Source organism: Homo sapiens, chromosome 5, assembly GCF_000001405.40.
Source record: "Homo sapiens chromosome 5, GRCh38.p14 Primary Assembly".
NCBI lineage: Eukaryota > Metazoa > Chordata > Mammalia > Primates > Hominidae > Homo > Homo sapiens.
Window position 1 is genome coordinate 115636662 of NC_000005.10, and position 72089 is coordinate 115708750.

Here is a 72089-nt window from a genome sequence, read left to right on the forward strand (position 1 = left end):
AGAATCACATTCTTTAGGGCACTGTTCTGGGGGATCCTCTTTATTCCCCTGAGTTCAGGGAGCCCATTTTTATTCAGCTTTTCCCTCAAGCCCTTCCAGCTAAGGACAGACAATAAACCATGTGTTAATGATTCAAGTGCGCTCCTCACCAATCTGATTATCATGGCAAGAGTGAAAGGAGAGCCTTCTGGGCTGCAGGATGGTGAAGGTGGATGGGAGGGATGCTTATCATATTCCATTCAACATGGATGTCCTCTGAAGTCTTCAAATTTCTTCCTCAACCTCATGCAAAGGAATTTGCTGCCTTGTAATATCACTTAATGAGCCATTCATTGCAGGCTTGTATTTGCTGGTTCAGCCAGCACACTTTTACAATCACAGTTGATTGCCTGAGTCAGCTCAATGAATGGCAACACCTGCATCAAAACATAAGCTATCTGAAAAATTCCCTCCTAAACAAAGAAACTTCAAAATCTATTTTCATTAATATTATCCAGATTTTTTTATGGCATGACACGAATTAGTAAATGCCTGCAATTCCTTGTGAATGGAACTCTTTATTTTTTTTTTTTTTCTACTCTGGTTCTGTACTTTATTTGTTTTGAATTCTGGTTACTAGCCAAGCTACATATAAGACTTAGGGCGTGATTCTTAGCTTTCTTCTGCAAGGGAGGTGAGCTACCATGGCAAAGGCAAGCAGTGGCGAGAATTTCAGAAGATTTTCAGGGCTCTGAGGGTGCCCCAGTGTTGCTCTTCTAATTGTCAGGATCCGAATTTTTCTTGATGATTGTCCTAATGTACCCATGAGATACAGTGAAGTTTTAAATTCAACCAACATTGTAATAAGGCAGCCCAATAAGTAATCTCTGCGTTTGGTTTTCAGGAACCTCAGGCTCTAGCAATCATTGGAAAGGTTCTGAGTATTGTGCTGTGCTTTTGGGGAAGAATTTTAAGATTTGAACATGCCTTTCTTTCATTTTATTAGCTACCGCCTTCAAGACCAATTCTCCTGCCCCCATACACCAGAGATTTGCAAGGGAATACAAACCCTCAGAGATGAGCCGTCTCATCACTACCTGCCATGGGTTGTCACCTTCACATCCTGGAATCTGCACATAAGTTTTACTGCCTTTTGTCTCATTGCAGCTTCTTCCACAAGCTTTTCCAGTTATTAAGGACAGCCAGTGGAGCACATTTTAGTGATTCCAGTGCTGCTCTCACATGAATCTAATTATCATGGCACGAGAAAAAGGAGAGGCTTCTGAACTCTGTTGTGATAGTAGTGAGAGGGTGAGTGGCAGGGATGCTTATTGTAGATCCAATCCAACATGACTGTCCTCTGAAAATCTGGGAATTTCTTTCTTAACCTGATGAAAATGAATAATTGAAGTTTAAAAAATATCATTTAATACAGTCAGTCCTTTTGAAACCACCATGTTTCCCAGAGGCACTATTGCCTCCCACTAACTCTTTGATACTAGTATTTGAATTAGTCAGAGTTCCTTGGCTGCAAGCAATAGAAAGCAGCTTTGGCTCACCTAAGCTGAACAGGGTATTTGCTGAAAGAATACTGAGTCAAAACACTACTCAACCTCAGGAAGGACCAGAATTGGGGAAGCCCCACTTGACTCTGCAGATGTCTAAGTGTTCCCATTGGATGACTCAGGTCCAACAGTCTTCAATTCCTATGTCCCCACCCAAGATTCAAATTCTCCAGAGGATATGATAAGCCTAGCTTGGAGCATCCACTATTGTGGCAGGGTAAAGGAGGGGAATGTCTCATGATTGGTACATTTCAGAATCAGAAGCCAAAGATGTCCTCTGAGTTAGGTCCCTGCAGTGACCAGGTGGCACATACATGTGAACATATACACACATCCACATGCATGCAAACAAAATAGTGGCCTTTTAACTTTCCACTTTAAATGCAAAGATTAGAATACTCATCATGTACTTTCTGTTACATGGTCGATCAGAAGTAATTTTGGGAAAATATTTTACAAAGACAAAGGATTGAAATGTATTTTTACCTTATACTTCAGGTTGTTGGTAATCTAATTTACTATTACCTCCTACCACCCCTTGGGCAATGGTACAAAGAGGGCAGCCAATCTCTGACTTGCCCAGCTGCTAGAAGTTTAGCCCATAACCACTATATCTCCACCCACCTTGCCTGCTGGAATGTTACGTGCTGAGACTGACCAATGAGCTTAGCACAGTGGCATATTGAGAATCATCCTTCCAGTTCTGCAAAAGGTAGCCCTGACTTAAACAAAGGAACTGACGGCAAGACAAGCCTGGCTAAGGGATTCTGTGAGGCTATGATCTGCTCAGCCCAGATACAGGGGTTCCTGAATTTCCTTGCTTTGTTCAGCTCCTGTGTTTGTAAGGCTAGACCTGCAATGATTGTTCAGTAGATTTAGAAAAAGAAGGGGCTGCTGATTCTACCACATCCCCTATCTAGCCCTTGAGACTACCCTGACAGTCTGAAAAGGCCTCTAAAACTGGGCCCCACCTGTATTTGATGCAGCTGGTAGTCCTGTAGTTACAAGGGGCTTCTTAGTGGACATAAATCTGTAATAATTTAACTAGTGGAAGATCAGGATTGTTAGTTTTGCTTTTAGCAAATCTTTAATTTTACTTTTTATTTTTCAGATCTTGTTGCAAATCTTTAGAGAGAAAAAGTGAATTCCCAGTATCTGAATGGGTGAGAGCAAATCATGCTAAGATTGGGACCTAATTTTAACCAGCGGGAGTTAGGCAAGAAAACTTCTGAGTAGAGACTGCTCTAGATAACATAAATGAATGAATGGAGTCCCCCTGTTTCACTCTGCTAATCCTGATACTTTCCCTCAGGGGCCTTGAGCACAATCACAACTCATTAATTATTTATCAGCTTATTGGTCTTATGCCAGTCTAATATGTTCTAGCTGGCAAGCCCATGGGAGTTGGGACTTTTCTACATTTACTCACCATTGGATCACCAGCACCCACCTACTGCCTGGCACACAGAGGGCACTCAGTGAATATTTCTTGATTGATTATGTAGCAGGGTTATACATTGAACTCACACTGGATTTAAAGGTGCAGAATTGCTGCATTTTCTCAAACTGTTCTGCTCTGGCCTTCCTCATGAACCCCCCCATCCTCTTGGGTAATACCTTATCTAGGGTACGAAGATACCTTAGATGTGACAATTGAAAGATGTTGCTGGGCACGGTGGCTCAAGCCTGCAATTTCAGCACTTTAGGAGGCTGAGGAGGGTGGATCGCTTGAGGCCGGGAGTTCAAGACCAGCCTGGCCAACACTGTTAAACCCTATCTCTACTAAAAATACAAAAATTAGCCAGGTGTGCCTGTAGTCTCAGCTACTCAGGAGGCTGAGGCACGAGAATCACCTGAACCTGAGAGGTGGAGGCTGCAGTGAGCCAAGATCACGCCACTACTACACTACAGCCAGGGTGACAGAGTGAGAGTTGGCCTAAAAAAAAAAAGAAAGATGTTTCAGTTTCTTTTAGTTTAAATAGTATAAGTAGACAGAGCTGGTTTACATAGTGTGTGTGTGTCTGTGTGTGTGTGTGTGTGTGTGTGTGTGCGCATGTATGCCATCCTCTTTAGGAAAATGCTTAGTCTTCCTGAGCACTTTGTCCCTTTCCTGTGACCTTGTCTAAAATTATATCTGGGGGTAGGACCAGGTGCTTTGGCAGAAGGATGAAACCATTGAATCCAGGAAGTGTCCTCCGGAGTGTCCTCTGGTGTCCTCAGTGGTGTCTCTTGAGTTCTGGCCACATCCTGCCCTGCAGGCATGAGTGGCTGATGCCTGGGGCTGGTGGAGCTCAGTTTGTGATCCACTGGCCCAGTTCTTCTAGTTGGGTCAGGGCCTGGCAGTGCCTCTGCTGCAGCCTCACCTGGGCTCTTGCCAGTGCTATGGACCCTCTGAGTCTCTGCCACATGCCTCATCCAAACCTCGATCTAAGCAATCTACTGCACAGCCTCTGAAGCAGGATGGCTTCTTTCCTCACCATGCCAACACCCACTAAGGCTGCCTGCTCTCAACACAGCCTTCTTCACAGGGTCCCCTGTGTTGTATAGGAATCTCTGGGTCCTGACACCTGGGAACTAATAGAGAATTGGTAAAGTTAATCCCAGCCCTCCCTCTGTCTAATGAGGCTACTCCCTGTTGGTATGGGGCAAATGGAGAGATAATTGCCTCTTTCGTGTTCCAAACATCAGTTGGATGAGCATCTGCCCCTTAATTCATCTACCACACTTCCAGGTAAAGCCTGTAGAGGAGAACTGGGGCTCCCTGCCTTTTTCATTCTCTTCTCATAATTCCCCAGGCCTAGAGCTTTGGGCTGTCTACTCTTATGTCATATTTTCCTCCAACTTGACTGCAGCCTCATAGCTAAAATAAAATGGCAGACAGCACGCTGTAGAGAAAAAAGTGCCCAAGCTACAGATGAGGAATTTTAAATTGGGAAAGACTAGAAAATTATATATTTTGTAAGTAGATGGCTCCCTTCAGGCTTTCACTAATATTACAGTTTAAACTTTATTTTGCTATAAGATGTAAAATAGATGCTATGAGAGCATCTAATGTGGAAGTGAGTTATTGACCTAGTCAGGGCAGTCAGAGAAGGCTTCCAGGAGGAAGCGAAAAGCAAGCTAAGGACTATAGATTGTGCTAAAAGAATAGGGAAGTGTTTTCCCTGTGGAAGAAACAGCATGCCTAGGTGTCTTGTGGTCAGAAGGTGGCCCTTTACTATTCATTTTACCTTCAGTGATGGTTGATTGTCAATTTAACATATGAGAAGGATATAATCTGACCATAGGCTGAGCTAGGGCGAATGAGGACAAATGGCAATGAAGACATTTTCTAATTACAATCTCCCATATAGTTCCAGTCTAATGGAGAACTATTTGTTAAATTAGTAGAGCTTGGTATCATTTTGTTAAATGATTCTCTGATAATATTAACTTTTCTGCAAACTAGAAAGTAGGAAATTATTTTCTTTTTTTGAAAACAATGATTTCAAGGAGGCAATATTGCTTAAAGCAAAGAAATATTTTTAAATTCATAATAGGAATATAAAGCTGACCTTAAAAATTTTTTTATAGTGCTAAAATTTTATTTTCCTCTTTAGAGACATTGACTCAGTTTGATCTTTACAGAATATGTATGAAACACAATATAATAATCATTTAGATTAAAGAGGCTTATGATTAAAAACAGATGGATAAAATGTTTTATTATTGGGCATTTTGATATTTATGCTGACTAAATATTACTCTTGAACTTGTCTCCAAAGGTCCTGACAAAATGATGACAGCCCATCCCTTGTGAAAATTCAGCCCATCAGACAGTGTGAGAACATGAGCTCAGAATTTCATCTGATAATTTCCCATCTTTAATTCATTTTAGAATATGATACGCATAAGTGGAAAAAAAACAAAACCCAATGACTAGTGATTCATCCTTTTGTTGCCTTTAGCTTTATTCTCACAATAGCTTTTTGGAATTCTGTGACTTGTGTGGTATAGAATCTGACCCCATCAAGAAAGGCACAGAAAGATTATATAACATGTTACTCACCATCAGAATATCAATATGATTAGATAACTGCACACTGATGTTTCTGAAGAGATAAAAGAAAATTTGGTATGTTGGCAATCCTCAGATGACAATCATTTGTTATCTGCCCAATATATAAATTTCTCAACATACAGCTGATTAAGTAAGAGAAAGAAAAATATCCACCAGTAATTCGACATATGTTATATTCAATATTGAGTGTGGATACTTTGCATTTTATGTATTTGCATAATTCCAGTGGAGAATAAGGTAAACTTTTATTTTTGAGGTTATAATATTTGTGATGAAAATGAACCTGTCCCTTATTCCTCACTCACCGCTTACATGTGATGAAGTAGTTAATCTTCAAAGTGGGTGAATTGAGCCTTTTTCTTTTTCTTTTTTTTTTTTTTTTGAGACAGTCTCGCTCTGTCACCCAGGCTGGAGTGCAGTGTCAGGATCTCGGCTCACTACAAGCTCTGCCTCCCGGGTTCACGCCATTCTCCTTCCTCAGCCTCCCAAGTAGTTGGGACTACAGGCGCCTGCCACCAAGCCCAGCTAATTTTTTGTATTTTCAGTAGAGATGGGGTTTCACCGTGTTAGCCAGGATGGTCTCGATCTCCTAACCTCGTGACTCACCCGCCTCAGCCTCCCAAAGTGCTGGGATTACAGGCATGAGCCACCGTGCCCAGCCGAATTGAGCTTTTTTCAGGCTAAACCATAAGTTTATGGCAAAGACAGTTTCTCAATTATGATCTACTATACATGTATATGTATGTATATGTATAGGTACATATATGTATATGTATAGGTACATATAAATGTATATATATATATTTGGTTTGAAAATTCACTTCAGAAATTTGACGTGGGGAAAAAAGGAAACAAGACAAGATAATGTGTTAAAGGTGAAAATGATAAAATGCTAGGGTGCAGAGAATAATCTCACATGAGCTTTCTTAATACTTGGGAATAAAACATAACAACATGTTGTTCTTATATAACTCTGGTCTAGCTAATGGTATGTTATCTGTATATGGCACTACATAATACTGTGTTTTCCCTAAGCCCATGCATGACACTTTACACTAATTTATAAAAAGAAAGCATGTTCCCATAGACCAATGCAAGAATACACACTGCAGTAGGTAGACAAGCTAAGGGGGCAGAAGTCCAACAATGTAGCTCTTTTTGAGGAACTTTGGTCACAAGATGAGGTCCTGCCACAGTATATGACCAGAGCTGCAAACAGTCGAGAAAACTGAGAATCTTGGGGGAAGGTGGTATGCAGAGTTAAGCTTGGGTATGGGTGGCAAACCATAGGATGTGTGTGAGGGGCAACCATGAAGTGATATGTGAGATTTAACTCATGTGCCAAAAGTAAGTGTGATCCTCTCTGCCCTCAATGTTGTAGCCTAAGAAACCAATGTGCCAGGGCACAAAAGATTCTCTTGACCTCCTCCTTTGTTATTACTCAGCATATTCTTTTGAATATACTGGGGTGGAAAATTTTTTAGATTTAGGGGGACAGATGATTTTTAAGGAATTGCCAAATGCCATTGGATGGGGAGTAATTTATCTTTTTTTATTGTATTGCTATGTTTTTTCTTTCTAGAGAAAGAAGGGGAAAGAGAAAGGAGATTATTATAAAATAATGAGGCATTTTCTTGCATATCTTTGGAAAATTTATTTTAAAATATTATGTACCTCATATATGTGTGCTCCTAAGTACAAAGCACGTCTACTCAAAAATTTATAATTACATAACATTACCAAATTGTTCTTAAAACAAGAAAGGTAGCTAATTTCTATCTGGACTACAGGTCTTGTGTGATTGGTTCATATGGAATATGTTCATAGTGCCCATGTCAAGTCTGGGGATGGATAAAAATAGGAAAACAAAATACATGGACAAAGCATAAATCTTGGTGTCAGTATGCATAATAAATGAAAGCCTTAATTGCATCAAAAAATAAATATAGATGTAAGGAGCTGGCACAAACTCAGCACTCAATATGTGCAATCTGTCAGAGGATAGAGCTGCCACAAAAGCTACCATTATGAGCATTTACTATGTACCAGATCTGCCAAATTGCTTTACACATATATCTTGCTTCTTTCTCAGGACGGTCCTATTACAGGGAAATTACTATTTTCCACTTCTAATATAGGGAGGTTTAGAGAGGTTAGATAAGTCAATTAAGGTCACACGGCTAACAGTAGCAAAGCCAGATTTTGAAACCATGTCTGTCCAACACCAGATTCTGCACTCTTAATCCCTTAACTCTCTTTTGTATGTTTTCTGCAAAAGTAAAAAAGGAATTGAAATGAATGTACTCTGCTCACATCGAAACTATTACACCAAAAGTCTGTTCCTTGGCTGAAAAACACACACACACACACACACACACACACACACACACACACACGGCATGGCCCTTACTGACTTATACACCAGCTTACTCAGCTGAATGAGTACTTCCCTATTGTCTTTTATCTTTTGTCTTCCTTTACCTCCCTTCTTGACTGTCATCCTTCCCATCTGACTTTGCCTTAACTCCACTATTCCCATCTCTTTCACCTGAATCCCACCTTTACTTTTCTCCTTTCACAAAGGCAAAGACTTTGATGCTGGGGGTAAAAAGAAGAGAACCCGCAACCCCTAGCTGCCTCATCCTCCCCACCCATAGGCCATTCAGCTGTGTCTGAGGCATCTTCTCGTTTCCCCAACAGCCTGCTTGCCAAATCCCCAAGCCCTTCTCCAGCTCACAGGCAAAGATGCCTAGAGTAATCTCAGTTTAGTTTTCCTCTACATTGTAGTTTATCCTGGTTTATGTCCTCCAAGACATAGCTCCACTATCTGTTTTCCTTTCCTAACGAGGTTAGGAGGAGGGAACATGAGAAATGAGGTGCAGGAAGAAAACTTTTCTACATTTAGATGGTTTCTAGAGTGTGTCACACTTCCAAATTGAAATGAGGCTTGTTAAAAGAGTACTCAGTAAGTGGGGCTGTTCACCTAACATTGCCTCCTCTGGGTATCAGAGTCATGACTGCATCAGTCAGGTGAGGTCCACAACTTGTCTATATTCCACAGTGCCCTAGGAGTTGGGGCAGGCGGAGGGTTCTTTAACTTCACATTTCATTAAAACACTGTATTAGTCTGTTTTCACACTGCTATAAAGATACTACCCAAGACTGGGTAATTTATAAACAAAGGAGGTTTAATTGACTCACAGTTCCACAGGCTTAACAAGAAGCATGGCTAGGAGGCCTCAGGTGAAACTTACAATCATGGCAGAAGGCGAATGGGAAGCAGGCACCTTCTTCACAAGGCGCAAGAGGGCGTGTGTGTAGGAGGAACTGTCAAACACTTATAAAACCATCAGATCTTGTGAGTACTCACTATCACAAGAACAGCATAAGGAAACCACCTCCATGATCCAGTCACCTCCCACCAGATCCCACCCTCAACACGTGGGGATTATGGGGATTACAGTTTGAGACGAGATTTGGGTGGGGACACAGAGCCACACCATATATCAAACACCAATAGCATTTTTAAGTAATGATTACATCAACACTATAAAATAAGAACTGATTTAGCTATGCTTATGTATAAACAATAAACAAATGCTATATAATGTTCCTGATGTAAATGTCCAATTCTTTCATAACTTAAGAATAGCTTTATAACATTGTTGGCTAAGAATAGCTAAGAGAGTCGTCTAATAGTCTCTGTTCTGCTCAAGTAAACATCTCTTCTATAACACATTATCCGAATTCTGCTTATCTTTGATTTTTAATGATTCCCAGGCTGTTCCTGTACCATACTGAGATGTCACCTCTCTGTGTGAGGGCCCCTATTGCTAGCCAGTAAATGATCCCTATCTGCAACTACTTAAAGTTCAGATTTTAAACAACAAAAGTCATTGTCATAGAATTGCCAATGTGTGTTTTCAATATACTCACCAAGATGCCTGGCACTAAGTACTTGTTGCTCCAAGAATAGCGTCAGGCAAGTAATAGGGGCCTAGTAAAATGAGGTTAAGGAGAAAAAAAAAGCAATTTCTTAGAAGGATGGGGATGATGTGGGTAGCTTATAGTTCCTAAAGGCAAGAAACTCAACTAGCCTCCCCAAGTTACTCTGTCCACAGTCACAGGATCTCTTGTTTCCAATTTTCTCTGGGCAAAGGCTTCATTCTCTCTCTTCCAGGCTGGCTCTCTCTGCTTATCCCAGCACACAGGAGGATATAGCCACTGCACCAGCCCTAGTTGTTCTTCCCTTCCAATTCGTACATTCAATAAAGACTTAGAGTTTGTGTGTGCCTAATCCACATTTGCAGGAAAATGAACAGATTGATCAGCAGAAATTGGGTTTCCATCGGGTCCAACACACCAAGGGAGGGGGCCAACATGGGAGCCCACGAGAGAAGGAGGTGAGGAAGGGTTCTCAAAGGAGAAGGGTAGAATGAGGAGAACAATGGGATAAATGGCTTCACTTATTTCTGATCGCTCTGTTCTGCATGCTTTTACACTCTTGGGCAGGACAAATAATTTTTTTAAACCAGAGCCCAAGAGGCAAACTGATCAACCACTGGGCTTAATAATGGATGTTAGGACATGTCCCATATATTACCATTAAACGTGCTCCTGATAATACCTTTTCAAGGATATAGCTGTTTAACGATGGTATCCTCTTGGTTCAGACACATAGAAGCTAAGAGGGGAGAACCAAACCTCTTTGTTCATGAGCCAAGAATGAAAGGAACAGCAATTAAAAGAAGTTAGTTGTATCTTATTCCCCCATTCTAGGTTGTTATCTCTTATCAGGACTTAAATTCTATCCAAGGGAAGCTCTCTTCCTGACATAGTGGAGGCCAGAAGTCAGTCAACTAATTTTTTTAGAGTCAGTTAAATGTGAAATTATAAAAAATACATATATACCTTAAACATTTAATTTAAATTTTTTTTTTTTTTGAGACACAGTCTCGCTCTGTCACCCAGGCTGGAGTGCAGTGGCATGATCTCGGCTCACTGAAAGCTCCGCCTCCCAGGTTGACGCCATTCTCCTGCCTCAGCCTCCTGAGTTGCTGGGACTACAGGCACCCCCACCATGCCCAGCTAATTTCTTTTTGTATGTTTAGTAGAGACGGGGGTTTCACCATGTTAGCCAGGATGGTCTTGATCTCCTGACCTCATGATCCACCTGCCTCAGCCTCCCAAAGTGCTGGGATTACAGGTGTGAGCCACTGCACCTGGCCTAAACATTTTATTTTAACTTAAAACATGTAAAGGCATATTCATTTGCAAATCTTTTGATGCAGCCCTGAGGCCTTTTCTTTGAATATGGAATCATTGTTTGGTATTTTGTTCCACATTGCTTCTCTAAACCACATTTATTTTTTCTGATCTCCAGATATGGTTTATTTAAAGTGGAATGAAGATTTAAAGACTCATAAAAGAGTACAAAACAGTAGATGTTCACTAATTTTTCTCTTTCAAGAACATTTTTTAGTGACTTATCTTCATTGACTTTCTAAAATATTCAATATGGTTGTCATAGAAACAATCATTCCTTTTCTTTTGCCCTCATATTTCACTGGTAAACATAATCATTAATTAAAATCTGTAAATAGAGTGACAAGTACAATTGTCATGAACAGGTGTGAGAACTAGCCCCACAGTCTCTCAGTAAGGATGCAGCTCAGCTTAGGGGAGGGGAGTTTGCAGCGTGCACAGGAGCAGTGTCTTCTCAAACTTGAGTGTGCCTCAGAATCACCTGGAAGGTTTGTGAAAACACAGGTTGCAGTGTTTTAGCAATTCCAGGAGGTCTGGGTTAAGTAAATCCAGGAGGCCTGAGAATTTGAATTTCTATTAACTTATTGGGGCTGCCAATGCTTCTGGTCTGGGGGCCATACTCTGAGAACTACTGTTCTAGTGAGTGACCCAGTAGCTATGAGCATTCAGCAGGTCATGGCAACAGTTTGAATGCTTTTCAGAGTGACTGGAGAGTGCCACGCAATCCTGCAGGCTGATTACATAAAGTTTGTTAGGAGAGTTTGCCCTGTGATTCTTCTCTGTTATTCTCTCATATTGCTTATCCAGGTGACCCGTGTTTAGCTGCTGAGGTTCAGTCACCCTGGGCTCTGGTTCCATCTGCAATGGATGACCATGTAAATGACCATGTGCTCTCGGCTAGCTATTTAATTTTAATGAACCCCAGTTTACTTATCTGTAGAAAACGGGATGATAACTTTTTTAAGGGACAAAGGACCTTGTTACTCATTGCACAGCAGGCAACATGAGCATCAACTTGTTTGTGTTGATTTCCCTTGCCACCAAGTCCCATAGGGTGACACAATATGGGCTATATGGATGCTAGGCACACAGTGGGTTTGTGTTGTAGCTAAGGAACACTGAGCTTTGGGAATCCATTGCTTTATAGCAAGCACTAAATAAGCCTACTCTTGGTGTGGAGGAAGATTGTATCTTATCTCTCAAATTTACCAGCACATAAAATAACCTTGAGAAATTGCCCCATAACAGAGCAATCAGTCTTACAGTCTTGCCACACCCAGAAGAAGAGTGCCAGGGGCCCAAGGAGGACTGGCTGTTCCCGCACTGTGCACTTATGCAAAGTGCAGAATTGCTGTATCCAAGCATATTCCCATTTTACAACTTGACATCCATTGCCAAATTGCCCTTCAAAAAACTTTTACCAAGTTACATTCCCAGCAAGGACCCATTTTCTTATGTTCTTACTACACTGAGTATTATCCTCCTTTTGATCTTTGCAATTTTATAGGTCAAAGACAAATTCTTGTTTCACTTGTGTCTCTGTGATCAATAGTGAGATTGGACACCTTTTTACACTCATTAGTCATTTGTATTTTTTCTGTTGTGAATGTAATGTGCTGATTTTCTCAGAACTGGTTGGCTTGGCTCTTCTCCTTGGACCCATGAAGAATGCAGCCTGGACCTGGTCTTATGTGCTGAGTATCTATTATGAGCAAGGCTCTGGTCTCTGTCCTTGAGCTTCTCCACAGTAGTTGGGAAAATGAACCACACTCAAGTACAGGGGAACTTACGATGCCAGCCTCTGAATCCTAAGGGACGAATGTATAACACAATCATTTATTCAGTCAGCCATCACAGAGCCCCTTCTAGTATCAGGCATTTCTCCAGGTCCCAGAGATATAAGAACCAGACATATTTCTGCTCCTGAGGCACTCACTGTCTGGTAAAGAACAGGCAAGTAGAATACAGTGTGAGGAGGAGCTATGATAATAGGAGTGTACATGGGGTGCTATGGCAGCAAATCAGGAAGTGATAATTTTTATGTTTTCTAATTTATATAACTTTGTGAGTAATGAGAATACAAAAGATAATATACAGCTCAAAAAACTATAAGATGTTATTAGGGATGGCATGATACTATGAGAGGATTGTAGTATTTGGAATCAGACATACAAGAGTTGGTATCTCATTTCAGCCACTTTCTAACTATGTGATCTTGAGGAAGTTTCTTAATAATATCTTCTTCATAGAATCACAATGAGTCACAAAAATAATACAAAGTCCTATCTATTTGTGGGGCCTGGAGATCTACATATCATATTTATAAATAGTTAAAAGTTTAAATCAAGTTAGTGATAGATCGAATGCAATTTCTATCAAAATTTCAGTTGCCTTCTTTGCATAAATTGACAAGCGGATCCTAAAATTCATATGGATATGTAAAGAACTTCAAATAGCCAAAATAATCTTGAGAAAGAAAAACAATTGGAGGATTCACACTTATCACAAAACTCACTACACAACTACAGTAATCAAGACATAAAAATCAAGACATTAAAAATAGACATACAAACCAATAGAATGGAATTGAGAGGCCAAAAATAAAACATTACGTTTACAGCCAATTGTGCTAAGACAATTCAGTGGGGGAAAGAGTAGGCTTTTCAATAAATGGTGCTGGTACAACTAGATGAAGCTGAGACCCCTTCCTCACACAAACATAAATGAACTAAAAATGAACTATAGATCTAAATGTAAGAGCTTACACTATAAAACCTTCATGAGAAAGCAAAGGTGTACATTTTCATGACTTTTGATTAAGGAATCTTTTTTTTTTTTTTTTTTTTTTTTTGGAGAAGGAGTTTCACTCTTGTTGCCCAGGACTAGAGTGCAGTGATGTGATCTTGGCTTACTGCAACCTCTGCCTTCCTGTTTCAAGTGATTCTCCTGCCTCAGCCTCTGGAGTAGCTGAGACTACAGGCGCCTGCCACCATGCCTGGCTAATTTATGTATTTTTAATAGAGATAGGATTTCACCATGTTGGCCAGGCTGGTCTCGAACTCCTGACCTCGTGATCCACCCATCTCCGCCTCCCAAAGTGCTGGGATTACAGGCATGAGCCACCACGCCCAGCCTAAAAAATGGTCTTTTAAATATGAACAAAAAGCAGAAAGCAACCAAAGAAAATATAAATAAATTAAACTTCAAAGTTAGAAGTTCTTGTGCTTCAAAGGACACTACAACAAAAATATAAGGTCAACCCACTGAATGTGAGAAAACATTTGCAAATTGTCAGGCCTCTGAGCCCAAGCAAAGCCAGCATATGCCCTGTGACCTGCACGTATACATCCAGATGACCTGAAGCAACTGAAGATCCACAAAAGAAGAGAAAATAGCCTTAACTGATGACATTCCACCATTGTGATTTGTTCCTGCCCCATCCTAACTGACATGATATAGTCTCCCCTGCCCTTAAGAAGGTGCTTTGTAATATTCTCCCCAGCCCTTAAGAATGTACTTTGTATGCCTATCCCAAACCTATAAGAACTAATGATAATCCTACTACCCTTTGCTGACTTCTTTTTTGGACTCAGCCCGCCGGCACCCAGGTGAAATAAACAGCCTTATTGCTCACACAAAGCCTGCTTGGTGCTCTCTTCACACAGACGCGTGTGACATTTGGTGCCAAAGACCCGGGACAGGTGGACTCCTTTGGGAGATCAGTCCCCTGTCCTTGCCCTCACTCCATGAGGAGACCCACCTACAACCTCGGGTCCTCAGACCAACCAGCCCAAGGAACATCTCACCATTTCAAATCAGGTAAGCGGTCTTTTCACTGTTCTCCAGTCTCTCTTGCTACCCTTCAATCTCCCTGTCCTTCCAATTCCAGCTCTTTTTCCTCTCTAGTAGAGACAAAAGAGATACATTTTATCCATGGACCCAAAACTCCAGCGTCGGTCACGGACTCGGGAAGACAGTCTTCCCTTGGTGTTTAATCACTGTGGCGATGCCTGCCTGAATATTCACCCACACTCCATTGATGTCTGATTACCGTGGGGACGCCTGCCTTGGTCATTCACCCACATTACCTCAGTGGCAGGTCAATTGCGGGGACACCTGCTTTGGCTGCTCATCCACATTGCAGCCCAGGGCTGCTCACCGCCCCCCACTGCCCCTTCTCCGTGTCTCTACCTTTCTCTTTAAACTCACCTCCTTCACTATGGGCAACCTTCCGCCCTCCATTCCCCCATCTTCTCCCTTAGCCTGTGTTCTTAAAAACCTAAAACCCCTTCGACTCACACCTGACCTAAAACCTAAACACTTTATTTTCTTCTGCAATACTGCTTGGCCCCAGTACAAACTCGACAGTAGTTCCAAGTAGCCAGAAAACGGCACTTTTGATTTCTCCATTTTACAAGACCTGGATGATTTTTGTCGAAAAATGGACAAATGGTCTGAGGTGCCTGACGTCCAGGCATTCTTTTACACATCAGTCCCTCCCTAGTCTCTGTTCCCAATGTGACTCATCCCAAATCTTTCTTCTTTCTCTCCTGTCTGTTCCTTCAGTCTCCACCCCAAGTTCTGAGTCCTTTGAATCCTTCTTTTCTATGGACTCATCTCACCTCTCCCCTTCTCGCCAGGCTGCTCCTCACCAGGCCGAGCCAGGTCCCAATTCTTCCTCAGCCTCTGCTCCCCCACTGTATAATCCTCCTATCATCTCCCCTCCTCACACCCGGTCTGGCTTACAGTTTCGTTCCACGACTAGCCCTCCCTCACCTGCCCAACAGTTTCCTCTTGAAGAGGTGGCTAGAGCTAAAGGCATAGTCAAGGTTAATGCTCCTTTTTTCTTTATCCGACCTCTCCCAAATGAGTTAGCATTTAGGCTCTTTTTCGTCAAATATAAAAACCCAGCCCAGTTCATGGCCTGTTTGGCAACAACCCTTAGACACTTTACTGTCCTAGACCCCAGAGGAAGGCTGTCTTATTCTCAATATGCATTTTATTACCCAATCTGCTCCCGACATTAGAAAAAGCTCCAAAAATTAGATTCCAGCCCTCAAACCCCACAAGAAGACCTAATTAACCTCCCCTTCAAGGTGGTATACAATAATAGAATAGAGGCAGCCAAGTGGCAACGTATTTCTGAGTTGCAATTACTTGCCTCCACTTTGAGAGAAACCCCAGCCACATCTCCAGCATACAAGAACTTCAAAACGTCTGAACCACAGTAGCCAGGTGTTCCTCCAGGACTGCCTCCCCCAGGAGATTGTTTCAAGTGCTGGAAATCTGGCCACTGGGCCAAGGAATGCTCGCAGCCTGGGATTCCTCCTAAGCCATGTGCCAACTGTGCAGGACCCCACTGGAAATTGGACTGTCCAACTCGCCCGGCAGCCACTCCCAGAGCCCCTGGAATTCTGGCCTAAGGCTCTCTGACTGACTCCTTCCCAGATCTTCTTGGCTTAGCAGCTGAAGACTGATGCCGCCCGATCTCCTTGGAGGCCCCCCGGACAATCACTGATGCCGAGCTTTGCGCAACTCTTACAGTGGAGGGTAAGGCCGTCCTCTTCTTAATTAATATGGAGGCTACCAACTCCACATTACCTTCTTTTCAAGGGCCTGTTTCCCTTGCCTCCATAACTGTTGTGGGTATTGACGGCCAGGCTTCTAAACCTCTTAAAACTCCCCAACTCTGGTGCCAACTTGAACAACATTCCTTAATGCAGTCCTTTTGAGTTATCCCCACTTGCCCAGCTCCCTTATTAGGTCGAGACATTTTAACTAAATTATCTGCTTCCCTGACTATTCCTGGGCTACAGCCGTACCTCATTGCCGCCCTTTTCCCCAGTTCGAAGTCTCCTTCACATCCTCACCTTGTATCTCCCCACCTTAATCCACAAGTATGGGATACCTCTACTCCCTCTTTGGCAACCGATCATGTGCCCCTTACCATCCCATTAAAACCTAATCACCCTTACCCAGCTCAACGCCAATATCCCATCCCACAACAGGCTTTAAGAGGATTAAAGCCTGATATCACTTGCCTGCTACAGTATGGCCTTTTAAAGCCTATAAATTCTCCTTACAATTCTCACATTTTACCTGTCCAAAAACCGGACGAGTCTTACAGGTTAGTTCAGGATCTGAACCTTATCAACCAAATTGTCTTGCCTATCCACCCCGTGGTGCCAAACCCATATACTCTCCTATCCTCCACACCTCCCTCCACAACCCATTATTCTGTTCTAGATAAACCTAGCTGACCCCATAAATCCTAAATCCTTCCCCTACTCCCCTTTCCATTCCTTAAAAAACAGCCCTAAAAGCTGCTCTCACACTAGCTCTCCCTAACTCATCCCAACCCTTTTCATTACACACAGCCGAAGTACAGGGCTGTGTGGTCAGAATTCTTACACAAGAACCGGGACCGCGCTCTGTAGCCTTTCTGTCCAAACAACTTGACCTTACTGTTTTAGCCTAGCCATGTCTGCGTGTGGCGGCTGCCACTGCTTTAATACTTTTAGAGGCCCTCAAAATCACAAGCTATGCTCCACTTACTCTCTACAGTTCTCATAACTTTCAAAATCTATTTTCCTCCTCACACTTGATGCATATACTTTCTGCCCCTCAGCTCCTTCAGCTATACTCCCTCTTTGTTGAGTCTCCCACAATTACCATTGCTCCTGGCCCAGACTTCAATCTGGCCTCCCACATTATTCCGGATACCACACCTGATCCCCATGACTGTATCTCTCATCCATGTGACAGTCACTCCATTTCCCCATATTTCCTTCTTTCCTATTTCTCATCCTGATCACACTTGGTTTATTGATGGCAGTTCCACCAGGGCTAATTGCCACTCACCAGCAAAGGCAGGCTATACTATAGTATTTTCCATGTTTATCATTGAGGCTACCACTCTGCCCCCCTCCACTACTTCTCAGCAAACCGAACTCATTAATCTCTCCCACTCTAGGTTCCCATGCTGCCCCTAATCCCTTTCAAAGCAGCCCTGAGAACATCACCCATTATCTCTCCATACCACCCCCAAAAATTTTCGCCACCCCAACACTTCACCACTATTTTGTTTTGTTTTTCTTATTAATATAAGAAGACAGGGATCTCAGGCCTCTGAGCCCAAGCAAAGCCATCATATCCCCTGTGACCTGCAGGTATACATCCAGATGGCCTGAAGCAACTGAAGATCCACAAAAGAAGTGAAAATAGCCTTAATTGATGACATTCCACCCTTGTGATTTGTTCCTGCCCCACCCTAACTGATATGACATAGTCTCTGCCGCCCTTAAAAAGGTACTCTGTAATATTCTCCCCTGCCCTTAAGAAGGTACTTTGTAATATTCTCCCCTGCCCTTAAGAAGGTATTTTGTAATATTCTCCATGCCCTTAAGAATGTACTTTGTACGCCTATCCTAAACCTATAAGAACTAATGATAATCGGGCAGGCACGGTGGCTCACGTCTGTAATCCCAGCATTTGGAAGGCCGAGGTGGGTGGATCATGAGGTCAGGAGATCAAGACCACGGTGAAACCCTGTCTCTACTAAAAATACAAAAGAAAAAAAATTAGCCAGGCATGGTGGCGGGCGCCTATAGTCCCAGCTACTCAGGAGGCTGAGGCAGGAAAATGGCATGAACCCGGGAGGCAGAGCTTGTAGTGAACCAAGACTGAGCCACTGCACTCTAGCCTGGGCAACACAGCAAGACTCTGTCTCAAAAAAAAAAAAAAAAAGAACTAATGATAATCCCACCACCCTTTGCTGACTCCTTTTTGGACTCAGCCCACCTGCACCCAGGTGAAATAAACAGCCTTGTTGCTCACAGAAAGCCTGTTTGGTGGTCTCTTCACAAGGATGCGCGTGACACAAATCATACATCTGACAATGAGATGTATTGTCAGAGATGTCAATAATAAATCAAATAAGCAACTGTTAAGTAAAATACGTTCCATCCTCTTATTTGACAGAAATAAAAAAAGAAAGAAAAAAAGAAAAACATAAAGAAAAAAGACATAAAGAAAAAAAGAAAAATTTGTGTTTTGTGTGGTTTTATGTGACTGTTAAATATTAAACAAAATTTAATAACGATGCATAAAAGACATAATTCAGAAAGCATATTTATTTCATAAAATTTATTTTTTCTTGCTGTCATTTCAGCAAAATCATTATTATTGCTGTTAAATTATGTACATAATTTATCTTCTGTTGAAAGTAATGATTCTGAAGGATAAAATTTAGTTGTATTACAGTGTATGAAATGTGAATATATTTTAATGAGGAATGTAAAGTAAAATAAATGTAAAAATCAAAACATTTAATTTAATTGTTGTCATGTTTTAAGAAGTTTCCTTCTGAAATATTTAAAATTATGTATTAGAATTTCAAGCAAAATAGAATGTACAGTGTAGTTAATATCAAAAATGTAGATCAAAAGCACTTAAAGTAAAATTTTTAATTTAGTTTTTTGAAAATGTAATTATCATCAAATATTATTATAAAATCAGAACTATTTGCATTTTAGCATTTACTGTCTATCTAATTGCCAGTATAAACCATCATTAAGAGATGTTACAGTTTAAGCCTAAATACCTGCAACTTTAAGAGACTATGAATTGTTTAATATTGCAAAATATTTCTCAGTTGATCTTTGCTCAGTGCAACTTTGTGAGTTTCCCGTTTCACTGGTACCTCTGGAATTGTGAATTGAAAGATAATGAAAAGGAAGAATATAGATGCTGTTTGACCTTACTGGGAAAGAATACTTCTACATAAAAGAATCTATTTTATTCTTGCTAAGAGGACAGTGTGAAAAGTTAATTAATTTGTCTTTTGTTTTTAAACTGTTACTACTGTTTAAATCTTCCTGCATTCTGAAGCTGTTTGTTTCTCTGATGTCAGCAGCAGTACAAACCACAAACCTTCAAGTTTATGGACACAGTGACTTTTTGTTTTAAGGACATAGGGGAAGAGAGGTGGAGAAGAATTTCCCTATGACCAGAATGATCCTGAAGGGTGACTGATAAGTGAATTGTGTGTGTGTGTTTATGATATGCAGAGCCCTCTACTGTGTGGATCCCAGGGCAGTGGCCCCTCTAGCTCAGGTGTAAGGATGGTCCTGTAAGGGATGACATATGGCAGAGGAGAGGTAATGAACATTTTCACTGTTCATCCTACTTGATTATCAGAGGGTTGAGCACTGTAGACTTTCATCGTCTTGAAACACCTTTTCCTTGTCTTTTGTTATACCACCCTTTCTGACTTTCTTCCCAACTCCTCAGCTACTTTTTCTCAGTCTCCTTTGCAAGACCATCTTCCTCAACCCAATATTAATGCACAACGAGGCTCAGTTTATAGGCCCTCTACACCCACAGCTTTAAATATGGTCTATTTGCCATTGATGACTACTCAGCATCTACATTTGGACATCTTTAAGGAACCACAAATTTTAACATTATTAAGATCCAATTCATATTTTGCTTGATATTTTATGATTGCCCTTCTAGATCCACTCTTCATTCCTTTCCATCCTTATGTGTGTCCTGAGAGGGTATCCTGTGGGTATATTCTACCTCAACAGACTCTCTTGTTGTATAAATTTCCTTTGCATTTGGATTTGGGTTTGAAGATTCCTGGTAGAAAATCTGAGGGAGGGCAAAAAGTAAGGTAGAGGTATTTGTTCCCTTAGCTACCTCCATCCAGGGTTGCCTAGGCCTGGGAGCAGAACCTCTTGCCCAAATATCTTATCTCCTATCATGTGACTTCCTAAACTAGGTTCCCATAATTGCTCCTTCTCTTTGCCTTTTGGAAATTCTACTATTTACAGTCCCAGAGTATTGCACTATTTCTCATGGTTTGTCCTACTCTGATTGCACTTTTATAAATAGTCCCTTCAAATTACCCAATTTGACTGCACCATCTTTTTCCCACTGGGAACTTAATTGGCACAGTAATTGATACTGTGACTGGTCCCAGAAAACAAAGTAAAATCCTTAAAATCCTGGACTGGATTGTGCAATATTTGAAGAGTACAGGGGGAATGGGGTATGGACAATCCTTGACATATAGTAGTATCACAGTTACTCAAACTGTCACTGGTGATGACACAGGAGGTCAAGGTTTTGGGAAATCAAGTAGCGGTAAAACTTGATTGCTACGAGTTCTACAGATCTTAGGAACTATAGTGTCATCTGGGTTGTTCTAAAGGCCCTAGGGAGAATAAGTAGGGACAAAGAGAAATGAAATTGCCAGATGAGAATTTATGTGGAAAATCAGAGAGCCCTGAATGCAACTTTAAAAGCACATCTTATTTCCAATAACTGCAGGAGGAGGTAGTTGAGAACTAAGCTTAGGATCTGATTATAAGGGTTGCAGCATTAATTAAATGCTCAAGTTCATGAGGCTTATTATATTAAAATATAGACACTTAGGGGGAATGAATGCAACCCTGTCCCCTGAGTCATGGAATGATTCATACTACTGCAAAGAAAGTATGACAATGCGTTCACACCACTGGAATTCACTAGTCTTGCCCATCTCCAAAAAGGAGCTGGATCACCAGAAGAGCAGAATAGCCTGCTGACCTCACAATTTTGGCACCAGCTAAAAGAAAGCACCTTCAAGGTTAGGGGGCTATCCTGCAAGATACGGCAAATGCCTTAAATGAGCAACATCTCTCTATATCTTTCTCTACAGGTAGAATGAATGGGTCTGGAGACCAAGCAAACATGTGACATTTGCAAAAATGTATAGTGTACAAGGCTACAAAACAAGGCTTAATAAATTCCTAAGAATGGATGCTATACAGCTTGTTCTCCGAAAAGAGTGCAGCAAAATTAGAAACCAACGTTAAAAGGAGATTAGAAACCCTCATATGTTTTGAAATTTTAAAAAACACTACAAAAACATTCATGGGTACAATATGGCAAGAGAAAAAATAAAAGGTATAGCGTTTGGAATGGAAGTAATAAAATCGTCATTATTTGCAGATGACATGAATTGGAAAAGAAAATGAATCTTGATACTTTTGTCATGCAATATAAAAAATCAGTATAAAATGGATCACAAACAAATGTAAAGGTAAAAGAGTGAAGCTTTTAAAAAATACATAAGAGAATCTTCATGGCCTTGAGGAGGGTAAACCTTTCTTAAACAGGACACTAAAAGCACTGCCAATGAGAGAAAAAAAAAGATTTCATTGAAGTACAAACTTTTGTTAATAAAAAGAGATTATTTAGAGAGTGAAAAGACAAACTACCAACTGAGAGAAGAAATTCACAATACATATATCTGTTAAAAGACATATGCAGAATATGCAAAGAACTCTTACAACTCAATTATAAAAAGACAATAATGCAATTTAGAAATCAGAAAAAGGTTTGAATTAACATTTCATAAAAGAAGATATGCAAATGACCAATTAGCATATAAAAAGGAGTTCAGAATTATAGTCAGCAGGTAAATGAAACATGAATGACATTAAGGTACTACGCTTCACACCAAAATAAGTAAAATTTAGAAAAAAACTGACAATACCAAATATGATGGAACGTGGAATGACCAACTCTCACACATATACTGGTGGGAGTGTAAGTTGGTAAAAACCACTATGAAAAACAATTTGGAAATATCTAATAAAGCTAAATATATGTCTATTCTATAATTCAAAAATTCTACTGCTAGCTATATTCCCAACAGAAATGAGTAAAAATGTCCAGCAAAAGACATTTATAAGAACTTTCATACTAGTTTTACTCATAATAGCCCCACACTGGAAGCAATACAAATATGACTTGAGAGTAGAATGGACAAATAAGTATATTCATTGTCAGTAATGGAGAGGGGGAAAAAACCTGTTGCTTTAATATGAATAAATCTCACAGACATAATGATGAGTGAAAGAAATCAGTCACAAAATGGGACACATGGTTCCTTCTAGATGATATTAAGAAGAGGTAAGACTAATCCATGGTATTAGTCAATAGCGGTTATCTCTTGGGGGGTATTTTGGGGAAAGAGGTATAGAAAAGTTCTTTGGGTTGCTGGAAATGTTTTATATCTTGATCTGGGCAGTAGCTACACAAGTGTAGACATATGTAAAATTCACTGAGTTATTCACTTAATTATGCACTTTATATATAATAAGCCTTCATAACAATGTTTCTTAAGTCACAATAAAATTTTAATGAGAATTATAAAATATTTAGAACTGGATGACATAGAAAGCACTGCATGTCAAAACTTGTGGGATACAGCTAATGCAGTACTTAGAAGGCAATTTATAGCCTTAATTGCATATATTACAAAACAAGAAAGATGAAAAATTAATGAGCTATTCAACTAAAAAATTGCTAGAAGAAGGACCATAGAGAAACTCCAAACAAAATAGAAGAAAGAATATATGTTGAAAGTAGAAATTAATACAATATAAAACAAAAATAGTAGTACAGAAGATGACAAACACAGAAAGAGAGAACGATAAATAGAAACTATGAACAAATGAAGAGCAGAAATGAGTTAGTAGCTACAAAAACAGAAGAAACAGAAGCACCATAATGGTTGGATACTACAGGAGGAAGCATGCCAGACTCTAAGACTCCAAGATGTGGCAAATTTTTAGAGTGGCTATTTTGCTCCAGAGTTGCAGTCAGACTGCTGGAGCTACAGTTGTGTAGGAATTATGCTGCATTTCTCCATGAAAATGGTTGAGACTATTTCTCATCTACTTTATTTCCACACAAATGATTGCAATAAAATCTTGACCCTAGATATAACTTGAACTTTAACTCTTGCAACCTGTTACATTTACCCAATTGACATCCTTTCTCTCTTCTTTTGCTAACCGCATACAATTCAGCATTCTGGGATGCACCCCCCACATTTTATGATTACATATGAGTCTTGTTTCCTGAGATGCAGGCCCGACCCCCTTCCCAGCCAAGCCAATCAATGTCATTCCTATGGATGGCTTTTCCTAAAACCACTGGGAAGAAGGCAATCTTTTTTTCCTTAAGGTTACTAGCTGGGTCGAATTAGACCCAGAGTTACTGAAGACTATCTTTCCAAAACAACGAAAATAATGCCTTGCCTGAGAATGAAGTTGACATAGAGGAAAGCAGAGCAGAGATGGGGAATGAGGCAGCAAGGTGTAAGAGAGACTGATTGCTAACAATATTGTTAAGGCCCTGGATCCAGCCATGGCTGGACCCATAATCAATTGCTTTTTTGCTTAAACTAGTTTGTTTTAGATGTCTGCACTTGCAACCCAAATTGCCCTAATAGCAATAATTGACCAGTATTAAAAAAAAAAATCTGTCTCAACATTTTTTTTTAAATCTCACCTGCTCACAGGATCTTCATATAGGTTTCCCTTAGTGTTACACTTACATTTTCTGTTCAAATTAGTGCCTGTAAGATGGTTCTATATTATGCATCAACATATTCAAAGTCTTTGCTAAATTGCAGATTCAAAGTTTTTGCTAGATTACAAGTTTTAGAAGATTCACTCAATGGGTTTAAGTTTAAATTTGAGAGAAGAATAAAATAATCTAGCAAAGCCCATGTTCATTCAGTACAGGTAATACAAATAGAGCTTTTCTGAGGAATCATTGTCTTCTGTGGAGCCTCTGTGTGCAGGCTGCTAAAACGAGATTTACAATTACTGGCACAATCAAAACGCTCAGAATGATTGGGGCTCTTAGAAACTGTTGAACTCTCACGGTTTTCCAAATACTTGGCATTCAACTCATCTGAATATCACCCTCAATTTCCCCCACAGAATCTAAGAGTAAAGAAAATAAAATCTCATTGCCAACAGAGCCAGCAGAATGAGTGCTGAGCTAATCTCCATTTCACCCTGTGACCTACCCCCAGACTGAGCGAGCCCTCAGCCAACACTCATAAATGTGCTCTCCTCCAGAGAAAAAGCTCAGCATTCCTACACTAGAGATTCTGAACAGATTTTCTGGTGCTTTCAAATAATACAACATGGCTCTAAGAAAGCTTAGAGTTTTTATTGTTACAGTTTTCAATTCCAATTTTAATAGAGTAAATTTTGACAGCAAATCTTTCTTCTTAGTTAATGCTTACCAGTGGTTAATTGGACATAATTTTAGAGACTGTAGATGACTGGATTACTCTTCCCTCAAAAGCAGAATCTTAACTAATGAAATGTACAGCTTCCTGAAGGAGGCTATTCAAAGAAAAACCCTGCAGTCTCCAGGCAAACAAGTCCTCTCACAATGGCTTTGATGGATTTTGTGTATAGAATTTTCCTCTCTGACTGGACTAAGCAAGTCGCATTCTTTCTTAAGAGATGCTGAAAACTAACTACTTTTCAGTAACAACCAATAGAAGTATTTCTTTCAGCTTGCTGCCTTGTTCATTTTATTTCTAAAAACTGATAGCACAGTATCGATATAAGGCTCTATACTGAATCCCTTTTACAAATATTAAATTATTGGAGTAAAGTCAGATAAGACTACATATAAAGTTCTACCAAGAGGTGAAAAAACAAGAAGCATATTTGCCTCCTATCAGGAGTATCTGTGACTTAATACTTGTAAGTAAACTTCTGCAAAAAAAAAAAACCAAAAAAACATTTTTTTTTCTTTTGACCAAGGCTCATCATTGTATCTCTGGCATCTTATGTCTTTCTTGAGTAAGTGGATTAATGAATGGATAAATTTTGGTTCATCATGGGGTTGGCTTTTAAAAAATTATACTCTGGCATTTAAGATAAATTTATTATTTATTTGTACCATTCTAATAACTTTGGTGTCAAATAGTTTGCAGTTTAATCTTTGCTGTTTGAGGTTAAGTAGAAACCTTTGTTTTATTAGAGCCTCAAGGTGTCTCTTTTAAAGGAATTGTTCCCTTCTTAGATTTTTGTCCAAGAATCCTAAAGAGTGGTAGAAAAGGAAAATACAATATTCATCATCTTCCTTGGAACTGGCCGGTAACGGTGTAGCCTGAGAAAAATGTCCTGTTCATTAATCGGTGGTAGTCTTGGGGATGCGTAAACAGATCTTTGCACGATGCTGATCTGCAAAATCGAATTGGTCACAGGGAGTCCAGAGATTTACATTGTTCTACACATCATGTCCAAGTATACTTTCCTCTATAATTTATCCCATTAGTACCACAACGGATTTTAAAAAAAGTTTTTTTCTTTTTATAGAGAAAGGGTCTCACTATGTTGCCAAGGTTTGTCTTGAACTCCTGAGCTCAAATGATCTTCCTGCCTTGGCTTCCGAAAGTGCTGGGATTCCAGGCACAAGCCACTGTGCCTGGCCCTGGACCATGGATTTTTAACCTAGAGAGAAAACTGTCTTCCAGAACTTTTAAGTGATTTGTTCAATTAATAATCTGTCTCTTTTCATAGTAATGATTGCCTTTTAGAGTGAGAATTCAGCCTGTAACATCTAGTGTGGGGGGGGCAGTGTAGGGGGCATTTGTTTATATTGTGTAAGAGCAGCATTCCTTGCTTTAACTGTTTCAGAAACACCCAAAATCCATCTCTATAAGATTTTCTAGTCTCTCAACTTTTGCTAGCAGGTACCCAACCCACTGTCTTTGCAGCCTTCATTTAAAAAACAAAATCTGGGCCAGGTGAGGTGGCTCAGGCCTATAATCCCAGCACTTTGGGAGGCCAAGGTGGGCAGATCACAAGGTCAGGAGTTCGAAACCAGGCTGACCAACATGGTGAAACCTTGTCTCTACTAAAAATACAAAAATTAGCTGGGCGTGGTGGCAGGCACCTGTAGTCCCAGCTACTCAGGAGGCTGAAGCAGAAGAATCGCTTGAACCCGGGAGGCGGAGGTTGCAGTGAGCCAAGATTGCACCACTGCACTCCAGCCAGGGTGACAGAGCAAGACTCCATCTCAAAAAAAAATAAAAAATAAAAAAAATCTGGACCCACCTTTTGATCAGGCTTTAGCATTATGTCTTGATCTTTTTGAAGCATCAGAGTAGCACACTGTGGTAGTGATCATTTTTCCTCTGCTACTATGTCAGGAGCTCCACATTTTCTCTCATCTATTCTCACTCAAGGACAAACTTGATTCCTATACCAAAAAAAAAAAAAAAAAATGCATGAGTTTTCGTATTTATTCCATGTAAATGATGACTTCATTTTTTGAAATAAAGTTACTTTGATGAACTATTAAACTGTTTTCTCCTTCTCTTCCACAACTTCATCACTGCCTTATTCCAACCTCCTGTTCACTCTCTCATGAGGTCTTCCACCTCACCCCTCGATGGCCACCATCCTGAAATACCCACCTACTTGGGGATCACCAATCAAAGAGCCTAGCTTCAGAGTTCGTTGACCTCCTCAGTGCCAGTGATTTCCATCTACAATTCCACAAAAGTAGTTCACATGGGTCATACTCTGGATCATGTCATTTAAAGCTTTTTTTCCAACTGATATCTTTACCATTAATAGCATACCTTCTGTCAGCAACCTCTTATTCTTCTATCTCAGCCTTTCACTCACAATATATCTAATCTTACCCAGGTTCATTTATTTGAACCCCTCAATTTTTTTTCCAGTTTACCAACTTAGATGATGCTTTTGTTCTATCACTGTATTTGCTTACTTGTCTTCACGCTCTTCTATTTTACTGGACTCAAAACCACAGCCCAGATTCCATCCATCATATTTCTCATCTGCTCATACCCATGTTGAGTATAAATGGTGGAAATGACTGTACAATATAAGAGATTAGAAATGCTGGTGAGAGGGGCAGAGCAAGATGGCTGAATAGAAGGCCTCACTGATCCCCACCCTCACCCCCACAAGTACACAAATTTAACAACTATCTACACCAAAAAAACACCTTCATAAGAATCAAAAATCAGCTGTGCACTCACAGTATCTGGTTTTAGCTTTATATTGCTGAAAGAGGCATTGAAGAGGGTAGGAAAGACTGTCTTGAATTGCCAATTTTACTCCTCCGACATCTGTTGGCAGTGGCCATGTGACATGGAGAGAGGATCTGTGGGCTTGGGAGAGGGAGAGAGTAGCAATTGTGAGGCATTGCATTGAACTCAGTGCTGCCCTGTCACAGCAGAAAGCAAAACTGGGCTAACTCAGCTTATGCCCATCCATGGAGGCAGTATTTAAACCAGCCTAGCTAGAGGAGAATCACCCATCCCAGAGATCAGAACTTGAGTTCTAGCAAGCTTCACCACCATGAGCTAAAGTGCTCTTGGGCTCTAAACAAACTTGAAAGGAAGTCTAGGCCACAAATACCGCAACCCCTACATGAGTCCCAGTGCTGAACTGGGCTCAGAGACAGTGGGCTTGGGGGGTATCCGACTTACTGAGACACCAGCCAGGGTGGCTAAGAACATGCTTGCACCAACCCTCTTTTAACCCCAGGTTGCACAGCTTGCAGCTCCAGAACACATCCCATCCTTCTGCTTGAGTAGAGGAGAGAGAATAGTACAGAGGACTTTGTTTTGCATCTTGGATACTAGCTCAGCCACAGTAGGATAGGGTACCAGTCAGAGTCGTGAGGTCCCCTTTCCAGGCCCTAGTTCCTGGACAACATTTCTAGACACACTCTGGGCTAGAAGGGAACCTGCTGCCTTGAAGGGAAGGATTTGTCTTGTCAGGACTCATCACTTGCTAACTAAAGAGCCCTTGGGCCCTGAAAAAACAGCAGCTATAACCAGGTAGTATATTGTAGGCCTTGGGTGAGACTCTGAGACTTTCTGGTTTCAGGTGAGACTCAATACATTCCCAGCTATGGTGGCTACAGGGAGAGACTCCTTGTGCTTGAGAAAAGTGGAGGAAAAAGTAAAGGAGAGTTTGTCTTTCACCTTAGGTACCAATTCGGCACAGTGAGGTAGAGCACCAAGTGGGATCTTAGGGTCCTCAGTTCCAGGCTTTGGCACTTGGACAGCATTTCCGAACCTTCCCTGGGCCAGAGAAGAGCCCACTACCCTGAAGGTTGAGTCTTAGGCTAGGCAACATTCACCACAAACTGACTGAAGAGCCCTTGGAACTTAAGGGAACATCGATGGTAACCTGGTAGTACTCCCTGATGGCTTGTGGTGGTGGTGGTCATGGGGTGAGGCATCTCTACCTGTGGAAAGGGAAGGGAAGAGTGGGAAGGACTGCATATCTTGGTTTGAGTACCAGCTCAGCTGCAGTACAATAGAATACCAAAGAGACTTCTAAGGTTTTTGACTCTAGTCCCTAGCTCCCAGACAGCACCTCTGGACCATGTGGAGCATGAGGTAACTTGCCCCACTGAAGGGAAGGACATAAGCCAGGCTGGCTTCACCCCCTGCTAATTGTAGAGACACAGGGCCTTGAGCAAACATATGTGGTAGCAAGGTAGTGGTTACAGTGGGCCCTGGGAGATATCCAGTGCTGTCCTTGTTTCAATCTGACCCAGTACAGACTCAGGGATGGTGTCCACAGGGGCTCTCCAACCCCAGCTCCAGGAGGTTCAAAACAGAGAGTGAGAGAGACTTCATTTGTTTGGGAGAAAGTAAGAGAAGAGGACAAGAGTCTCTGTCCCATAATCCAGATAATTTTTCTGGATCTTATCCCAGACTACGAAGGTGGTACCTTTGAGTCTGCAAGAACCACATTATTACTGGGATTGGGGTGCCCCCTAAAGCAGGCTTAGCTCACAACACTCAAGACTATTTGAATACTTGGAAAAGCCTTCCCAAGAAGGACAAGTACAAACAAGTCCAGACTGCAAAGACCACAGTAAATATCTAATTCTTCAATGCCTAGACACCGAAGGACATCCATAAGCATCAGACCATACAGGAAAACATGACCTCACCAAATTAACTAAATAAGGCACCAGAGACCAGGCCTAGAGAAAGAGAAATATGTGACCTTTCTGACAGGGAATTCAAAATAGCTGTTTTGGGGAAACACAAAGAATAAAGAAACAAGCAGAAATTCTGGAGATGAAAAACACAATTGGCATACTGAAGAACGCATCAGTCTTCCAACAGCCAAATTAATCAAGCAGAATAAAGAATTGGTGAACTTGAAGACAGGCTATTTGAAAATACACAGTCAGAGGAGACAAAACAAAAAAAGAATAAAAACAATGAAGCATGCCTACAGGACCTAGAAAATAGTCTCAAGAGAGCAAATCTAAGTTATTGGTCTTAAAAAGGAGGTGGGATAGAAAGTTTATTCAAAGGGATAACAATGGAGAACTTCCCAAACCTAGAGAAAGATATCAATATCCAAGTACAAAAAGGTTATAGAATGCCAAGCACATTTAACCCAAAGAAGACTCCCTCAAGGCATTTAATAACCAAACTCCCAAAGATCAAGAGTAAAAAAGGACCCTAAAAGCATCAAGAGAAAAGAAACAAATAACATACAATGGAGCTCCAATACATCTGGCAGCAGACTTTTCAGTAGAAACCTTACAGGCCCAGAGAGAGTAGTACGACATACTTGAAATGCTGAAGGCAAATAACTTTTACCCTACAATAGTATATTGGGTGAAAATATCCTTCAAATATGAAGGAGAAATAAAGACTTTCCCAGACAAACAAAGCTGAGGATTTCTTCAATATCAGATCTGTCCTACAAGAAATGCCAAAGAGAATATTTCAGTCTGAAAGAAAAAGACGTTAATGAACAATAAAAAATCATCTGAAGGCACAAAACTCACTGGTAATAGTAAGTACACAAAAAAATCACAGAGTATTATAACACTGTAACTGTGGTGTGTAAACTACAATGATCTTAAGTAGAAAGAGAACCAATCTTTTTGATGAACCAATCAAAAATAATAACTACAGTAACTTTTCAAGGATACACAGTACAATAAGATATAAATAGAGACAATAAAGTTAAAATGGATGAAGTTAAGGTATATAGTATTTATTAGTTTTCCTTTTGCTTGCTTATTTGTTTGTTTATGCAAACAGGATTACATTTTTATCATTTTAAAATAATGGCTTATAAGGTACTCTTTGCAGGCCTCATGGTAACTTCAAATTAAAAAACATACAACAGATAAACCAAAAAATAACAAGCAAGAAATTAAATCATACCACCAGAAAAAAATTAGCTTCACTAAAAGCAAGACAGGAAGGAAAGAAAGAAAAGATCACTCACTCACACACACACACACACACACACACACACACACAAGCAGAAAACAAATAACAAAATGGCAGGAGTAAGTCCTTACTTGTCACTAATAACATTGAATATAAATGGACTAAACTCTCCAATCAAAAGACATAGACTGGCTGAAGTGATTAAAAAAAAAAAAATGACCCAGTGATATGTTGCCTACAAGAAACACATTTTTCCAGGCTGGGTGCAGTGGCTCACACCTGTAATCCCAGCACTTTGGGAGGCTGAGGTGGGCAGATCACAAGGTCAGGAGTTCGAGACCAGCCTGGCCAACATAGTGAAACCCCATTTCTACTAAAATTACAAAAATTAGCCAGGTGTGGTGACACATAACTATAGCCCCAGCTACTCGAGAGGCTGAGGCAGGAGAATCACTTGAACCCGGGAGGCAGAGGTTGCAGTGAGCTGAGATTATGCCACTGCACTCCAGCCTGGACGACACAGTGAGAGTCTGTCTCAAAAAAAAAAAAAAAAAAAGAAAGAAACACATTTCACCTATAAAGGCACACATAAACAGAAAATAAAGAGATGGAAAAGATATTCTATACCAATGAAACCAAAGCAGAGCAAGAGTATCTGTATTTATATCAGACAAAATAGATGTGAAGACAAAAACTATAGGAATAGACAAAGAAGTTCTCTATATAATGATAAAGGAACTAATTCACCAAAAGGATATGACCATTATAAATATATATGCACCAAACACTGGAGCACCCAGATATATAAAGCAAATATTATTAGAGTTAAAAAAGAGATAGACCCAAATACAATAACAGCTGGAGATTTTAACACCCCACTTGCATAATTGGATAGACCTTCCAGACCAAAAATCAACAAAGAAGCATCAAACATAATCTGCACTATAAACCAAAAGGACCTAATAAATATTTACAGAACATTTTACCCAACAGCTCCAGAATAAATTTTTTTCTCAGTACATGAACCATTCTCAAGGATAGACTATATGTTAGATCACAAAACATTTAAAAGATTTGAAATAATATCACACATCTTCTCTGACCACAATGGAATAAAACTAGAAATCAATAGCAAGAGGAATTTTGGAAATTATACAAACACATGGAAATCAAACAATATGTTCCTGAATGACCAGTTGGTCAATAAAGAAATTGAGAAAGAATTTGAAAAATTTCTTGAAACAAATAATAATGGAAACACACATACCAAAACCTGAGGGATACAGTGAAAGCAGTACTAAAAAGAACTTTATAGCTATAAGTGCCTTCATCAAAAAGCAAAAAATTCAAATAAACAACCTAATAATGCATCTTAAAGAACTAGAAAGTGAGAGCAAACCAAACCCAAAATTAGTAGAAGAAGGAAGTAATAAAGATCAGAGCAGAAATAAATGAATTTGAAATGAAGAAAACAATACAAAAGGACAATGAAAGAAAAAGCTGGTCTTTTAAAGATTAGCAAAATTGGCAAACCTTTAGCCAGACTAAGAAAAAAGGGAGAAGATCCAAATAAATAAAATCAGAGATGAAAAAGGAAGTATTACAACTCACACCACATAAATTCAGTAAAGTTGCAGGATAGAGAATGAAAATACAAAAATCAGTTGCATTTCTATATGCCAACAGTGAACAATCTGAAAAGAAATCAAGAAAGTAATTCCATTTACAATAGCGACAAATAAAATAGAATACCTAGGAATTAACTTAATCAAAAAAGCAAAAGATCTGTACAATGAAAACTATAATACATTGATGTAAGAAATTGAAAAAGATGCAAAAAAAGGAAAGACATTTTTATGTTCATGGATTAGAAGAATCAATATTGTTAAAATGTCCATACTTCTCAAAGCAATCTACAGATTTAATGCAATCCTTATGAAAATACCAATGACATTCTTCACAGAAATAGAAAAAAATCCCAAAATTTATATGAAATTAAAAAGACCCAGAATATCCAAAAGCATCTTAAGCAAAAAGAACAAAATTGGAGGAATCACATTACCTGACTTTAAATTATACTACAGAGCTATAATAACCAAAACAGAATGGTACTGGCATTAAAACAGACATATAGATTAGTGGAACAGAATAAAGAACCTAGAGATAAATCCATATGTCTACAGTGAACTCATTTTTGACAAAGATGAAAAGAACATACATTGAAGAAAGGACAGTTTCTTCAATAAATGGTGCTAAGAAAAATGAGTATCCATATGCAGAAGAATTAAACTAGACTCCTACCTCTTGCCATATATAAAAATCAAATCAAAATGAATTAAAGACTTAAATATAAGACATTAAACTATGAAACTACTACAACAAAACATTGGGAAAACTCTCCAGAACATTGATCTGGGCAAACATTTCTCAAGTAATATCCCACAAGCACAGGCACCCAAAGCAAAAATGGACAAATGGGATCACATTAAGTTAGCACATCAAAGGGCACAATCAACCAAGTGAAGAGACAATCACTGATTGGCTGATATCCAAAAGACAGGCAATAACAAATCCTGGCAAGGATGTGGAGAAAAGGAAACCCTTGTACACTGTTGATGGGAATGTAAATTAGTACAACCACTATGGAGTTTCCTCAAAAAACTAAAAATAGAGCTACCATATGATCCAGCAATCCCACTGCTAGGTATCTACCCAAAAGAAAGGAAATCAGCATATTGAAGAGATATCTGCACTCTTGTGTTTGCTTCAGCATTATTTACAATGGTTAAGATTTGGAAGCAGCTAAAGTGTTCATCAACAGATGAATGGATAAAGAAAAATGTGATACTTATACACAGTGAAGTACTATTACAGCCACAAAAAAGAATGCGATCCTGTTATTTGCAACAACATGGATGAAACTGGAAGCCATTATGCTAAGTGAAATAAACCAGGCACAGAAAGAAAAACATCACATGTTCTCACTTATTTTTGCAAGCTAAAAATCAAAACAACTGAACTCATGGAGATAGGGAGTAGAAGGATGGTTACAAGAGGCTGGGAAGGGTAGTGGAGGGGATGTGAGGATAGCTAATGGGTACAAAAAACAGAAAGGATGAATAAAACCTAGTATTTGCTAGCACAACAGGGTGAGTATAGTCAACAATAATTTAATTGTACATTTTAAAGCAACTAAAAGGGTATAATTGGATTGTTTGTAACACAAGAATAAATGTTTGACATGATGGATACCCCTGTTTTATGTGATGTGATTATTATGCATTGCATACCTATATCAAAGCATCTCATGTACCCCATAAATATATACACCCATTATGTACCCAAAAATAAAAATAAATACAAATAAAATTAAAAATTAAAAACAAAAACATCACAAAACTTCCAAATAAAGACTCCAAACATTTCTAATATTAAGGATTAAAATAAATGTGAGCTATACATACATTAAAGAAAGATGAATAAAAACAAGTATGATAATTATTTTTTTAGAAACTACAATGAGATATAATCTTAAATCTTACCCTGGTTTAAATGGCTTTTATCCAAAAGACAGGCAATAATGGATGCTGGTGAGGATGTGAAGAAACGGGATCCCTTGTATATTGTTGGTGGAAATGTAAATTAGTGCAACCACTATGGAGAAAGAACAGTTTGGGGGTTCCTCAGGAAACTAAAAATAGAGCTACCTTACGATCCAGCAATCCCACTCCTAGGTATATACCCAGAAGAAAAGAAATCAGAATATCAAAGAGATATTTGCACTCCCATGTTTATTGCAGCACTATTCAAAATAGCCAAGATTTGGAAGCAACTTAAGTGTCCATCAACAGACAAATGGATAAAGACAATGTGGTCCATATACACAATGAAGTACTACAAAGCCATAAAAAGAATGAGATCCTGTCATTTAAACCAACATGGATGGGACTTGATTGAGGTTATCATGTCAAGTGAAATAAGCCAAACCCAGAAAAACAGACTTCACATGTTCTCACTTATTTGTGGGAGCTAAAAACTAAAATAATTGAACTCATGAAGACAGAGTAGAAGGATGGTTACCAGAGGGTGTGAAGAGTAGTGAAAAGTGGTGGGGTGTGGGCACTGAAACGGTTAATGGGTATGAAAAGTTAGAAAGAATGGCTAAGACCTAGTATTTGCTAGTACAACAGGGTGACTATAGTCAAAAATAATTTAAGTGTACATTTTAAAATAACTAAAAGTGTATAATTGGATTGTTTGTAACACAAAGGATAAATGCTTGAGGTGATGGATACCCCATCTGCCCTGATGTGATTTTTATGCATTGCATGCCTGCATCAAAATATCTTATGTAATCTGTAAATATATACATGTACTATGTACCCAGAAAAATTTTTTACATCAGAAAACAATGCCAAAGAAAGGAATACTGGCAACTAATGATCTCAAGCCACAATGCTAAACCCTCTCCTAACTCTGTCCTCAGTCAGCAGTTGAGTTTCGGCCTGACTTCACTGAGAAAATCCAAGTCATTGCAGGAGCAAACCCTTAACTGACTCACCCAGCCACATATAAATACATCTCATTTGCAGCTCACCCTCCTTATCTTCTTTTATGCTTTCTCAGTAAAAGAGCTGTCATTCCTTCAGAAAAAGAGTAATTTCTCCACTTTAGTTTTGATCCTGGCCCCCTACCCCACCTGAGGTAGCTTTATTGATCATTCTCTCTTTTCCTCATGACTTGCCTGTTCCACTAACTCATTCTTCCACAGTAAATATTTAGTAAACAATCAATTTTTGTTCCACACCACATTTTCTCCACCTTTTTTTTCTGGGAAAATCTCTGCATTTCTTAGAAAATGCCACCTGTAATGACCAAGTGGCTGTGTCCTCTGCCATGGTCTTATATAATCCTGTATGCTAGTCACAGTTAATTTTCCAGGGAAACATTCCAGGGAATAAAGTGAAGGTGAGACCCCCAAGGTCCTGAGTATTCATTCACAGGTGACATATCTTCAGAAAAATATCAAAGCTCTTCCCCTGAGAGAATCAGATGAGCTGGTTTTTTGTTCTAAACAGAGGAGAGAAGAAAACCAAAAACAGAGAAGAGAATCAAGAGGAGAAACAAGATGAAGACCAGCTAGCACGAGGTGAAAAGTGTGGGCCAAACTCCAAGGTTGTGGAGGAGGGGAGGAGAAGAAGAGGATAAAGCAAGGAGAGAGATGGGTGAAGACTATTTTAAGCACAGAAGCTTATTCCTTTATTTGAAAGTGTTTGTTTACTGTCATATCACTCCTCTGTCTTCCCATAAATCTTCATGAAACATTTTTCTGAGGGGATTTTGTTGTCGATGATTTTAAAAGAGGGCAGAGGCTCACTCACATCTGCATTGCTGTGGCACAGCACAGAGATCTCTCACACAAAAGAGAGAATCAAAGGAAAGAGGTCATGAGATGGTAAAGTGTGGCCCACCTGCATTCCACCCCCAGAAATTTATAGAAATTATGGGAAGAGCTTTGAACTCATGGAAGGCATGGAATCAAGTCAATCTTACTATTTTCTCTAAAAAGACAGAAAGAAGGCTCTGATGATGCTGTCATATGTCCCAGTACATAAATGGTAACTCACAGATAGTTCTAAAGCAGTGATTCTCAAAATAAAATTTGTCAGACATGAATGGGACTTGAGGCTCCTCTTCTTATAAGTCTTTGATTCTTATGGGGGCTAATGTATAATTATATAAACTTATATCACTGAGTAAATACTAAGGATTCCTAAATTGCGTGGTCATAACATAAAATTCGCCAGTTGCCAGAGTTTACTGAAGACTCTATTACAAAGCATCTGGCTGCCACTGAATGCTATAAAATTCTCATTGTGCCTGTTGCCCAGAAACATTAGAATTTCCATAATTCTCAGACTGGACTATATTATCTGTACCATCAATGTTAGCATGAGTGGGTCACAGTTTCAATTGCTGCTATTCCTGAACTAATAAATATAAATTCATAAGTTTTACTTTTGTGGGTCATTTTGTTTTTGTGTAATTGCTGCAACGTTACCATTTTGATTTTAATTTTGGCCCTCTCCAAGTCTTTGTTATCATCAAGTTCTTCTTTCCAGTGGGAGATGGGAACAGCTTGAGTAAGTAGACTGTGGCACCTTTTGTCCTACATTGGCAGAAGTTCAAGCAATTTAAAAGCTACCAAACTGAGTAGCTTTCAGTAACAGCTTTGTAAGCAGTTTTTCATTCTGTGCTTCAAATAGACTGATGCTGGAGAATAGGAAAGTTGTGTTCAGTTTCACTTTGGAAAAGTTGGTAACCACAGTCTGATGCAGCCTTTCATTTGTTTCTCTAGGTTCAGTAGTAATGTCTCCTCTTTTATGCCTGATTTTAGTAAGTTTAGTCTTCTGTATTCTTTTTCTTGACCAGCTAAAGATTTGCCTATTTTTGTTAATCTTTTCAAATACACAACTTTTGGTTTTATTATTACCTTTCTCCTGCTTGTTTTAGATTTAGCTGCTCTTGAGTGTTTTAAGGTGCTTCTAATGGTAAGGCTGTTGATATGAGCTCTTATTTCTTTTTTAATATAGGCATTTATAAATTTGCCTTTATGCATTAGTTTCGTGGCATCCCATATGTTTTGATATGTTATGCCTTCATTTTTATTCATCTTAGAATATTTTTATTTTCTTTTGATTTCTTCTTTAATCCATTGGTATTTGGAACTGTCATTTAATTTCCACATTTTTGTAAGTTTTCCAGTTTTTTTCTGTTATTGATTTCTAATTGTATTTTATTGTGATTGGAGAACATATTTTGTATTATTTCAATCCTTTTATATTTATGTTTTATGGCATAACACGTAGTTTGTACTAGAGAATGGTTCATAGGCACTTGAGAAGAATAGATATTCTGCTGGAGGAGCCAAGATGGCCGAATAGCAACAGCTCTGGTCTACAGCTCCCAGCGTGAGTGACGCAGAAGACAGGTGATTTCTGAATTTCCATCTGAGGTACCGGGTTCATCTCACTAGGGAGTGCCAGACAGTGGGTGCAGGTCAGTGGGTGCAGCGCACCGTGCGTGAGCAGAAGCAGGGTGAGGCATTGCCTCACTCGGGAAGCGCAAGGAGTTAGGGAGTTCACTTTCCTAGTCAAAGAAAGGGGTGACAGACGGCACCTGGAAAATCGGGTCACTCCCACCCGAATACTGCGCTTTTCAGATGGGCTTAAAAAATGGCGCACCAGGAGATTATATCCTGCACCTGGCTCGGAAGGTCCTACGCCCATGGAGTCTCACTGATTGCTAGCACAGCAGTCTGAGATCAAACTGCAAGGCTGCAGCGAGGCTGGGGGAGGGGCGCCTGCCATTGCCCAGGCTTGCTTACGTAAACAAAGCAGCCAGAAAGCTCCAACTGGGTGGAGCTCACCACAGCTCAAGGAGGCCTGCCTGCCTCTGTAGACTCCACCTCTGGGGGCAGGGCACAGACAAACGAAAAGACAGCAGTAACCTCTACAGACTTAAATGTCCCTGTCTGACAGCTTTGAAAAGAGCAGTGGTTCTCCCAGCACGCAGCTGGAGATCTGAGAACGGGCAGACTGCCTCCTCAGGTGGGACCCTGACCCCTGACCCCTCAGCAGCCTAACTGGGAGGCACCCCCCAGTAGGGACAGACTGACACCTCACACGGCCGGGTACTCCTCTGAGACAAAACTTCCAGAGGAACAATCAGACAGCAGCATTCGCGGTTCACGAAAAACCACTGTTCTGCAGACACCGCTGCTGATACCCAGGCAAACAGGGTCTGGAGTGGACCTCTAGCAAACTCCAACAGACCTGCAGCTGAGGGTCCTGTCTGTTAGAAGGAAAATTAACAAACAGAAAGGACATCCACACCAAAAACCCATCTGTACATCACCATCATCAAAGACCAAAAGTAAATAAAACCACAAAGATGGGGAAAAAACAGAGCAGAAAAACTGGAAACTCTAAAAAGCAGAGCACCTCTCCTCCTCCAAAGGATCACAGTTCCTCAGCAGCAATGGAACAAAGCTGGACAGAGAATGACTTTGATGAGTTGAGAGAAGAAGGCTTCAGCCGATCAAACTACGAGATACAGGAGGAAATTCAAACCCAAGGCAAAGAAGTTAAAAACTTTGAAAAAAATTTAGATGAATGTATAACTAGAATAACCAATACAGAGAAGTGCTTAAAGGAGCTGATGGAGCTGAAAGCCAAGGCACGAGAACTATGTGAAGAATGCAGAAGGCTCAGGAGCCGACGTGATCAACTGGAAGAAAGGGTATCAGCGATGGAAGATGAAATGAATGAAATGAAGCGAGAAGGGAAGTTTAGAGAAAAAAGAATAAAGAGAAACAAACAAAGCCTCCAAGAAATATGGGACTATGTGAAAGACCAAATCTACGTCTGATTGGTGTAACTGAAAGTGACGGGGAGAATGGAACCAAGTTGGAAAACACTCTGCAGGACATTATCCTGGAGAACTTCCCCAATCTAGCAAGGCAGGCCAACATTCAGATTCAGGAAATACAGAGAACGCCACAAAGATATTCCTCGAGAAGAGCAACTCCAAGACACATAATTGTCACATTTGCCAAAGTTGAAATGAATGAAAAAATGTTAAGGGCAGCCAGAGAGAAAGGTCGGGTTACCCACAAAGGGAAGCCCATCAGACTAACAGCGGATCTCTCGGCAGAAACTCTACAAGCCAGGAGAGAGTGGGGGCCAATATTCAACATTCTTAAAGAAAAGAATTTTCAACCCAGAATTTCATATCCAGCCAAACTAAGCTTTATAAGTGAAGGAGAAATAAAATCCTTTACAGACAAGCAAATGCTGAGAGATTTTGTCACCACCAGGCCTGCCCTAAAAGAGCTCCTGAAGGAAGCACTAAACATGGAAAGGAAAAACCGGTACCAGCCACTGCAAAATCATGCCAAAATGTAAAGACCATAGAGACTAGGAAGAAACTGCATCAACTAATGAGCAAAATAACCAGCTAACATCATAATGACAGGATCAAATTCACACATAACAATATTAACTTTAAATGTAAATGGACTGAATGCTCCAATTAAAAGACACGGACTGGCAAATTGGATAAAGAGTCAAGACCCATCAGTGTGTTGTATTCAGGAAACCCATCTCACATGCAGAGACACACGTAGGCTCAAAATAAAAGGATGGAGGAAGATCTACCAAGCAAATGGAAAACAAGAAAAGGCAGGGGTTGCAATCCTAGTCTCTGATAAAACAGACTTTAAACCAACAAAGATCAAAAGAGACAAAGAAGGCCATTGGTAAAGGGATCAATTCAACAAGAAGAGCTAACTCTCCTAAATATCTATGTACCCAATACAGGAGCACCCAGATTCATAAAGCAAGTCCTGAGTGACCTACAAAGAGACTTAGACTCCCACACATTAATAATGGGAGACTTTAACACCCCACTGTCAACATTAGACAGATCAACGAGACAGAAAATCAACAAGGATACCCAGGAATTGAACTCGGCTCTGCACCAAGCGGACCTAATCCGCTGTTCTGTAGACATCTACAGATGTCTGTAGATGGTAGACATCTACAGAACTCTCCACCCCAAATCAATAGAATATACATTTTTTTAGCCCCACACCACACCTATTCCAAAATTGACCACATACTTGGAAGTAAAACTCTCCTCAAAAAATGCAAAAGAACAGAAATTATAACAAACTATCTCTCAGACCACAGTGCAATCAAACTAGAACTCAGGATTAAGAAACTCACTCAAAACTGCTCAACTACATGGAAACTGAACCACCTGCTCCTGAATGACTACTGGGTACATAACGAAATGAAGGCAGAAATGAAGATGTTCTTTGAAACCAACGAGAACAAAGACACAACATACCAGAATCTCTGGGACACATTCAAAGCAGTGTATAGAGGGAAATTTCTAGCACTAAATGCCCACAAGAGAAAGCAGGAAAGATCTAAAATGGACACCCTAACATCACAATTAAAAGAACTAGAAAAGCAAGAGCAAACACATTCAAAAGCTAGCAGAAGGCAAGAAATAACTAAAATCAAAGAAGAACTGAAGGAAATAGAGACACAAAAAACCCTTCAAGAAATTAATGAATCCAAGAGCTGGTTTTTTGAAAGGATCAACAAAATTGATAGACCACTAGCAAGACTAACAAAGAAAAAAAGAGAGAAGAATCAAATAGACGCAATAAAAAATTGATAAAGAGGATATGACCACCGATCCCACAGAAATACAAACTACCATCAGAGAATACTACAAACACCTCTACGCAAATAAACTAGAAAATCTAGAAGAAATGGATAAATTCCTCGACACATACACTCTCCCAAGACTAAACCAGGAAGAAGTTGAATCTCTGAATAGACCAATAACAGGATCTGAAATTGTGTCAATAATCATTAGCTTACCAACCAAAAAGAGTCCAGGACCAGATGGATTCACAGCCGGATTCTACCAGAGGTACAAGGAGGAACTGGTACTATTCCTTCTGAAACTATTCCAATCAATAGAAAAAGAGGGAATCCTCCCTAACTCATTTTATGAGGCCAGCATCATCCTGATACCAAAGCCTGGCAGAGACACAACCAAACAGGAGAATTTTAGACCAATATCCTTGATGAACATTGATGCAAAAATCCTCAATAAAATACTAGCAAACTGAATCCAGCAGCACATCAAAAAGCTTATCCACTATGATCAAGTGGGCTTCATCCCTGGGATGCAAGGCTGGTTCAATACATGCAAATCAATAAATGTAATCCAGCATATAAACAGAACCAAAGACAAAAACCACATGATTATCTCAATAGATGCAGAAAAGGCCTTTGACAAAATTCAACAACCTTCATGCTAAAAACTCTCAATAAATTAGGTATTGATGGGACATATCTCAAAATAATAACAGCTATCTATGACAAACCCACAGCCAATATCATACTGAATGGACAAAAACTGGAAGCATTCCCTTTGAAAACTGGCACAAGACAGGGATGCCCTCTCTCACCACTCCTATTCAACATAGTGTTGGAAGTTCTGGCCAGGGCAATTAGGCAGGAGAAGGAAATAAAGGGTATTCAATTAGGAAAAGAGGAAGTCAAATTATCCCTGTTTGCAGACGACATGATTGTATACCTAGAAAACCCCATTGTCTCAGCCCAAAATCTCCTTAAGCTGATAAGCAACTTCAGCAAAGTCTCAGGATACAAAATCAATGTACAAAAATCACAAGCATTCTTATACACCAATAACAGACAAACAGAGAGCCAAATCATGAGTGAACTCCCATTCACAATTGCTTCAAAGAGAATAAAATACCTAGGAATCCACCTTACAAGGGACGTGAAGGACCACTTCAAGGAGAACTACAAACCACTGCTCAATGAAATTAAAGAGGATAAAAACAAATGGAAGAACATTCCATGCTCATGGGCAGGAAGAATCAATATCGTGAAAATGGCCATACTGCCCAAGGTAATTTATAGAGTCAATGCCATCCCCATCAAGCTACCAATGACTTTCTTCACAGAATTGGAAAAAACTACTTTAAAGTTCTTATGGAACCAAAAAATAGCCTGCATCACCAAGTCAATCCTAAGCCAAAAGAACAAAGCTGGAGGCATCACCCTACCTGACTTCAAACTATACTATAAGGCTACAGTAACCAAAACAGCATGGTACTGGTACCAAAACAGAGATATAGATCAATGGAACAGAACAGAGCCCTCAGAAATAACGCCGCTTATCTACAACTATCTGATCTTTGACAAACCTGACAAAAACAAGCAATGGGGAAAAGATTCCCTATTTAATAAATGGTGCTGGGAAAACTGGCTAGCCATATGTAGAAAGCTGAAACTGGATCCCTTCCTTACATCTTATACAAAAATCAATTCAAGATGGATTGAAGACTTAAACGTTAGACCTAAAACCATAAAAACCCTAGAAGAAAACCTAGGCAATACCATTTAGGACATAGGCATGGGCAAGGACTTCATGTCTAAAACACCAGAAGCAATGGCAACAAAAGCCAAAATTGACAAATGGGATCTAATTAAACTAAAGAGCTTCTGCACAGCAAAAGAAACTACCATCAGAGAGAACAGGTAACCCGCAAAATGGGAGAAAATTTTTGCAACCTACTCATCTGACAAAGGGCTAATATCCAGAATCTACAATGAACTCAAACAAATTTACAAGAAAAAAACAAACAACCCCATCAAAAAGTGGGCGAAGGACATGAACAGACACTTCTCAAAAGAAGACATTTATGCAGCCAAAAACACATGAAAAAATGCTCACCATCACTGGCCATCAGAGAAATGCAAATCAAAACCACAATGAGATATCATCTCACACCAGTTAGAATGGCAATCATTCAAAAGTCAGGAAACAACAGGTGCTGGAGAGCATGTGGAGAAATAGGAACACTTTTACACTGTTGGTGGCACTGTAAACTAGTTCAACCATTGTGGAAGTCAGTGTGGCGATTCCTCAGGGATCTAGAACTAGAAATACCATTTGACCCAGCCATCCCATTACTGGGTATATACCCAAAGGACTATAAATCATGCTGCTATAAAGACACATGCACATGTATGTTTATTATGGCACTATTCACAATAGCAAAGACTTGGAACCAACCCAAATGTCCAACAATGATAGACTGGATTAAGAAAATGTGGCACATATACACCATGGAATACTATGCAGCCATAAAAAATGATGAGTTCATGTCCTTCGTAGGGACATGGATGAAATTGGAAATCATCATTCTCAGTAAACTATCACAAGGACAAAAAACCAAACACCGCATGTTCTCACTCACAGGTGGGAATTGAACAATGAGAACACATGGACACAGGAAGGGGAACATCACACTCTGGGGACTGTTTTGGGGTGGGGGGAGGGGGGAGGGATAGCACTGGGAGATATACCTAATGCTAGATGATGAGTTAGTGGGTGCAGCGCACCAGCATGGCACATGTATACATATGTAACTAACCTGCACATTGTGCACATGTACCCTAAAACTTAAAGTATAATAATAAAAAAAAAAGAATAGATATTCTGCTGCTGTGAAGTGTTCAATAGAGTATCTGTTAGGCCTAGTGGATTTACAGTGTTGTGGAAGTCTTCTTGAACTAGTCTGCTGAGATGTTCTATCCATTATTTTTTTCAGAGATAAATGACTTTATTATTCACAGTGCAACAAGCAGCATAAGCATCAGCACATTTACTTTGGTTTTCTGAGTCTCATTTCCCACAGAACAATGCAAAGCAGGTTAGTCCATACTTGCAGGAATAATAGGGTGTGTTATAGGAGAGAAACCCCAAGCTTAGGGAAGCTGGATCTTTTATAACAGGCAGTGAGCCTACCTGAACTTTGCTCCAGAAGGAAACACTATGTTGCTTGTTAGCGAGTAAATAAATTTGCCTTTTGATCCCAGAAAACCATAACTTCTATTTCCCAAGATTATTTTCTATACAAACGTTAAAAAATATATGGTTCTGAACAAAGAAAATTAGAGCCTCTGCAAGACAGGTAGAAGTGTGAGAGACTCATGAAGAACTGTCTCTCAACAATTACCTAAATCTTTCTCATCATTAAAAAAGAAAACACGCCCTGACTCTCTTTCCCCTCCAGTTACTCCTTTGTCTTAATCAGTTTGGGCTGCTATAACAAAAATAACACAGACTGAGTGTCTTAAACAACAGAAATCTATTTCTCCCAATTTTTGAGGCTGAAAAGTCCAAGATCAAGGTGCTGGCTAATTCAGTTCTTGGTGAGAGCTCTCTTCCTAGTTTGCCTATGGAGGATTTACTGCTGCAACCTCACATGGCAGAGAGAGGGATCCTGTCTCTCATGTCTCTTCTTACAATGGCATTACTCCCATTCATGAGGGTTTCAACCTCATGATCCAATTACCTCCTAAATGTCCACCTCCAAACACCGTCATTTTGGGGATGAGGGCTTCAACATATAAATTTTGGGAAGACACGAACATTAACTTCATAGCACGTCGCTATCCTTTTTTTTTACACAACAAAATATCTCAAAGTGTTTCTATTTTTTTAAATCACCCAATCCCTTTGCAAGCCACACATTTTGGATTTCACTGAGACTCCTGAATCCAAGGGATCCTTTGCATTCTTATTTAACTTGTTACTGTCATAAATTTTCACACTCATGACAACTTCCTCCTTCTTGAGACTCTCTATTTCCCCTAGTTTTTTCTAAAACGAAATGCTTGTATCTTCCTTCTTCCTGCTTCTTCCCTTCCTCTTCCTTTTATTGAAATATAATTCATATAACATGAAATTAATCATTTTAAAGTGTATAATTTAATAGTTTTTAATATATTCATTTTATTGTACAACGATTACCACATGTAATTTCAGCACATTTCCATCATCCCCAAAAGAAACCTCATACCCCTTAGCAGTCAGTCTTAATTTTCTCCTCCCATCATCCTTGGAAAATTCTCATCTACTCTCTGTTCCTATGAATTTGCCTATTTCAGATATTCCATGTAAATGAAATTACACGGTATATGTGTATGGTCTTTTGTGACTAGCTTTTTTCACTTAGCATTATACTTTCTAGGTTCATCTGTGTTGTAGCATGTACTGGTAGACATTTCTCTTTAAAGTTGAATAATATTGCATTGTATAGATATGCTATGTTTTGTTTACCCGTTCATCAATTGATGGACACTTGGGTTGAATCTATTTTTTGGCTATCAGATAATGCTGCTATGACATTTGTGTGAATGTTTTCAGTTATTTTGGGTTATACTCATTATTGAAAATAGATTACTGAAGTCTCTGTGAATTATTGTTGTCTATTTCTCCTTTAATTCTGTCAGTTTTTCTCCATGTATTTTGGTCTTTGTTGTTAGGTACTTATAAGTTTTAATTGTTATCTTCCTGCTGGGTTGACCATAAAATATCAATCTTTATCTTTAGTAACATTTTTTTACTGTCAATTTCGTTTCATATCACATAGCCACTCCAGCTGTCTTTGGTTGCTATTTGCATGATACATCTTTTTCCATCTTTTTATTTTCAACCTATTTGTATGTTTGAATATAAAGTATGTTTATTATAGACAGGATATAGTAGGATCTTGTTTTTGATTGGATTGTTTAATTCATTCACATTTAATGTTACTACTGATATAATTGGATTTACATCTGACATTCTACTTTTTGTTTTCTATATGCTTCATCTCTTTTCCCTCCCACTGATCCCCTTAACTGTTTTCTTTTAAGTGAATATTTTTAGTATAACATTTTAGTTCTTTAAAATAATTTTTTAATTTTTTTGCATTATTTTCATAGTAGCAGACTTACCATATGCATTTTATGCTTCAGAATCTACTTCTAGGTTTACACCAACTTAATTTTATCTTCTTCCCCCTTTTTGTGTTATGATTGTTATATATATTACATACATATTATATAATATATAAATGTAATATATATCTATTCCAAGTGTTATCTATCTGTCTATCTATTTATCTACCTGTCATCTATTTATCTGTCTCAGCTTTCCTCTCCCAGTGGATCTATGAACAATGCTGACTTGTCCTGGCATTGATGTGTGACAATGTGCACTCAACTGTAAACCTCTGGAAGACAGAGACCATGTCCATAGTGTTTCCTGCTACAGCCACTGAGTTACCACGCTTAATAAAGCTGAAGCAATAATGCATAGTGGTTAAAAGTGCCACCTACAGTCCAACAGACCTGGATTTACAGTGTCTCTGCTATCTACTAGTGTAGTGACATCCAGCATGTTACATAGCTTCTCTGTGCCTCATTTTCCTCATCTATCTGTGATATTGTAATGCTGTCATGCTTATTACTTGTCTGACATATTGTTTGTGTTCAGAGCTGTTCCCTTTTATCTTATCTGTTGGAGAAGTTAACTGAAGCTTCAGCACAATCTGGCCCATTATTTTACTTTTATGCAATGAATGTTTGGGGTTTTGACCATTTTTTCCTTCCCATTTGGTACCCATTTTTTAACATTAAAAACAAAATGAAACAGAATTAAAGTTTCAGAAAGAAACAAAATTCATAACGAGATCAGTTTTCAGTCGTTTAGTGGTCTTTTGGTCACAGCCAGAAATGCCCAAGCTAAGAGCCCACCTGTGATCACTGACAGCCCCCACCTCAGGCAGCTTGGCTTTCCTCAACCCCGAATCTGGCTCAGGGTCACTGTGTTCTCTAACCATAGAGGGATTTTGTTCCTTTGCTTCACCTGCAAGCAAGCTGATTTATAATTTGTCCCTTAGTATTGGGGGGTGGGAAAAGGACGCACAAGAGCTGACTAGATTACAGCTATTTTTGAGAGCATTTCTCTGTATGTTTAATATTAAATGCTAATGGAGAGAATGCTAAGATGAGAAAATTGCCAAATGTGAGATGCTGTTGTGGAAATCACTCAGAAAGAACCATAGTAATATTCAAAATGAAGATGTCTTCTTCCAGTCTTCTGGTGCCATAACTAAACCAGCCCAATTTGGTAAGTAAAAATTGGGATCTTGTCATATTAATTTGTATTTCCATGACTACTAATGAGGTGGAGTGGATTTCGATATATTTATTGGCCATCTTTTCTCTCCTATTAATTATCTGTTTATATTGTTTGATTCTTGCCCATTTTTCTCTATTGAGTTTGTCCCTGTTGCATTTGTTTGATCACTACTTATGAATATATTCAGAATATTTCTTTTTCTGATCTATAAAATATAAATATTTTTCCTGTCCGTTAACTTTTAACCTTTTCTTGCATCTGAATTTTCCTGAGGATATTGTCAATACTAATTCTAAGTCTCATTTAATTTGCTTCATAACTATATAGAGTATAAGTAAATAGCGTAACTATATTTACTCTCCAGGGCAATTCTGACTTTTGAATTTGCCCTTGGCTGGTTTCAGATGTTTGATGACCCTCTTTTGTGTCTCTATTTGAGAACTCCCTTTTGTCTGTCTAGTTCCATAGATGTATTACCAGGCTTCATGCACTGACTGGGGAGGTGTTGACCATTGGCTGTCTTCCAGATGAGGGTGCTTCCCTGTCTTCCTGGATGTCACCAGCTTTCTGGTATTATCTGCAGCCCAAGAGTCATCACTCTCTTCTCTCACCTAGGAACAGATACCTCTCTTGTTTGCTTCTGGTCCATGGGAATGAGATGGAATGGAAAAAAGAAGCTGATCAGCATGGCTCCTCCTCCCACCATCCCTGAGCAATTACCCTTTTGGTTGCCTCAGGGTCCAGCTGCTCCACTGCCTGCCACCTCTGAGACTGGGGCATCTCAGGATCCCTGGCACCTTTTGCCACAATGTCATTGCAAAGGTTTGGGGTATGGCTCTTTCTGCCTTCTATCTTCCAGGACTTTTTCAGCTTCTGATTCACTACGGCAACTCTAACTGTTTTGTTCCAACACAGGTATAGAGTTTTAAAAAATTATTTTCTCTTGTCATGTCTAAAAATTTGAAATACAAGACAGAGACTCCTTTGCTTTACACATTTGCTTCACTATTTCCTTCCCTCGATCACCTGATAGTTTTATTCTAATCTACTGGTAACATCCTTTAGGCATTGGCTTAGGTGCTGAGATGGTCTGTGGCTCTCTGAAATTATAAAGCAAAATTTTATATATCTGTAAACACTTGCATTTTCCTAGAGCGTAGGCTGGTAATTCTTGTTTTCAAAGAAAGCCATGAATCAAAGAGGCTAATGATTGCACAAAAACAAAAGACGGTAAGACAATGATTTCACAATTGTATAAGTCTTGCCTGGAATTTTAGATTTCCTTTCAAATTCTATTTTAGGATCTGATTACTTTTGATCCAGGGAGTAAAAAGTGAGAATCTGCTACGGCCTCAGCTGATTTTCCACATAGGTTTGGAACTGCTTTATGGGAATAATCTGTGTAATCACTTTTAGTCAAACCAGAAGAGAGAGGAAAGATAAGAAGTTAAGAATCCAGTCAAGGTAAGCCTGAGCCAGCAGCACCCTAGAATCCCACAGCATGCACTCAGCCCCTACAGTGGCCAGCAGCCAGGTGCTAGTTGCTTTGCCTTCTCAACTCTTTGTTTCCCTTGGCAATGACTTCTTAGAGAGGTCCCCCTGCAGAAGTGATTGCAATTGCAAATTAAGAAAATGGATGAGAGAAAATAATTATTTTCTTCCATTCTCCGAATAAGGCATGAGGTTAAGCATATGAGAGAACAAAATAAACCAATTCCAGCATGTAAATGATCAGCATCTATTTTAATAACTACACTTGGGATTCTGTAAATATAATGAATAGTAGTATATGGCTTTTGGAAACCATTTAATGGATCCTTATCAGCAGCCTACAGACAGGATCTGAATGGTCACAGCTTTGGATAATGGGACACAATTTAGGAATTGAGGGAAAAACCAACTTTGCTAATCTCTAGAACAATCAAGAAAATGTGTGGAATTTATAAATAACAGTGGAGGGAAAGCATGAGCTGCCAGAAAGCTGCTATTCCTCTGCTTGGCTTTTAGCAGAGGCTGAGGAATTTGCTTGGGTTGTTTGGGAAATTCTTGTGATACTTATAATATAATCAGGCAGAGGTTTTCTTTTTTTAATATATTTCTGCTTGCCTGCCAAATGCTAATGATTGCTGGATGCTAATTGTCTACAGCAGTTGTTAAATGAGTTTCCCTTCACATCTCCTCTGGGGGTATTTATAAAAGGGTAAGGAATCTATCAAGAAGTATGCTGTAGAAAGCAACAAATCCCCAATCTCCTTTCTACTCTGGAGGTACTGAGTTGAAAAGAGGCCAGGGATCTTCAGGCTCCACTTATTCCTGACATCACCCAGAACCTTGGCGAGGTTCCAAAGTCTTCAGGGTTGGAGGTTCCAACAACTCTGGGCTGGAGGTTGACTAGGTCCGGGAAAGCTTTTGCAGCCCGAAGACTTCTGCCTCTCTTACCTACTTCTCGGTATTCTCCATCCCTAACCCCTGTCAACCACTAATCTGTTTTCCATTCCTAACACGCTGTCCCTTCAAAAATGTTATATAAATGGAATCATATAATACCTAACCTTTTAGATTGACTTTTTTCACTCAGCATAATTCCCTGGAGAGGCATCCAAGTTGTATCCCATTTCAACAGTATTCCATGGTGTGTATGCACCACAGCTTGTTTAGTGACTCACCTATCCAGTTTGGGTTGTGATGAATAAAGCTGCTGTGTGAACATAAGTTTCCATTCCTTTGGACTGAATGCCCAAGAGTGCAATTGCTGGGTTGTAAGCTTTAGTTTTATAGGAAATTGTCAAATTATTTTCCAGTGTGGTTGTACCATTTTACATTCCTACCAGCAGCAGTTGGATCCGGTTTTTCCATGACCTGGTCAGTGTTTTCACTGTGCTTTATTTTAGCCATTCTGATATGTGTGCCATGACATTTAACTGTGATTTTAATTTTTATTTTTCTTATGGTGAATGATATTGAACATCATGTATGCCTTTTGACCACTTTCTAGTTGGATTGGTTGTTATTAGTGCTGAGTTTTGAGATTTCTTTTTATGTTCTAGATAACTGGTCCTTTGTTGAATTCATATAACTTTTAATATGTTGCTCAGGAAATACATGATTACATTTTCACTGTGAAAATAATATAATATTTAGCAACAAAATTTGAAAGTCCCCCTCACACCCTGCTATGTAATTTCACTCATGCCACTAAGGGTCACCTTTTTTCCCCAATTTTTAAAAATTATGTTAAAAATACACAACATAAGATTTACCATCTTACTCATTTTTAAGTGTAGTTCAGTGGTATTAAACACATTCATAATGTTGTATAACTATCAATACCATTCATCTCCAGAACTCTACCATCTTGTAAAACTGGAACTCTAGTAAATAACAACCCCCTTTTGCCCTCTCCTTTTATTCCCTAGCAATCATCATTTTACTGTCTCTCTTATGATTTTGATCACTCTAAGTTCTCTCATATAAGAGACTGTGACCGGCTTGCTTCACTAAGCACAATGTCCTCAAAGTTCAACCATGTTATAGCATATGTCAAAATTTTCTTCCTTTTTAAGGTTAAACAGTATTCTATTCAATGCAGATACCACATTTTGTTTATCCATTCTTCTGTCCATGGACACTTGGAACACTTCCATGTTTTCACTAGTGTATAATATTTGGTGGACAGACACAGAAGTAGAATTTGTGGAGCACACGGTAATTCTATTTTTAATTTTTTAGGAACTGCTATACTGTTTTCCACAGTGGCTGTACCACTTTATATTGCCATCAATATAGTATTTTATATTGCCATCAATATAGTATTCCAATTCATCCACATTCTCACCAGCACTTGTTTTTGTTTTTATTTTTGAGACAGAGTGTTGCTCTGTCACCCAGGCTGGAGTGCAGTGGCACGATCCTAGCTTACTGCAACTTCCGCCTCTAAAGTTCAAGCAATTCTCCTGCCTCAACCTCCTGAGTAGCTGGGATTGCGGGTGTGCACTACCATGCCCAGCTAATTTTTGTATTTTTAGTAGAGATGAGGTTCCCCCATGTTGGCCAGGCTGGTCTCAAACTCCTGACCTCAGGTGATCCGCCCACCTCGGCCTCCCAAAATGCTGGGATTACAAGCATGAGCCATCTCACCTGACCTAGTTTTCTGTTTTATGATCATAGCTATTCCGATTGGTATGAGGTGGTATCTGATTACAGTTTTGATTTTCATTTCCCTAGTGATAAGTAATATTGAACATCTTTTCATGTCCTTTTTGGCCATTTGTATCTTCTTTGGAGAAATGTCCATCCAAGTTCTTTGCTCATTTTTGAACCAGGTTGTTTGTTTTTCTGTTGTTAAGTTTTAAGAGTTCTCTATATATTCTAGATATTAATCCCTATCAGATATATAATTTAAAAATATTTTCTCTTACTCTGTAGCTTGCTCTTTTACTCTATTGACATTGTCTTTTAATGCACAATATTTAAAAACTTTATCAAGTCCAGTTTGCCTACTTTTTTGTTTCCTGTGCCTTTGTTGTCATCCAAGAAAGTATTGCCAAATCCAATGTTCTGTAGCTTTTACCTTATGTTTTCTTCTAAGAATTTTATAGTCTTAGCTCCTAAATTTAGGTCTTTAATCTATTTTAAGTTAATGTTTGTCCATGGTTGTAGGTAAAAATCTATCTTTATTCTTTCACATGTGGATATCTACTTTTTTCAGCACCATTTGTTGAAAAGACTGTCTTTCCCCAGTGAATGGTCTCACACTATTAACAAAAATCATTTGACCATATATGCAAGGGTTTATTTCTGGGCTTTCTATATTTTACTCCATTTGTCTGTCTTTATGCCCATATCACACTTTTGATTATTGTAGCTTTGTAGTAAGTTTTAAAATCAGGAAGTATGAGTCCTCCAGTTTTGTTCTTCTTTTTCAAGATTGTTTTGACTATTCAGAGTCTCTTGAGGTTCGATATAAATTTTAGGATAGGTTTTTATATTCTGCAAAAAATGTCATTGGGATTTGGATAGAAATTGCATTGAATCACTTTGGGTAGTATTGATACCTTAATATTAAGTCTTCCGATTTATGAACATGAGATGTGTTTTCATTTATCTGGCTTCATTAGTTTCAGCAATGTTTTGTAGTTTTTGTTGTACAAGTCTTTCACTTTCTTGGTTAACTCCTAAGTATTTTATTCTTTTTGATTCTATTGTAAACAGAATTGGTTTTGTAATTTCCCTTCCAGATTGTTCACTGTTAGTATATAAAAATCTAGTTGATTTTTGTGTGTTGACTCTGTATCCTGTGACTTTACAAAATTCATTTATTAGTTTTAATTTTTGTGTGAAATCTTTATAATTGTATACATATATAAAATTGTATCATCTGTGAACAGAGATATTGTTACTTCTTCCTTTGCAACTTGGGTGCCTTTTTTTCTTGCCTAATTGCTCTGCCTAGAACTTCCAGTATTATGTTGAATAGAAGTGGTTGAAAGCAGGCATCCTAATGTTAAAGAAGAAATTTTCAGTCTTTCACCATTGAGAATGATGATTGCTGTGGGCTTTTCACATAAGGTATTTATTATGTTGAAGTAGTTTCCTTCTATTTCTAGTATTTTGAGTGTTTTTTAAATCATGAAACTATGGTGAATTTTGTCAAATGCCATTTCTGCATCAATTGAGATGATCATATGTTATTCATCCTTTATTCTGTTAACAGTGTATTATGTTGATAGATTTTTATATGTTGAATCATTCCTGCTTTCCAAGAATAAGTCCTGCTTGGCATTATCTTAGTCTGTTTTTTTGCTTATAACAAAATAGCTGAAATTGGGTAATTTATAAAAAAAGGAATTTATGTTTTACAGTTATTGAGGTGGAGAAGTCCAAAGTCAAGCGGGCACATCTGGTGAGAGTCTTCTGGCTGGTGGGAACCCTACAGAGTCTGGAGGCAGTGCAGAGTATTACACAGTGAGAGAGCTAAGCTTGCTAATATGTTAATGTGCTAGCTCAGTTCTCTCTTCTTTTTCTTATAAAGCCATCAGTTTCCCTCTAATGATATCCCATACATCTATTATTCCAAGAATGTATTCATCCATTCATTAGAGCAGAACCCTCATGATCTAATCACCTCTTAAAGGCCTTACTTCTCAATACTGCCACATTGGAAATTAAACTTCAACCTGGGTTTTGAAGGGAACAGTCATTATATGTAATCCTTTTAATATGCTACTGAATTCAGTTTGCTAGTATTTTCTTGAGGACCTATGCATCTATGTATATCAGAGACACTGGTCTGTAGTTTTCTTGTAATGTCCTTACCTGGCTTTGGTATCTAGGATAATGCTGGCCTCTTTAGAATGAGTTAGAAAATGTTCCCTCTAGGAGGTGGGGGGGTCAGCCCCCCGCCCGGCCAGCTGCCCCGTCCGGGAGGGAGGTGGGGGGGTCAGCCCCCCGCCCGGCCAGCCGCCCCGTCCGGGAGGTGAGGGGCGCCTCTGCCCGGCCGCCCCTACTGGGAAGTGAGGAGCCCCTCTGCCCGGCCACCACCCCGTCTGGGAGGTGTACCCAACAGCTCATTGAGAACAGGCCATGATGACAATGGCGGTTTTGTGGAATAGAAAGGGGGGAAGGGTGGGGAAAAGATTGAGAAATCGGATAGTTGCCCTGTCTGTGTAGAAAGAGGTAGACATGGGAGACTTTTCATTTTGTTCTGTACTAAGAAAAATTCTTCTGCCTTGGGATCCTGTTGATCCGTGACCTTACCCCCAACCCTGTGCTATCTGAAACATGTGCTGTATCCACTCAGGGTTAAATGGATTAAGGGCGGTGCAAGATGTGCTTTGTTAAACAGATGCTTGAAGGCAGCATGCTCCTTAAGAGTCATCACCACTCCCTAATCTCAAGTACCCAGGGACACAAACACTGCGGAAGGCCGCAGGGTCCTCTGCCTAGGAAAACCAGAGACCTTTGTTCACTTGTTTATCTGCTGACCTTCCCTCCACTATTGTCCTGTGACCCTGCCAAATCCCCCTCTGCGAGAAACACCCAAGAATGATCAATTAAAAAAAAAAATTAAAAAAAAAAAAAAAAAAGGTAATTGAAAGACCCTGTTCTTCAAATTACCAAGAGAAAGATGTCGTGCAAGGAATAGGACAATGACCTTTCTGTTATTTGCATTACGGCTTGATAATTATCACAAGTACATTCAGTTTGAGAGTTTCTCGATCTCTTCTCAATGCCTTCAAATAGATATAAGACATGGCAAATTGATTCTTTACCTAAGCGAGGCCAGTTTCACATTCCAAAAATATTTCAAAGCCAAATACACATAACTTTATAAATTTAGCCACTGGTTTTTTTTCCCCTTGACTGTTTTATTCTTGACTGCAATAGCCAAGAGTTAATATAGTTGCGTTTTCTTAAGGAAGCAACATAAGTTCTAACAATAAATCTGTGAAAATGAATTTGTGATTTTAGTTCATTTTTGGATGATTTCAACCAATCATTGTAGCCCATACCTGGCAAAGCAAAAAGTTTATCACAGCAACTCCTTATTTTGCTCCCTATGAGATTGTATTAAATTTAGATCTCTCCAGAACATGTGACTCCCTTCTTAAGGAGATTTATGTTGAAAATTATCATATAGCCACAAAACGCAGTCCATTTTATATTAAAATGTGAGTGTATTTCTAAAATTTTTTCTTTTGTTTTGTTTGTGTTCTCAAGAATGCTTTCTAAAACAAACTCATGTGACATAAACAGGGCCAGCTTGCCCTAGTTACACCCTTACTATTTCATTAACAAAGGAACTGGGCTGCCATTCTGTTTTTGTTATGCTTATGCTGAATAACTGTACTCAGCCAGCTGCCATGACTTGTCTGTAATCCCAGCACTTTGGGAAGCCAAGGTGAGAGGATCACTTGAGCTCAGGAGTTCAAGACCAGCCTGGACAATACAGTGAGACCCTGCCTCAAAAAAAAAAAAAATTAGCCGAGTGTGGTGGTGCCAGTCTGTGCCTGCCTGTAGTCTCGGCTACTGGTCGGGGAGAGGGGCCTGAGGTGGGAGGGATCATTGAGCCTGGGTCACGGCTGCAGTAAGCTGTGGCAACAGAGCAAAACCCTGGGTGACACAGCAAGATGTGTCTCAATAAAAATAAGTATATAACTGTAAAAAAAAAAAAAAAAGAAAAAAAAGAAAATGTTCCCTCTAAAAAAATCAGATTTCAGCAACTTCAATTAAAAAAAAAAAAAGAAAGTGTTTCCTCTTCTCCAATCTGTTGGAAAAGTTTTAGAAGAATTGTTAATAGTTCTTCTTAAATGTTTGGTAAAATTCACCAGTGAAGCCATCAGCTCCAGGACTTTATTACAAGATTTTTGTTACTGATTCAATCTTTTCACAAGTTATAGATCTATTGAGATTTTCTATTTCTCCATGACTTAGTCTTGGTAGCTTTTGTGTTTCTAGGAATGTGTCTATTTTATATCAGTTATCCAGCTTGTGACATCCAATTATTCACAGTACTCTCCTATAATCTTTTTTATTTCTGTAGACTTAATAGTAATGTCCCCACTTTTATCTTTAATTTTACTAATTTGAGTCATCTCTCTTTTTTCCTTAGCCCATCTAGGTAAAGTTTTGTCAATTTTGTTGATATTTTCATAAAACTTTTGGTTTCATTGATTTCCTCTATTGCTTTTATATTCTCAATTTTACTTACCTCTAATCAAATCTTTATTATTTCCTTCTTTCTGCTAGCTTTGGGTTTACTTTGTTCTTCTTCTTTATTTTGTAGTTCATCAAATTATAAAATTTAGTTTTTGATTTGAGCCCTTTCCTGTTTTTTGACGTAAGCATTTATAGGTATAAATTTCCCCCTTTGAACTGCTTTCACTGAATTCCATAAGTTTTGGTGTGTTTTGTTTTGGTTTTAGTGTATCTAACAATATTTTCTAATTTTCTTTGTCATTTCTTCTTTGATCCATGGGTTAAGAGGGTGTTGCTTATTTCACAAATTTGGGAATTCTCCAGTTTTACTTCTGTTGCTAACTTCATCCTACAGTGTTTAGACAGCATACTTTTTATATCTCTTTTTAAATCTGTTGAAACTTCATTTCTAGCCTAACATGTGGTTTATACTGGGAAGTGCCCCATGTGCAATTGAGAAAAATGTGTATGCTGTTGTTGTTGCTAGAATGTTTCATGTGTCTGTTAAATCTAATTGGTTTATTATGTTGCTTAAGTCTTATATTTCCTTATCTACCTTCCATCTGGTTATTCTATCCATTACTGAGAATGGGTATTGAAGTCTCCCACTATTATTGTAGAACTGTTGGTTTCTCCCTTTAGTTTTATCAGTTTTTGCTTTATATCTTTTGTTAGTCTGTTATTGTGTATACAGATGTTTATAACTCATATCTTCTTGCTGTGTTGAGCCTTTTATTAATATATGATGTCTTTCTTTTTCTTTTGTAAATGTTTTGACTTAAAGTCTGTTTCATCTGATGTCAGTACAGCCACCTCTGCTCTCTTCTGGTTACTTTTTGCATGGAGTAACTTTTTGTATCCCTTCACTTTCAACCTATTTATATCTTTAAATCCAAAGTGAGTCTTTTATTTATAGAATACAGTTGGATCATGTGTTTTTATCCATTCTGCTTATCTCTGACTTTTAGTTGGAGAGTTTATTCCATTTACATTTAAAATAATTAGTGATAAGAAGGAAATTCTATAATATTGCTATTTGTGTTCAATATGCCTTATATCTTTTTTGTACTTCATTTCCTGAAATACTACTGTCTTCCTTTGTGTTCAGTTGATTTTTTGCTGTAAAGTGTTTATATTTCTTTCTTATTTCCTTTCATATATATTCTCTAAGCTGTTTTCTTTGTGGCTCCAATGGATATTACATTTAGCATCCTGAAGTTATAACTCTGATTTGGATTTATACCAGTTTAACTTCAATAACATACAAACTCTGCTACTTTACTACTTCTTCTCCACCCTTTTCAGTTGTTATTTTCATTAAATTTTATACTGATACATGTGCACCCCAAAATAAAAACTAATACTTCTTTTAAATGCATTATTCTCTTTATTTACATAGAAAAAAATATGGAGTTAGAAACCAAAGTTACAATAATTCTAAATTTTAGACTAATTTTTTTAGTGTATTAGTTTTTAAGTCATATGGAAAACAAATAAAAATGTAGTTACAGATCATTATATTAATAAGTGTGTGGAATCTCAAACTGGAACAAAAGTTGGGGGCATGCTAACAAGAAATGCCATGACAAGTAATAGGAAGAAAAGAGTATTGAGGGAAAGAACTTTTTTTTTTTTTTTTTTTTGCCTTTCTTGAATTTGGTTTTTATTGTGGGTGGGTAAAACAAAACAAAACAAAAAAAAGGATGACAAATTTTACCATTATCTGCCTAAGCATTTGTATTATTCAGGGTTCTCCAGAGGAACAAAACCAATAGGATATATACACAGAAAGACACACACACATATACACACACACATGCATAAACATGTGCATACCTATATGAGATTTATGATGGAAATTAGCTTACACATGATTATGAAGGTCAAGAATTCCCACTGTCTGCCATTTGCAAGCTGGCGAATCAGGAAAGAAGGTAGTACAATTCAGTCTGGGTCTGAAGGGCCAGATGAACTGATGGTATAACCCTCAGTGTAAATCTAAAGACCCAAGAACCAGGAGTGCCAAGGCCTGTGGACAGGAGAAGACAGATGTCCCCGCTGAAGTAAAGAGATGAAATTTTGGTCCTGAGCAGGATGAATGGTGTCCCCTGCTTTGGGAGAGTGATCTTCTGTACTCACTCTACTAATTCAAATGCTAATTTTTTCCAGAAACAACCTCACAGACACACTGGAAATAATGTTTTACCAGCTATCTGGGCATCCCACAGTCCAGTAAAGTCGGCCCATAAAATTAACGTTTTTCTCATTTGCCCTGAGCAGCGCTTGCTGCTGCAGCATTTACCCCGAGATAACTTTGCCACGAAATATCTCACTTTTATTATTATTTTCGCATTGCTCTAGCACATCCACTTTGGAAACAAAGGACATCATTCTATTTATAGAATTCTGTTTTTAGTAATGGTATTTCCATTTACAAAATATAGTAATTCTCAATGGCTGAAAATATCAAATCCTGGAAAACATAGCATTCTAATGTGTGATGTTAAGACTGTTCTCGAACAGTGGTTGGCTGAAGATTCATTTGATAAATTTGATTGTTCTAAAATAGACAATTTTGATGATTCAGACAATTCTGATGTTAGTTCTGTTTAGAAATAACTCCAAGAACAGTTTTTATGTTTCACTTTCACCCTGAAAATTAGGCAGATTTGCTTCATCCTCAAAGAGCATGTTTATATAAAATTGAATGAGCGCTGGCAGCGAGCTGCACTTTTTTTTCTAAACAGGAAAAGGGTTAACCATTACACCATCTATATTCTGTGATAGACCCTACTCCCCACCCCTGTGGAGAATTGGGTGGCAATATGTTGAAGCTGGCAGTGCACTGAGAAAGCTTTGTGTCCAATTTCGCAGTTTTACTGAGGATAAAATGGGAGTTCTGATAGACAAAGAGTTACACAATTAGCCACAGCAGCACTAGGAGAGGAAACTGAGTCTCTTGACACTATATGAGAGGTGAAATACTCTTGCTTTTGTGGTTTATTAAGGCCTTCTGGAAACTTTCACCAATGAAGAAAATCTGTAAGACAAGGTGTGACAAGGTAGACTCAAAAGAAAAAGGCAGACCACTTACAAAAGAGGGTACTAGCAAAAGGGCCCAAAGTTCCAAAGTTCCTGCCATCCTAAGCTTACAAAGTATTTACTTGTAGAAGAGCATGGGGAAAGTGGGATAAACTGGTATAATCGAGACAAAAATGTCAAATAGCCCAAGACTAAGAGCTGGGCACTCTGGGATTTCGCCTCAGCCCTGTACCTTTTCTATCTAACATATTGTCCTTTGGTGATTTGATAACTGCAGCTTCCTTTATGGGTTGATCTGATCTTGAGTGAGAACATTTGGTTTCAGTGATATAATTAGAACAAACCAAAAATGCCTGTCACTTACACAAATAATCTTAAACACAGAGTGAGGCAAGAGTTGCTGAAGTCCTATGAAAATGCAAAAAGGTCTCATTTTGTATGTTGTTTGGTTACTAACAAGTTCTGAAGTACTAGATACAATGTCTGAAGAGTCTGATAATATTAAAATACATTGTGTTGAGATGGGTTGGTACTTTCGATGTGAATCTTGTCACATTAATCTCTCAGGGAAAGTTATCGATAGCCACCACATCTATTTTTAACTGAATGCAAACTGTCGCAGAACTAAAACCAAATGCTGAACTGCATACTGACTATGTTCTAAACACTTAATATACAAGAGCTTGTAATACTGAAGCCCTTAATATTTACTTTTATTTCCTGTCTTCCTTCTGGCTATACTCCTTAATTTGTCTGTGTTGGATTTTTTTCTCAGATAATTCTCATTCCAATTATTCATTATCTAGCTATTCTGAGAAGCTGATAGGGAAAAAGTGTTACTCAGGGAAGCAATAGGACTTTTTTACAGAAGCCATTAGGTCAGAGAATTTATTCGTTCAAGGTGGTTGTAGATATGAGTTGGTAGACACAAGTTCTTTAATAGGGAGAACAGAAAAAAGATCATTAAGGCATCTGTTAATACGTTTTTAAAATGGAGATACTAGCTCATTTGGGAAATTCTTGACATAGAAAAAGTATTTACATTAACGCTACCATCATTTCCAGAGTGTAAAATAATTTTGCAGTTTTAATTTAATGTCAGAAAGTGCTTGAATATTTTTCCTCATTGTTTTCCAGGCCTTAACAATTTCAAATTATCCTATTCTATTTGCTGGCTCTAAATCCAGAGCTTCTGACAAGAAATTTTACATTAGAAATTCTGTTGATATCTTTTTAAAAATAAAACATTTGTAGAATATAAAGACATTGAGAATATAAAGGGCTCAGAATAAAAGGGAAAATCATAATGAATTCCTAAAAATTAACTGCAAGAAGAAATATTTTTAGATGCTATTGTTTCTTAAAACGTACTTCAGCAGCACTTATTAAGTCTCTGGTTTTTACTTCAAACAACACTTTCCCCACATTCATTCGTTAATAGTTTATCTGTTTTTCAAGACCTGGATCAAAAGCAACCTTCTTTCCTAATTAGTTTCTTCCTTTTCCATGGTACATAGTTGATTTTGTTTCATGAATATCATTTTTTGTTGTTGTTGTTGTTTGTTTGTTTGTTTGTTTTTAATTCTACCTGATAGAAAGTAAGTTCTGTGAGACCTCATCTGTTTTGTTCATTACTATGGTCTCAGGGCCTAGAACAGGTGCATAGAAAATAACTGTTTTTCCACTCACTGACCTGTTCCATCAAACTAATTCAGGTAGGGACCTTGTTTAGAGTTGCCCCACAGACTGCTGAATCATTAAGGATCTGCTAAGCCAACCCACACAAATCTACAAACTTCAGTGGATGTATTCCAGGGGTTCTCAGTATGGCCTACTGCAGTAAGAGAATGTGAAGGTTATTTTCATGTGTCAACTTGACTAGTCTATGGTGCCCAGGTGTTTGCTCAAACATCAGTCTAAATGTTGCTGGGAGGTTATTTTTTAGATGTGATTAACATTTTAATCAGTAGGCTCTGAATAAAGCAGATTACCCTCCATAATGTGGGTGGGCCTCATCCAACAGACTGAAGGCCTTTAGGGAAAAACACTGAGAAGGAAGAAGGAATTTTACCTCTAGACTGCCTTTGAAATCAATACCTCTATATCCACTCTTCTCTGAGTCTTCAGCCTGCTGTCTACTCTGCAAAACTTGGACTTACCAACCCTCACAATCTTATAAGCCAATTCCTTAAAAGAAATCTCTCTCTCTCCCTCTACATATATATATTTACACACACACACACCCTATTATTTTTGTTTCTCTGGAGAACCAAGACTAACATAGAAAGCAGGCAGAGTGGGAGATTGGCAGTGATGCTTTTATTCGTTCACTTGTTTTCCATGTATTGCAACCTAGAGCATCTTCTGCACACTCACATGAGTGGATTATGTGGAAATGATGGGGAGTGACCATAAAAACCTTTTTTGTCACACAAAGGTTCACCTTATGGCAAAAGCACATTTATTGAAATAGGAATCATACATAAAAATAAGATCAAAAAGCAAAGTTTACAAATCTTCTGACCTCTTCAGTGAGGACAAATTAGCTGACAGTAGTATGTCATCTAGCAAATATTTTATAAAAGAGAGACACACAGCCTGTTGCTTCAAGGTAAAGGTAGTAATTTAATAGTGAGGGAGAAAATAACAGCTCAAGCATGCTACAGAAGCATCTAAAAGTAAATGTTTGAAAATTATTTTTGTTACTGGAAGTAAAACATTACTTATAAAAACTGCATATTTATACACTTAAAAAGTTGGAAATAGACTGTTTACAATATAGTATCTTTGAATTAGTTTGCAAGAACAACTGGCTATTTAATAGCTCAATTTCAAGGCAAGAAAAAACTTGAGCATAATTACTGCATGAAATTTAAAAAATGAGTTTTATGATTTAAAATGAGTTTCATGATTTCCTGCAGGGCACAGTGGCTCACACCTGTAATCCCAGCACTTTGGGAGACTGAGGCAGGTGAGTCTCTTGAGGTCAGGAGTTCAAGACCAGCCTGGCCAACATAGTGAAACCCTGTCTCTATGAAAAATACAAAAATTAGCTGGGCATGGTGGCACATGGCAGTAATCCCAGCTACTCAGGAGGCTGAGGCACGAGAATTCTTGAACAAGAGAGATGGAGGTTGCAGTGAGCTGAGATCTCACTACTGCACTACAGCCTAGACAACAAGTAAGAGACTCTGTCTAATCAATCAATCATTTTCTTCTTCCAGGCCTAAGTACCTACTATAGACTGAATGTTTGTATCTTTCCAGAACTCCTATGTTGAAATTCTTATCCTCAATGTGATGGTATTAGGAGGTGGGGGCTTTGGGGGTTGATTAGGTCATGAGGGTGGAGCCCTCATAAAAGGGTACTTTTATTAGTGTCCCTATAAAAGTGACCCCAAAGAACTCTCTCCACTTCTTCCTGCCTTGTGAGAACACAGTGAGAAGGAGGTTGTTTTTGAAACAGGAAGCAGGCCCTCACCAGGCATTGAAAAAGATTCAGTGCCTTGACCTTGGACTCCCCAGTCTCCAGAACTGAGAGAAATAAATATTTGTTTTTTAAGCTACTCAGTCTATGGTATTCTGTTAACACCCACCTGCATAGACTAAAACAGATAATTGGTACCAAGAAGTGAGGGTGCTGCTATAACAAATATATATATATATATATTTTTTTTTTTTTTGAGACAGTCTTGCTCTATTGCTCAGGCTGGAGTGCAGTGGTGTGAGCTTGGCTCACTACAACCTCCATATCCCACGTTCAAGCAATTCTCATGCTTCAGCCTCCCAAGTAGGTGGGAATACAGGCACATGCCACCACGCCTAACTAATTTTTTTATTTTTAGTAGAGACAGTGTTTCACCATGTTGGCCAGACTGGTCTCAAACTCCTGGCTTCAAGTAATCCACCCGCCTTGACCTCCCAAAGAGCTGGGTTTACAGGTATGAGCCACTGTGCCTGGCCTGCTATAACAAATACTTTAAAATGTGAAAGCAGGTTTGAAACTGGGTAACGAGCAGAGGTTGGAAGAGTTTTGGGGTGTATGCTAGAAAAAAGCCTAGATAGTCGTGAACAATATTTTAAAAGTGATTCTGGTGAGGATTCAGAATGAAAAGAGCTATAAAGAAAGCTTCTGTCTTCTTAGAAAATACTTAATTAATCATAAACTGAATGTTGGTAGAAAAACAATAAAGGCCATTCTGATGGGTCTCAGCTGGAAATGAGAAACCTATTATTGCACAATGGAGAAAAGTCAATCTTTGTTTTAAATTGGCAAATAACTTGGTTAACTTGTGTTTATGTTCTAGTGTTTTGTAGAAGGTAAAATTTGTGAGCGATGACATTGGCTATTTAGCTGAAGGGATTTCTAAGTAACGTGTTGAAGGTATGGCTTGGCTTCTCCAAATTGCTTAGTAAAACATGAGAAGAGAGGAATGACTTAAAGATGGAATTGTTAAGCAAAAAGGAAGCAAGACTTAAAGATCTAGAAAATTCCCAGCCTACTTATATTGCAAAAATGATAAAGTGTGTTTGGAAGACAACACTAAGGATGTGGCCAAATGACCACCTGATAAGATTAATGTGGATCGACCATCTTAACAGAAGTCATGTGCTATTCTTCAAGACAATAGAAATATAACCCCAAGGGTATTTCAGAGATCATCAGGGGTGGCCATTTCCATCATAGGCCAAAGTACATGGGCCCAGGGGACATGCCTGTTTCCACCTAGGTTTCAAAGAATGGGGCCACCAAGAGCTGTGGGGTGCTGAGCCATGAGCACAGGACCCCAGGTCAGTGAAGCTGTGACATTCCAGCAGAGAGCTACTTCAGGGCCATTTCTCCAAACTGTGGGGATGATATTCTAGTAGGATAGGAAGGCAGGGCATCAAACCAAAGAGGATTATTCTCAAACTCTGAGGTTTAATGAAGTGTACCTTAAGTTTTGGATTTGTTTGAAACCTATTCCCCCTTGCTTCTTTCCTATTTCTCCATTTTAGAATAGATATGTCCATCCTATACCTGTCCAGTCAATATATTATGAAAGCATATAACATGTTTGATTTCACAGGCTCACAACTGAAGAGAAATTTTGCCTCAGGATAAATTATACCTCAAGTGTCACCCATATCAGATTTAGATGATATTTAGATGAGACTTTGGAGTTTAGACTTTAAGGTTGATGCTGTAATGAGTTAACACTTTTGAGGCTATTGAGATGGAATGAATGTATTTTGCATGTGAGAAGGACATAAATGTGGGGGGACCAGGAGTAGAATCCTATAAACTAGATGTGTGAGTACTCACCAAAATTCATATGTTGAACAGACTAAGATAGCACTTTTTAATATAAGTTTTTTTTCTGCTATGACAGCCATTAAGATCAAATGTCAAACCAAATCTAGTGCTGCTACATGACAATATATTGAACCAAGGTTAAAAAAGAAAAGGAGCTGGCTGAGCATGGTGGCTCATGCCTATAATCCCAGCACTTTGGGAGGCCGAGGTGGGTGGATCACCTGAGATCCAGAGTTTGAGACCAGTTTGGCCAACAAGGTGAAACCCTGTCTCTACTAAAAATACAAAAATTAGCTAGGCGTGGTGGTGGGTGCCTGTAATCTCAGCTACTCCGGAGGCTGAGGCAGGAGAATCGCTTGAACCTGGGAGGCAGAGATTGCAGTGAGCCGAGATTCTGCCACAGCACTCCAGCCTGGGCGACAAGAGCAAAACTTCATCTCAAAAGAAAAACAAAACAAAACAAAACAAGGGAAAAAAGGAGCCTATTCCATTATATCGTCCTGTTTTAAATGTGATTAATAATAAGCTTTTAGTTATAGAAAAGATACTATAAATAATACACATTTAAAAGTCATTTACAATGTTTATTTCATTTTAAATGATTCTCTTTTCTTTGCTATTTTGTGCATGTTTTACAATTTTGTGCTGTAGTAGTATAACAGAGCATTATAAACTTCACAAATAAGTATATACACAATGGGACTGTAACTTCATAATGTTTTGTAGATAGGAATTTGGAGAGCTCCAGGTCGAATGAGGGCCAGCGGATATTCCACACAGTCCTCAGTTTGAGGGATACTCACAAATCTGCTCACTGAAATGAGACCTCTTGCCCATTTTCACATGCTTTCGGGATTTATTTTAATGGATAAAGTACTCACTGCATAACGAAATGTAAATATTACAGAGATTAGACTTAAGGGACAGTCAGATGATGGAGATTAAGTTAAAGGCTTAGTTGCTTCCACCATTAAAGCAATTATGAAGAGTGCTGAGAAAATAAAGACAACTAATAAAACTGCAAATTGCACATTCATGAGCGGTAGTAAATTATAGTGGCACCACATCCTCACAAGCAGTATCCTTTTATGACTCCATTTATTACACTGAATCAGTGGTTTTATTTTCTTGAATGAATTCACAGTGCTAAGAGGGATTCTTTTAAAGAGAGAGTTCAGTAGTACGTACAGGTTAGGAATCCACTTAGCTAATTTTAAAGGAAAATTTCTACACGAAAACCATAAAAATAAGTTTTTCTTCATCAGATTATGTCTAGTTCATAAAGGAATAATTGCCCAGGGAATAGAAAAAGCAGGGCAGGATTCTAAAGTATTAAACCTGGCTCGATGATGTGTCATTAAAATAAGGAAGTTCTTTTTTTAAAAAAAACACAAAACTGGAAACATAACAACACAAGAATTCCCCAATTGTAATATACAATGTTCTGCTTCAGAAGAGGTGCTCAGAGATAGTAGAAAAGAATGCTTATTTTCTGCCACATGTATTTATAACAGATCCATAACTTTTTAGTTCATAATTGTGTTTGCATTTTAAAGAATGAACTCTAGCTCTAGCAAAATTTACACTTATAAAAATGTAGTATGGTGAAAAAATTTGGTATGGTGAACTTTGAAGCCAGAGCAATCTGGATTCAAATTCCAGCCTCGCCATTTACCTGCCATTTAATCTTGGGTAAGTTGTCTAACTTTTGTGAATCTATGTACCCTTATGTTAATAAAACTACTAATCTCATTGTTTTTTGTTTGTTCTTAAAGTGAGACTATATATATATATATATATATATATATATATATATATATATATATATATATATATAATTTGACTCATAAAGTGGCCTTCTTATTTAACATTTTAACCCTTAAATATGGCCTAGCTTTGTGTGTTTTTTGTTTTTCTCCATGACACTTATCATTTGCTTACTTTGCTTATTTTCCATTTCTTCAATTGGATTTAATATAAAATCGTGCAGGCACTTTGGAAAACAGTTTGGCATGTCCACAAATAGTTAAACATAGAGTTATCTTATGACCGAGCAATATCACTCCTAGGTATATACACAAGAGAAGTCAAAATGTGTCCACACAAAAACATATGCATGAATATTCATTGCAGCATTATTCATAATAGCAAAAAACAGGAAACAACACAAGTGCCCATCAGTTGATAAATGGATAAACAAAACATTACATATCCATACAATGGAATATTATTCAGCATAAAAAGGAATGATATAATAATACAAGGTACAATATGGATGAACCTTGAAAATGTCATGTTGACTGAAATAAGCCAGTCACAAAAGACTACATATTACAATATTCTATTTACATGAAATGTCCAGAATAGGAAAATCCATAGTTCTCTAAGTAAATTACTGGTTGTTTAGGTCTGCGGAGGATGAGCAGTAGGGGAGTGATAGCTAAAAGGCACGGGGTTTCTTTTTGAGCTGATGAAATATTCTGAAATTGACTGTAGTGATGGTTACACACCTCGGTAAACACTAAACCCACTGAATTGTACACTTTAAGTGGGCAAACTATATGGTGTGTGAATTATATCTCAATAAAGCAATTAAAACTGTATGGTTTCTTGCCAGTTTTTATTATAATGTGAAATAAGTTAAAATATATATTCTCTTTTCTGTAAGACTTTGGTTTTGGTTACTCCTGAAAAACATCTAATTAACTCTATAAATTTCTTGATAGTCAAATGGGTCAGATAAGTTATCTCCACAAAATACTTGAAGTCACAAAAATATAAACAAATATATTTAACTAAATTAAATGATAATAATTGTTATCTTTTAAAAGGATTGTATCCTGTAAACTCCAAACACTACTGCAAAAAAAAGTTGACTTAATTATTACACTTTCTGAAAACTGTTAAATGCCATCTGTCTAAATTTTATTACCAATAGAAATCATCTTAATCTGTACTGTTACAACTTAAATATAATTCCTAAGATCCCTGAAACTTGGACTAATAGTAAATTATACATAAACTTTGGTTATCTAAAATCTTTGGTTATCTGGACACATTCTAAGATATTAAAATTTATAAAGCTAGAAATCACAAAAGTAGTACAAACAAGTAATGTGTATTTTATCTTTGAAAAGCGCCAATCATGATAATACATTTGATATAGTACATTTATAGTCATGTAAATTAAATGATACAGCTAATATATCTGAAAACTGAAATTTAAAGCTTTAAAAATTTTATCACACTTATTGGTGTATGTTTAAACATAGATATAGTGCTATATTAGAATTGTCAAACTAAGAACCTTATGAATAATCAAAGAAAAACTAACAATTAGGTGGGAAATAGTCTTTGAGTATTCAATCAGCTCTTTTAAAAAAAGCAACAATGACAAACAATCATGTTTTCTTATTTGGTGGCTGTTTTGGAGAACAGACTTCCTTAACTCATAGGAAGAGAACTTCGTGAGAGGCTCCTAAATCTTTGTGGTTTTGTGTAGATTTCTTGATTCTTTTAATTAATTTTTTTTTTTTTTAACAGAGGGATTTTCGCTGTGTTTCCCAAGTGGGCCTCGAACTCCTGGGCTCAAGTGATACCCCCCACCTCAGCCTCGTGACTAGCTGGGATTAAAGGTGTGCACCACTGCAACTGACTTTCAATTCCTTTCTGACCAAAATCTTTTATTTCTAAAAAGAAATCAAAGAAGTTAAAATTCTATAAATGATTAGTTACTGCTGTGCTTAATTTAAATGTTATTTATGATTATTTTTATAGCTAAGATCATTGTTTCATCTTTAGACATCAATGACCTCTTTATATATTAATGCTATAAAATGTTTCTTTGATAATTATTTTTGATATTGCTTTTCCTAAATATAGGTTCCAAACACTTCATAATAAAAATTTTAAGATATTATTTTGTCTTAACTATCTTTGGGGTTTCCCAGGAGTCTTCTGAGACACAAAAGATTTGTTCCAAACTTTATTAAATGAATAATGCTACAAATAAGAATATGTGTATGTTCTACAAAATTATGAGAGCCATCCTGCTATCAGTCTCACAGTATGGGGACAAACCCCTCTCAAATCAAAAGGAGAAACTTAATCCTCTCCAGGTTAATTGCATGCAGATGAAATGTTATTATTATAAATATATTCTTATATCTTCAGGATGCTTATAAATCACATATATTAATAGAGGATTCCATTTCTCCTTATTCCAATAATTCTGGCTAATATAACATATTAACTAGAGTTATTCAGTTTTGTCATCAATAGATGGTTTCTGATTTCTTTTACATTTGCTTAAAAGTACCTGCTATAAACCACAGATCAGAAGGTCTGGAAAAAATTTCAAAAAAATCTCCAAAAATTTCAACGCTCTTCAGCAAAGAACTGTTGACTATTCTACTCCACAGAAAAGTAGATTTATGGATCCAGACTTGCCAAACAAAGCTGGTATCTTTATTACAAAGAGACCCAACACCTTTCAGAATTCACAAGATGAGTTTGACCTTTCACAGTTCTTTCATCCGGAAGTGGTCAACCTCATGGAAGGAGACACATAAGCTAACATTAATAAAACCAGAATTAACTAGGGTTAAAAGAACTGATTTGAGTATGATTATTGTTTTCTTTAAAATGGGCATATTAAATTTAGGTTTTCTTCATAATATCCTCAGGAACCATTTCATACAGATGTCACTGGACTGTTGATTGCTGAAATCCTGTCCAAAGCTAACATTCTTCGAGTTAATATGAATAGTAACTCAATCAGCAACGTTTATTACGTGCCTCTCCAAACGTATATTTTGTACATAATTAGATCACCAGAAATGTGATTCATGCCTCTGATTATCTACACTCAACTGCATTATTAATGTGTTGATATTAATGGGATTTTACCATTAACAACACATTAATTTTGTTTATAAATTGCATCTTAAAATATTGACCACTTTTATTAGGAGTGCATGATGTTTTTTCCAACAAGGAAAAAGTGCTCTGTTTTAGCATTTATCAATATACCCTATTCAGTTTTGTTCTGCTTTTTTTTTTTAGCAAGGGAACACTGATAGTTAATTTTATATGTCAATTTTGCTTGGCTATAGTACCCAGTTATTTAATCAAACAGTAATCTAAGTGTTGCTGTGAAGGTATTTTGCAGATGTGGTTAAGATCTATTTGACTTTATGTAAAGGAGATTACCCTTGATCATGTGGTTGGGCCTCTTTAATCTGTTGAAGGCATTAAGAGAAAAAAACTGAGGTTTCCCAAGAAAAGGAATTCTGCCTCAAGACCACAGCACCAACTCCTGAACTCTTGCCTGAGTTTCAAGTCTATTGGCCTGCCCTAAAAATTTTGGAGTCAAGACTACATGTATCAACTCCTGTCTGTTTCTAGCCTGCTTGCTTTGTTTGCCCTACAAATTTCAGACTTGCCAGGCCTAACAATTGCATGAATCAATTTTTAAGATAAACTCCTTTATATCTACATCTATATCTATGTCAAATCTCTATCTATCTATCTATCTATCTATCTATTTTATTGGTTTTTATTTCATTGGAGAACCATCACTGATATAGAAATGAATTTGCATAGAAGTTGGCTAAGGTTAGGAGTATAGTCTGTGCCAATAGAAAATAAATCTTCCCTATGGAAAGTTCACTAAAGCCATTTAAGGACCAAATCCATTAACTTGATCTCACGGGGCTGATAGAGGGAAGGAGAGCCCCAAAGTGGAGTCTTAGACCAGGAGGGTTCTTGGCTTTGCCCAGGAAATAATTCAAGGGTGAGCTGGTGGTGCTAAACACTGACTTTTATTGAAGTGGCATGCATAAATGCATTGTCAACAGTGATTTCCTTATGGGCACGAGATTGGGAGTTGGGAGGAGAAAAAAACCTGCTTTTTTTTCCTTCACAATTACTATATATATTTCAGAGTCGTTTATGTTTCAAAGACCATAGATCAGTATGTTAATTGAATAATTAAAACTCCATAAGCTAGTTAGGTGTGGTGGTTCATGCCTGTAGTCCCAACTACTCAGGAGGCTGAGGCCAGAGGATCACTTCAGCCCAGGAGTTTGAGGCTACAGTGAGATATGATTATGCCACTGCACTCCAGCCTGGGTGACAGAGCAAGGCCTTGTCTCTAAACAAACAAACAAAAACTTCATGAGGTTCAGAGGCCTTGATCATTATTTTTTCTGGAATTCCATGGGAAGCCTAGAAGTGTTCCCCACAAAAGGATGATGTCCCCATGAAAGGATGACAGCCTCCATTTGCCAAAGACCGGCTGATTCATAGGAATCCTTTTCTTGGATTCATTAAAATTTAGCATTCATAAACAGAAGCTCAGAGGGAAAGAAGACATTAAAGTTAGGGATTCTGTAGGATACCCAAAGAGGTCTATAGAATTCAGGGAGTCCACAGACCTGGCTGGGAACAATTGTATTGTTATTTTCACTAACCTTTATCTGAAATTCAGGATTTCCCTCAATTAACAATGTAAACAGCAATCCAGAGCAATAGACAACTGTGTTTCTATCTCCAATAGAGATCACAGATATATTCATATTCATTATAGTTGCAGATATCTCAAAATACTGTTTCTGCTTCTCACTGCTTTGAAGTTATAGTAGATAGTAGGCTTGCTGGTAGATCTAAACTAGTGCATTAAAAGTACATAGATTATAAATTTGGCTTATAGTCAGGTAACTGTGTTTGTAAATTATTGTTTTTCTTTGCAGTCCTCTACATGGTATTTTCTTCCTTTAATCCCATGACAAGCTACGGTGTTTTAAAAATATATTTAAAACGTTATTCTTAGAAGGGGTCTGTAGGCATCACCAAAGTTCTAGAGAGGTTCATGGCATAAAGAAAGTTAAAAATCTCTTCTTTAGAGAAAAACAAAACTAAATAATCTTTAACAAATAAAAGCAATCACAGTTTTTTGTTCTTGTTAAAAGAAAAGGGATTTACAGATGTGTAACATTCCATATTCCAAACAAGTGTTTTTTCTTTTTGCAGAGACCTAGCACAAAGGAATTACCATTACCACAGTCATCTGGAGATAAACTATTTTCCCATAGCTATAGAAAGATCTTTTGTTTAGGAAAAGTATCTAAGCAAAAAACTGACTTATACTATATAGATGATTTTTCCTTTAATCAAGCAAGAAGTACTTGACAAGGTTTTAATTTATGATATTCTGCTCTTTCAAATGATAAAGATATCTTTAAATTTCAATTGGATTTTTCTAAACAATAGACCTAAATCCCATTTTACCTTTCTTTTCTTATTTATATTTTATTTACTTTATTTATTTGTTTTTATGGTAGGGGTCTTGTTCTCTCACCCGGACAGTAGTGGAGTGGCGCAATCACAGCTCAATGCATCTTCGAACTCCTGGGCTCAAGTGATCCTCCTACCTCACCCTGAGTAACTGGGATTACAGGCATGAGCTATCATGCCCAGCTCTCATTTTACCTTTTTGAATCTTAGAAAGAGGAACCAGAATCCATAT

General features: G+C 38.3%; 1 long non-coding RNA gene across 1 annotated transcript, besides 2 other annotated features; it reads right to left on the reverse strand.

Annotated features, from left to right (window-relative positions):
- Positions 1 to 5463: 5463 nt before the first annotated feature.
- LOC102467217 (uncharacterized) lies at positions 5464 to 35991 on the reverse strand. Its single transcript, NR_104674.1, has 5 exons — positions 35803 to 35991; positions 27752 to 27883; positions 26799 to 26943; positions 9541 to 9601; positions 5464 to 5635 (listed from the first exon to the last, which is right to left on the reverse strand). It is a non-coding gene; the product is annotated as an uncharacterized LOC102467217 (long non-coding RNA).
- Positions 37746 to 38246: an enhancer, noted in NCBI's record as "H3K4me1 hESC enhancer chr5:115010104-115010604 (GRCh37/hg19 assembly coordinates)". NCBI's record gives its function as "activates a minimal SCP1, AML or CMV promoter by ChIP-STARR-seq in primed H9 embryonic stem cells {active_cell/tissue: H9 hESC(primed)}" and the evidence as "EXISTENCE:reporter gene assay evidence [ECO:0000049][PMID:30033119]".
- Positions 38247 to 38747: an enhancer, noted in NCBI's record as "H3K4me1 hESC enhancer chr5:115010605-115011105 (GRCh37/hg19 assembly coordinates)". NCBI's record gives its function as "activates a minimal SCP1, AML or CMV promoter by ChIP-STARR-seq in primed H9 embryonic stem cells {active_cell/tissue: H9 hESC(primed)}" and the evidence as "EXISTENCE:reporter gene assay evidence [ECO:0000049][PMID:30033119]".